Source organism: Stegostoma tigrinum, chromosome 34, assembly GCF_030684315.1.
Source record: "Stegostoma tigrinum isolate sSteTig4 chromosome 34, sSteTig4.hap1, whole genome shotgun sequence".
Lineage (NCBI taxonomy): Eukaryota > Metazoa > Chordata > Chondrichthyes > Orectolobiformes > Stegostomatidae > Stegostoma > Stegostoma tigrinum.
In genome coordinates this window covers 10,649,458-10,707,441 of record NC_081387.1, presented here as the reverse complement: position 1 = coordinate 10,707,441, position 57,984 = coordinate 10,649,458, and the positions used below count along the sequence as shown (strand labels likewise).

Genomic DNA, 57,984 nt, shown 5'->3' with positions numbered 1-57,984 from the left:
TTGCCAGTTAAAACTCTAACTCCCTTCAAAAACGCTTCCATATGCACACAGACACAAACAGATCATCAAACGTTACGGTTGATGGAAAATGTGCTGGTGAAATGTAGTTCAACAAAACCAGTCCATGAGGTGTTAATTTCATTTTCAAGGCCTTTTGTTCTTTCCTTCCAAGATCTTTCCATTTTTTGCCAAAGAGATAGATGATTTGTTCATCAAGAATTGTTCATTTTTAGAGTCTCTCATTAGGGGCAACAGCGTTCAGCAAATGGCAGGAAATTATAACTATTTCCAGGCTTGATTTACCTTGCTGTAGTGAAATAGAGACAGACATTGCTTCTTCCAGTCTGTACCTGTTCTTTTTTTCCCTTTACACCCAGAAGTGCTCTGAATCACATCTGAGCAAGTTGACCACTACCAAAATCACCATGACCTGACTTGCGATGATGGCAAATATTTGGAGGATCAGGATAACAAGGTGTAGAGTGGAATGAACACAGCAGACCAAGCAGTATCACAGGAGCAGGAAGGCTGGTGTTTCAGGCCTAGACCCATCTTCAGAAAAAGGTCCAAAATGTCAGCCTTCCTGCTCCTCTGATGCTGCTTGGCCTGCTGTGTTCATCCAGCTCTACACCTTGTTATCTCAGATTCTCCGGCATCTGCAGTTCCTACTGTCTTTGGAGAATCAGGAAGTGATTTATCTGCTGTAGAATTCCTAGCCTCTATCCTGCTCTTCAGGGTACAGTATTTATAGGGTTTCTCCAGTTCTATTTCTGCTAAAGAGAAGTGCCCAGAATGTTAATAGTGGAGAACTCAATGATGAAATATCATTGGTAGTCGAGGGGAGATGGTTAGGTTCTGTCTTGTTGGAGGTGATCATTCCAGGAATATGTATTGCTTGACTATGTGCCACTCATTTGATCAAGCCTGTATATGTGGATATGTACTACCTTTGGATGATTGAGTTCATTTCCTTTGTTCGTCTTTGGCTCTTTCATAGAATCAAAGAACCCCTATAGTGTGGAAACAGGCCCTTCGGCCCAACAAGTCCACACCGACTCTTCAAGCATCCCACCCAGTCCCATCCCCCTATAACTCACCTAATCTACACGCCCCTGAATACTATGGGCAATTTGACATGGCCAATCCAGCTAACCTGCACATTGTTGGACTGTGGAAGGAAACCAGAGCACACAGAAGAAACCCACACAGACATGGGGAGAATGTGCAAACTCCACACAGTCAGTTGTCCGAGGGTGGAATCAACCTGGGTCCCTGGCGCTGTGAGGCAGCAGTGCTCACCACTGAGCCACCGTGCCATTCCTGGTTCTCAGTTCTGAAGAAGGTCCATATTGGAATCAAAATGTCAACTCATTCACTCTCCACAAATGCTGCTGGACCTTATGAGTTTCTCCAGCATTTTCTGTGTCAGCTACAGATCTCCACCATTTAAGTGTTTCACTTTTCAATATAGGAATACACTTTTTTAAATTCACTCATGGAATGTGGAGGTCTCTGTCTAGGCCAAAGTTTATTGCCTATCTCCCATTGCCCAGAGAGCTGTTAAGAGTCAACCACATGGCTATAGCTCTGGAGTCACAAGTAGACAAGACCAGGTAAGGATGGCAAATTTCTTTCTCTAAATGGTTTTAATAAACCTGATTGGCTTCTCCAACAATCTAAAATGGTTTCATGGTCATCATTAGACCTTAGATCCAGATTCAGTCAGAGAGTCATAGAGTTGCAAAGCACAGGAATAGATCATTCAGTTGTGATGATGCTGTCACTTTAAAAAGGTTATTTTGTCCTTATGTGTTCTTTTGAAGAGAAGTTGTAAAGTCAGAGGTGTAGAGCCGCCTTCTGAAAATTGCCTAAGTAAACAATTTAGATCGTTTCGGTTTTTCCCTTAAAAGATTGTAACAATGGAAGGCGAGTGGCCAGCTCACACAGACCAAGTTTTCTCTGTTTTTTACCTCTAGTAGTGAGAAGTAGTTTGGGGTTCCAGAAGAGTTGGAAGCCTCAGTAAATGATTCCTAGCAGTGACTATCTGACATCTCCCTTAATGTTGTTTCCTCCTGAATTGTAAGAAACTGCATCTGATTTTGCCTTTCAACCAAGAAGTGTGCTTCTGGGGTGCTACTATTTTGGAAGAGTTAATTAGTAAGAGGTACTGCATCAATTATTCATCTAAATTTTCCAATCGTTACGTTATTCTAAATTCCTCTTTCATTTGTTTGTATTTTAATTATAGTGTTTAAATAAAATGATTTTTTGCTTAACATCAAGTAGTTTAACCAGTAGCATCACATCTGTAACACGTATTTCACATCTACCAATAAAATAAGAAAAAGTTAAGGCCGAGGCCATCTTCTTCAAACATGTTGAGGGGATTTTGTCTGGTCCACAACACAGCCAACTCATCTATGCTGACCGGATATCCTAAAACAACCTAGCCCCATGTGCCAGCATTTTGGGCCCATAAGCCCTCTAAGCCTTTCCAATTCATATACCCATCCAAATGCCTTTCATATTTTGTAATTTGTACCAGACGCCACCACTTCCTCTGGCAGCTTGGTCCATACTTGTGTCACTCTCTATGTGAAAATTTTGCCCCTTATGTTCCTTTTAAATCATTCCCCCTTCACCTTAAATCTGTGTCCTCTAGTTTTAGACTGTCCTACCCTGGGAAAAAAAAATTACCATTCACTGTATCCATTCTCCTTGTGATTTTATAAGTGTCTGAGGTCACCCTTCCACCTCCAATGCTCCAAAGAAGATAGTTCCAGCCGATTTTGCCTCTCCCTATATCTAAAACCCTCCAAACCCCGCAACATCCTTGTAAATCTTTTCTTGCACTCCTTACAGCAGGGACATCAGAACTGAATGCAGGTATCCAAACTGGCCTCACTAAAATCCTGTGTAGTTGCAACATGACTTCCCAACTCCTATATTCAATGCATTGGCCAATAAAGTTAAGCCTTCTTCACTACACTGTCTACTTGTGACTCCACTTTCCAAACACCTGCGAGCCTGCACCACAAAGACTCCTTATGCAGCAATGTTCCCCAGATCCCTACCATTAAGTGTATAAGTCCTGCCCTTATTTGCCTTACCAAAATGCAACAGCTCATATTTATCTAAATTGATCTCCCTCTGCCACTCGGTAGCCCATCTAATCAATGTCCTGAAATACTCTGCGATAACCTTCTTCACTGTCCACTACACCACCAATATTCACATCCAAATCATTGCGATGAATGAAACAACAGTTTTGAATCCAAATTCTACTATCTGCCATGGCAGGATTTAAACCCATGCTTCCCAAACATGTTTCTGCATTAATAATCTAACAACGCTACCACTAGGTCACGGCTTCTCCTACCAGATCTTCTGGTAGGTCTTAAAGTTCAGGAGTACTTTGCGCTTTTTTGGCAGCTATTCTCAATTAGTTCGGACACTTCCAGAGATTTGCGCACATAAGCGTCTTCATTCTGCTGTTTCAACTCTAAAATGGGACTATTGACAATGCCTCCGGTCATCCACTTGCTCAGGGTGGCCCACTTCTGCATGGAAACAATTGAAATGTCAAAGGCCGGAACCATTGCTTGAGGTGCTGGGCAGGACCTCAAGATGTAACGTGTAAGTTTTCATCATTCCAGGTCTGAATCTGGAATGACCGGCTCAAATGGTACAAGGACATTGTGCTCCTGTTAAAGCTGTCTTTTGGGTGAAGACTGACACAAAGTACTAATTTAATATTCTCTTATCACCCCCATGTGGTAACTTACGTGTTTCTTAAATATCCTCCGGTCTACATCTAACACATTTTCCACGTCCGCAATCTCCTCAAAAATTTTAAAGTCCATTGACAAGCACCAACTTCCCTTTTGAAACCTCTGCAAGCAATTTGTTTATTGTCATTAATGGTTCTTGCTCATTTGAACCTAAAAGGAATCAAAATCTTCCCCAAAAGATGCATTGATTTTGACCTGATAATGGTACAGAGCCAGCAGGCTTAGAAGGAAGCTCAGTTACTGTAAAAATAAATAGGAAGACAAACTTAAAGGGAAAAAAGAAAACTCGATTTGAAAATAGTAAAATCAAACATCCAAATGGTTTATTGCATACGCTGTTTCTGTTAAAATACTTGAAAATTGCTACATTCTCTTATTAAAAATAGTAATTTAAATAAAGTGATCGATTGCAAACTCCTTCAATTTCGTGACACCTGATTCACATGCTTCAGTCTCGTGAAATGACTTTCAGGTCAGTTTTAATTAGAGAGTTTTCACTAGCTGCGATTTGAAAAAGTGATTCTTGCGCAGGAATTATAATGCGTGATTGGAAGCTCCTCTGAAGTTGCAAGGAAGATGTTAGGAAGGGCAAATATTGTACAATTTGGCCCAACAGACACGCATCTCACTAACTCAGTGACTAAAGTTCAGTGTCAATGTCTGTGGCTGACTTCTTTATCCGTCATCAATGGCCAATTAAGAAGCAAAATGAAGAGCCTGGGTAACTGCCTTGCCAGGAGGGAAGAGACGTGGCTGGTCTCCCAGCCGGAGAACAAGGACAAACTGCTTGCCGGGTTTGGGGCCAATTGTGGCAAGGATTGGGTGGAGAGGAATGGGCACCACTCAGATCTCACTGCTGAACCCTCCCTTTCCATCCCCCTATCTTATTCTCCCTGTTCCCGTGAATCTCCTTGCCATTTGAGCCTCCAGGGTCAGGAATGGAAAGTGAAGCAGCTTGAAAGCTGGTCGCCAGGAGCAAGAAGCAGCAAGAATTCTCACTGATCAGAGATAATGGGAACTGCAGATGATGGAGAATCCGGGATAACAAAGTGTGGAGCTGGATGAACACAGCAGGCCAAGCAGTATCTTAGGAGCACAAAGGCTGACGTTTCGGGCCTAGATCCTTCATCAGAAAAGGGGGATGGGGAGAGGGTTCTGAAATAAATAGGGAGAGAGGGGGAGGTGGAACAAAGATGGATAGAGGAGAAGACAGGTGGAGAGGAGAGTATAGGTGGGGAGGTAGGGAGGGGATAGAACAGTCCGGGGAGGACGGACAGGTCAAGGGGACAGGATGAGGTTAGTAGGTAGGAAATGGAGGTGCAGCTTGAGGTGGGAGGAGGGGAGAGGTGAGAGGAAGAACAGGCTAGGGACCTCCCCACCTATACTCCCCTCTCCACCTACATTCTCCTCTATCTATCTTCGGGCTGCCTCCCCCTCTCTCCCTATTTATTTCAGAACCCTCTGCCCAAATCCCTTTTCTGATGAAGAATCTAGGCCCGAAATGTCAGCTTTTGTGCTCCTAAGATGCTGCTTGGCCTGCTGTGTTTATCCAGCTCCACACTTTGTTATCTGGAATTCTCACTGATGTTGGCTCGGAATTGGTCTCACTACACTTAGTGTTAACACACAGTGTTAATCGCTGTTTGCACTCTGCCCTCACTAAAGCAGCCCAAAGGAGAGTCAATGGGAAACACTGAATTTCCTACATTATGGAAGCTGGCAATTTGGCCCTTCGGGTCCATGCCAACTGTCTGGAGAGCACCTCACCCAGACAAACTCCCTACCCTATCCCTTTTACCCAACATTTCCCATAGCTAATCCACATGGCCTGCACATCCCTGGACACTGTGGGATATTTAGCATGGCCAATCCACCTAATCTGCACAACTATAGACTGTTGGAGGAAACTGGAGAGAATGTCCAACCACACATATAGTCACTCAAGGGAGGAATCAAACCTGCATCACTGGCGCGGTGATATAGCAGTGCTATTCAACATAGTTTGAAGCCTTTGTTGACAAAACATTTTATTGACTGTGGGAATTTTGGAAGATCCCAAACGATTAAAAACAAAAAAAAATCTGTCAGAAATGGAAGATGAAGGCTGCAGCCTGACTGAAAAGAATCAAATACATAAAATACCGAAAATCTCAGGCAGCATCTGTGAAGAGAGAAACAGAGTTAACGTCTCGAGTCAGACATGACTAGATTGCTGACCAGAAGAATTCATTCCTTTCACCTCTCCAATTCTGAAGAAGACTCAGATTGGACTTGAAATGTTACCTCTGCATTTTCTCTCCACAGATGCTGCTACACCTGCTGAGCTTCTCCAGAGTTCCCTTTGTTTGCTTCAGATTTCCAACATCCACAGTACTGTGCTTTTATTCAAAAAGATAAGAATGTGAGGAGAATCTGAGGGGCCTGGAGAGAGTGGTGGAGCCTTGAATTCCAGGCAGGAGCACTGCACACCACCATGTCCCTGCTTTAGGGCCAGACACAGCACTGGGTGCTTGACTGAATGTGGTGAACATGTGATGTCAAGAGATTCCGAGATAGTGACTTGACCTGGGCAAGGAGAAGAGCTTGTGATATAAGGCTTATAAGACCATAACAAAGAGAAACAGAAGTATTCCCTTCCGTTCCTTGAGCTTGCTCCGCTATTCAGTGGGAAAAACACTCTTCACATCGACGTTCCTCCTTTCTCCCCATAAATGTTGATTCATTCCACATAGATCTATGTCAGCTTTAAATATGCACAAGGACTCTGCTCCCATAGCTCTCTGCAGCAAAGAATTACAAAGCCTTGGAGAGAAGTTACTCCTCCTCAATTCAGTCTTAAATTACTGTCCCTTTATCCTGAGATGCTGTCGTCTGGTCCTCTCTTGCACTTGGACAGATAACGTCACATTAAGGTCATGTTTGGGTTCAATCAATCCATCAGTCTCGACAAGAATTGACATGTTCTGTTACTATAAGAAAGGGCTATTTGAGTCTTAAAGGTGCAGAGGTATTTAATTTGAGGCCTGGCACTATCACACTGATGAACAGCCTGTGAACGGGGTCAAACATGATCATATCGCTTAAACATTAGCAGGGCAGGGCTTCACAGTGAAATGTTAACATTGCCACGATTTGGAATCAGATTGACAAAACATGCCAGAATTTGAGATTGAGCAGGAATCAGTCCTCCATGAATCTCTCCTTGGCTTCCGTCACTGAACTTGGGAAATGGCATCTGTGGATTCCCAGTCGGATATGGGAGGCGACTGCGGAAGAGGAAGAAACGATGGTTACTGAGTGAGGGAATAAAGAGCAGACCTGAGACCTCAGTAAATGCAATGGCAATCTGGAATAAATCCGGGAAGGACAATTAACAAGCTACAGCCTATGAACAAATTGAAAACAAATCAAAACCCCACAACAAAACCCATTGGAAATAAGCCAGCTGACCAAGATCCATTGTATGTGCAAAATTCCCAGAGCAGGGAATGGCAGGGCAGGAAACCTCTTAACCCCTGAATATATTATGATCATGGAGGATCTCTGGCCTATCTTCAAATGTGTTGACCTTTCCTTGATTTCCCTCCTTTGGAGGTTTATAGTTTTCTGTTCACAGATTCATTAACAGTTCATTTAATGTCAATTACATTTTGAGGATTGGTGTTGCAACCATTTCCCACCCTTTTCGTGTGGAAGAGCTTCTTATTTGCACTTTCGATGAGTAAACGTTTGGACCGAGTCTTTGAAACTCCCCAAACAACTGAAAGTTTCCCTCTGTCAAAATAGCTATTTCCCTTAATACCTCAAAAGCATCGAGCAAACCAGCCCTTAACCTGCAAGATTTCAGTGAACAAGGCCTTAGTTTGTTTAATTTCTCCTTGGAATTTAAGGTTTCATTCTGGTCTGATGACACTGCACTCCCTCCAAGATCATGGTTCGTATGAGGAATGAACGGCACGAGGAAGTGGTAAGTGTAGCTACCGTTACAACATTTAAAAGATGTTTGGCCAACACATGAATAGGAAAGGTTTAATGGGATATGGGCCAAATATAGGCTAAAAGGACGAGCTTAAATTGGAAAAATTGGTTGACATTGATTAGCTGGACCGACGGGTATGTTTCTGTGTTGTAAGACTTTAATTCCTCATGGTCTAATTTCCGGAACTGCTGCAATTTCTCCATCAGATCCAGACCCCACCCACCACACAGCTTTGCACAAACGCCCAATAATTCATAATCTTGGGAAAGCAATGTGAAACTCCAGGAACAAACTGCAATGAGAACTCCTAGAGAATCAACTCCCTTCAGGAAGTCAAGCAGCTGACAGGAGGCCACATCCAGGATGTGATATTTCTATAACCAAACATCACCCCTCAAAGATACTTTGAGGTTCAGACTCACATAGGGGCAGCCCTCTGATGTCAGTCTGAAAGCTCAGCGTTGAACTGCATGAGCTGGTCTTTAGTGATCGCACAGAGAGAGAGAGAAATTGAGGTTGAAATCCACCCTTTAGATCGTACAGTTAACACCAGCTCCCGTATCCCAGTTACAATGATCTGCTCTTACTATTGGCTTAAACTATTCATACCTCAGGAACTGGCGACGGAACTCACTGAGGACATCAAATCATCAGAAGCTGTTAATGGAAGGAGGAGGTATTAAAAATTTTCAACATCACATCCAGCACACAAGACACAAGGGGCAACAGGAAGTGTCTCGCGCGCGCGCACACACACACACGCAGTCAGAGATATCGAGATAGAGAGAGACACATGGACAGAGGAGAATCAGCAGTTGAGTGTTTCAGTCACAGAATGGACATTGATATGGCCACACAGAGATCCAAAGGATAGTTCACATTCAGCTTACTGTGTGTAGTGATGTAGTCACTCTTCCTTCTCGCTGTAAAAACAAGGAAAGTTCAGTGATTGATTTTTTGTCAGTATGTTGTTAGACAGGAAACTGTTGAGAATGCCCAGTCAAAGGAAAAGGGTGGACACTTCTCTCATTGGGTCCAGCTCCACATTAATACTGGGCGTCCACTCCCACTGACACCACCGCTCCCTCTTTCTCTTACTGCTGCCTCTAACTCCCAACTCACCTTGTGCCATCTTACCTTCACCTCACCCTGTTGCCCCTCGCACTTCACTTCTTCTCCATTACTCCCACTGCTCCCACCACACCCTGACTTATAAATTCACACCAAACCCCCCCACCTCTCATTCCATCCTGTTACTCCTCACTTCGACCTGAAACCATGGTTCTCATTCTTTCGATGACCTCGCCCTCACACTCCTTTGCTCCCACATGTACCTGACTGAGAGGGGAAAGATATAAAAGAGACTGAAGGAACAACTTTTTCATGCAGAAGGTAATGCATATATGGAATGAGCTGCCAGAGGTGGTCATGGAGCTGAGTACAATTATAACATTTAAAGGGCATCTGGATGTGTACGTGAAGAGGAAGGGTTTAGAGGGATATGGGCCAAATGCTGGCAAATGGGTCTAGATTAATTGAGGATATCTGGTCAGCATTGATGAGTTGGAACGAATGGTCCGTTTCTGTGCTGTACATCTCAATGACTTTAAGGCCCCTTGCTCCCATTGGACCTGAGCCCCTCACTCCTACAATTACCTCCTCCCTCCCCACGGACCTGACCCTGTCACTCGCCCCGCACACCTGAATGTCTCGTCTTCAGTCTCCCATCATTCTCTCCCACCCTCCCGAGTGAACCGAGTGCATCTGCCAAACTGAAACCCATTCCTGACCATGGGAGCCTACGTCTCGAAAACACAACATTCAACCCAGAGCCTGGAGCCCTTGCACCCACCCAGTGCTCCCTTAACTGACTTGAGACTCTCCTGAGGAAGATGGGGACACCCTGGAAGTCTGTTATCCAAAACCCCCACACCGACCCTGCCAGCCCGCAAAGCCCCCAAGGAGGATGGGATGTCCCTGAGGCTGCACTATCCATAAGATGTCTTCTTGCTTTCTGATTGGTGCAGGAAGGCAATGATGCAATAAGAGGATGGAATGACCAACAAATGGCTGCAGCATGGCTTAGTCATATGATGAGACATCGAGGTTTGGTAACTCCAGCCTCCCTACCAGAGTGGACTCCACCCTGAAGTACTCTCTGCAGACAGTGAGACTGCCTCTCACAACCTAAGCACTTACAAAACCTTCCCCAGCCCCTGCCCTGTTGACCCTCGAAGCTGAATCACTTCAACACCTCAAACCCCTGGTGAGTCACTACAGTTAGCCCATGGGCCCCATGGCCTGAGGCAATCCCCAACCACCAAGTTGCCCTGGGACCACCTCACCTCCCTGAGCAGCTCCACCAAAACCCTGAGCCCTTAACTTCCACGGTTCAGAGCTGCCCCAAGCACCTGCCCCCCACCCACGCCCACCACAGCTCTCCAAATCTAGTGGGGCCCTACCACATTTTGTGTAGGATCTTACCTTTCTCTTTGTAGATGATGACAACTGTGAGAAGGACTGTGATGACTATGAGTACTCCAAGTAAAATCCCAATAGCAACAAAAACCTGGGAGTGAAACTCTAGCACTGTAAGACAGAGAGGAGAGGCACAATGTGCCTGAGACAGGGAATAAGGATTACACAGATCATTCCACCCACTTATTATAGTTCTAGTGACTAAGCTCCACTCAGGCCCCCTCCCAACTAAACTCATGTGAATTTCACACAGAATGCCTACAATGCAGAAAGAGGCCATTCAGCCCATTGGGTCTGCACTGACCCTCCAAACAGAAGCTGATTCATACACAAATCCCATCCTACCTCTGTAACCCATCATTTTCAACGTCCAATCCACCTAACCTGTACATCTTTGGACTGTAGGAGAAAACTGGTGCACCGAGAGGAAACTCACAGAGAGAGAGAGAGAAAGAAAGAATATGTAAACTCCACACAGACTGTTGCCCAAGGCTGGGATTGAACTCAGGTAATGTAAGGCAGCAGTGCTAACCACTGAGCCACCGTCAACAGAACCATAGCAGCATAATTAACTACTCCCTTCTCCCTTGTATTGCTGCTTAGTTTCACCATGAACGCATCTGTACTATCCTATTCAACCACTCCCTCTGGATTTCCTCCTTGCATATATAACTTTCTCTTAAATTCCCTCGAATCGGCAATGATGTTTAACCAGTGTTCTGTGCTCAAATCAAGAGGAAGCATTCACGTTGCACCCATGTGGATAGAATGGGCTGAAGGACTAAAAGGTGATGATGATATTCGACAGCTGTGTGGGAAAATAGACTACACGGGATGGGAAAGTTGAGAATAATTGTTGACGAGCTGCATGACCTTGAATAGGTCCTATGTACGTTCCCTCCCGAGGTGGAGATGACACCTGCGCTTGTTTTCCCATCCTGTATTTCTGAGCCAAGCAGCAGTGTTGTCTTTTTGATCTGCTTTCTTTGTGCTGGATGTTCATTACACTGTATAAGGGAGAGAGTGTTTCATTCCAAAGGGCAGGGCTTCGCCTTAGCTTGGCATTGTGAATGGTGCCAGGAACAAACTGAAGCCTCTGGTACAGCCATTGATCAAGGGGCCCCTGACGGACAGGAGGGCATGAGACTTGCTTTTCTTCCTTTTCTCTTCCACTTATTTTTACCATTGTACTTGTTTATTATTACTTAATAAACATTCATATTTAAGCAAATTGTAGTTGAGCCTTCTCTTACTTATGTTTACCGAATCGGAAAAGAACTGCTTGGATACATGTTGTGATCCAAGACACCACGCTAACAAAACATTTTGTTATTTTAATGGCCTCTATTACCAATCTGCTCCTGAAAGAGAACAGACTGAGAATGTTAATGGTGTCCTGATATTTAGATCCACACATTCCTGTTACCACTGTACACATTCTCTACACCCCTTCCAGTGTCTCCATACTTTTGTTATGTTTGAATTACACATTAACTATATCTTCACAATTGAATCTAAGTGCAATCTAACCAAGGTTCCAGACAGGTTTATTACAATGACCCAATTTTATCCCTCTCACAGTGACCAACACTGGGTGGAAGAAAATAAGAGAGAGATTGCGCCAAAGGTGCAGACGGCAGTAGGAGTTTGCATGGATTGAAACCAGAGGCCTGTGCTGATGGAATTCGCTGCTGAGCCCAGAAGAGGGGCTTTGGGTTGGTTCGGAACGGCAGATAGCGTCTCTAATGAGCTTTTCATGACTGGGAAGAAGGGGAACGAATAAACCACAGGCAGATACGAAAGAACGTGAGCACGATCAAAGAGGCTTCTCTTGGTCCGATAAAAGTCATTCAAAATACACTTCCCGGCAGCCCCTTTACATTCCAGATTCTTATAGTCCGAACCCTCAACCCTGCTGCTCCCTTGAAGCTCTGCACTGACAGATGCAGCAAACTGACATTGACACACATTGATGCGTGCGAGTGTGCATACATACACAGACACAAACACACACACACACAAGCAGAGACACGACCACTGCGCAGATACACATCAATATGAATACACATAGGTAAGTGTACAGGACACAGGCACATGAACACACACTTCAACACAGACACGCACAGGCACACATCTTCCCAACTCCCTTCCCCATCGTAAGCCCAGAAGCATTCCTTCTAAACACCTACTGTATGAAGAACAATTTCCCCTTCATCAACCCTGCCCACAATCTCTTCTTTTCGGGTCTGAAAACTTTCCTCCTTCTCAGGTTCGGCATCAGACTCAACCCTCAGGATTCAGGCTTCACAGTGTCACCTCCACCAGAACCTAACCCAATTGTCTCTATTGGCACAGAGTGACCATGAATACCATTTCCACTTCACCACTACCCACCCAGACCCTGAGCATCGCCTACTCATTAATGAGTGGACAGACAATTTCAGCCCAGCCTTTCCACTGGGCAGATCATTCGATGGGAGCTGTGCACTGATGACCAGGCGCAAATTCTCACCATAGCAATGATAACTTGAGCCGGGTAATTGAAGATTCTGCTGGGCATTTCCTGTACTTCTGGAACCCTCTGAAAGTCTCCAGACAAATCAGAGACTTGGAGGGTTTTGTTGCAGTTAATTCAATTGGGACTCAGAGGAAATGTTAGACTCTTAATTGCCCATAGTGTCCAGGGATGTGCTGGTGACAAGGATTAGCCATGGGAAAGGTAGTGATTGGGTAAGGTGGGTGGGCGGGTCAGAGCTGGATGGTCTTTGGAAGGCTGGTGTGGACTCGATGGGCTGAATGGCCTGCTTACGCCTTGTAGGTATCTATGATTCTAGATTAAAGACCCATTCTAATCCTGGATAACTATTATATTGACTCCCCAACAGGCTTCAGATCACCTCAAATACACTTCCCGGCAGCCCCTTTACAATCTCAAATCCTGACCCAATGCCGATATCACCTCCTGCGACATCACTTCACACATTCATGCAACACCACCCCCTGTCCAGGTGCGTCTAACCCCATCCTATCCACTGTCTACTGCATGCACCATTAGACCGGATTCCCCATGCCATCCAGGCCCAATTCCCTTGGTCCTCAAATGCCCCCAGGATAATCTAGATGACATGTTACTCCACCCTCACCCGATGGACAAAATATCTCCAATTCTGGTCTCACTGCTGCATGGAAAGATGTTGTACAAGAATGTTGCCTGGATTGAAGGGTTTGAGCTACAGAAGGAGGCTAAATAGACTGGGGTTATCTTCCCTGGAGCATCAAAGGGTGATCTTAAAGGTGTGTGCATACCCTGAATAGCTAAGGTATTTTCCCCCAGGATGGGGGAGTCCAAAACTAGATGGCATAGATTTAAATGTGAGAGGGGAAATAATTAAAAGACACCAAAAGGGCAATTTTTTCATGCAGAGGGTGATGTGTATATGGAATGAGCTGCCAGAGGAAGTGGTGGAGGCTGGTACAATTGCAACATTTAAAAGGCATCTGGCTGGGTACGTGAATCGGAAGGGTTGCGAGGGGTTAGAATCAAATGCTGGCAAATGGGATGAAAACAGTTTAGGATATTCAGTCACCATGGACAAGTTGGACTGAAGTGTCTGTTTCCGTGGCTGCGTAACTCTTTGACTCTAATCAACCAAACCACTGCATCACTTGCCTAGACCCCCATATGCCCGAGCTCCTTAGCCACTTGGCATCCTGTTCACATGCCACTCAATCCCCTGACACCCAATCTTCCCAAATCTCTTTCCCAAATGACACCCTACTTAAGTTGTACCCTATTTCCTTTGCACACCAGCCCCACACTTGCCTTAACAAACTTAACCTTTAGTATCAGCTTATCATAGTGTCTGTCTCTTGTGCAGCATATTTGGTTTCAGAACACTGCTGTGAAAATGGGAGAGTGGCTTGCCCTCAGTCAACCGTTCTATGAGTTGAGGGGCTGATCAGAATGGAAGTTTGGCTCTGCATTTTTGAAAGAGACTCCTGATCAGTACGCCCTCTCAGAAAAGAGGAGCTCTTTCGCTCTGTGAAAGATGAGTAGAGTGGAATGCCATTCTACAGAAAACATGGCCTTTCAATTTGGTTTTAGAAAACCTGGTCAATGAAAGTTTAAATTTAACGAAGGGATTCTGGCAATGGTTAATCATATTGTTCATGTTAAGAGGAACTCGTGGTTCATATCAATTTCCTGTGAGCAGAGCAATTGTGAAACTGAATTGCGAGGGGCAAGACTGAGCAACACAGTAAACTCTATGCACAGAGGAAAATATGTGTACTTCTTTCTATCTCACCAACCAGCTACAGTCTGTTAACAGGGCTCCAAGATACAATGGTTCATGTCATACTGCAATATCCTAGGTTAACAGTCTAAAATCACAACTGTCCAAAAATCGTATGATATCGTTGACACGTGGAAGTGAATGTTTATTTCTCACGCTCCATCCCATCACTAGCCTGTCCTAAATCAAGAACTTAGCAGTGGCCCACACCACCACACCCCCACGATCCTAGCCAGAGTCTGGTTGCCTCTCAGACAGTGAGAAACAGTCTTACCGAAAATCACCACCAGCTTGTCCTCCAGCCCGGTGTGCTCCACTCGACAGGAATACTCGGACTGATCATCCGGATCAAACTCCATCCATTTCCGGATCTGGTAGGTCCTGTCATGATTGGGTAAGATTCCAGTGGACAGTGTCTCATCAACCAATACTCCATCCCTCCACAGGGTCACCTCGATGGCTTGGGGGTAAAACCCAGTAACGAGACAGGACAGCCGGTTAGAATCACCCAGACGGGTAAAGGACACGGCGGGGGCAACTGAGGGAGAGAGGAACAGGAGTCAGTGCAGGAAGCATCAAGAGAGAGTTCATGGTTCTCACTGCTCCCTCATTCCCTGACTCGCATCGCCTCCACCCATTTAGAACCTCATTTCCCCCACTCACCGACTCTCCCGCCTCCGCCTCCCCCTCCCGCACTGACTCCCACTGCCTCCCCACCTCACTCAACAACTCTCACCTCCCCACTTCACCTCTTCCAATACCCTCTTGCTTTTTCACTGACCGACACACACCCCTGCCCTCATTCACTGACTGTTGCAAAGTTGGACAGAGTACTTGTGGATTAAGAGGCAGGAAGATAGAATTTGGTATTTGTAAGATGCTGGGGTGGAGGAGTGGAAGCATTATGCAGCCCCTTTAAGGAACATTTGCTTAGAGATTTAAAATGGACAACTTTGAACAGCAGCGCGAAAATTTGCAAATACACAGAGAGCACCCAAGCTTGAAACATTTGTATCAAAAGGCCGTACTGTTAGCAGGCCAAGCTAACCAAGACAACAGGCTTTTGAATTTAGCCAAATCAATTTGAACCAGATACTTCGGTGCCAAAAATCAATTAAATTTATGTCTGATGGATTTGAGAACATAGAACCAATCCAACTGGAAGAAATATTGATATGCCATTAAGGGTATAAAAAGGAGGCAGTCAGACAAAAATCCCAAAACTAGCTGCCATCCGCCAAAGCTAACGGTCCTCAATGCTCGAGAGAGAATTATTGGCTCCCAAAGCCTCCTCTGTGTCTTAGGGAAAGCACCACCTAAATAATAATGTTACCAACAGCACAACTTGTTAATATTCCTGACAGAAGAATCAACAGAGAAAGCATTCCTGACAAAAGAATCAAGGGAAAAGGCACAGAACATTCCAAAAGACCTGTAACCTGGCTATTGTTTCGAGAGACTAAATTTCTTTTCATATATAACTGAGTATCATATTTACAAGAACAGAATACCATTTGAATCTTGCTTTATTCAGGAACAGTTGGTTGTTAGAAAGGATTTATTCCATTTGTTAATAGTTTTGTTAATTTGTTCATTGTTAGAGTTAGATAAATAAACTGTTACTTGTTAATTTTAAAGCGAGTGACAGGGATTTATTTTATTTAGGCACTAGAAGTTGCTGAGAAGCAGGTTACATGACTTCTCACACTCCCTTTACAGATTATGGCACGAGCTGCTCCTCTTTGGGTGTTTCAGTTTTAGTTCTCTGGGGGAGGGGGTTTACCCTCCGATTTGTAGCACCAACCTACACCCTGCTCACTGACCGGCACTCGCTCCCCACCCACCCCCCCCCCACCCCCACTGACCTGCACACCCGCTCCCCACTCTCGCTCACCAACTCTTCTCCATTATCCCCCCCACTTACCCACACTCTTGTCACCGCCCACTCACCGGCACTCACTTCCACCCCCCTCAATTTGGCTGCCACTCACCGATTCTCACACCCTGCTCAGTCACCAACAATCCCTCCCCTACTGTCACTCCCCCGTCCCTCACTCAATGATTCTCACTCCCCCCAACCACCTTCCTCGCTCACCGACTCTCAGTGTCCCTAACCCCTCACTTACTGGTACTCAGCATCTGCTGTCCGTAATCCAGGTAGGTGTTCAGCCAGTGAATGCACTCCTCCTCCAGGTAATACTTCCAGTGCTGATTATTCCACGCCCTGATGTCCTCCCACCATTTCTTCGTGCTCTCTCCCCACCGTACTGTAGTGACCCAGTCTTGGTGATCTTTGTCAAATTTCATGTAATCTTGCCCGTCCCAGCCAAACTGAGAGAATCCAGTTGTGGTGCCATCCTCCCGGAGGTCACAGCCAGTCATTAGCTGAAACCAGTGGATCCCTGTTAGTGAGATAGATGCAGGGAATCATATCCCATAGGACTGTGAGACCTCACCTAATAGCCTGCGTCAGATCATTCAACAATTGGAAGCAAGCAGTAGCATCAATCATTTCTATAGGAGTATATAAACATACAAAACGGGGACAGAATTAGGCCACTCGGCCCTTTGGACCGACCCGGCCATCCAATTCTGCCAACCTGATGACTCTGTTATCCCATCTATCCCTAATAAACTGACCCCACCACCATTTTGTGTCTCAGAAAGGCTACCTGCAAGAAAGAGAGTTCGAAAGATTCACAAAGCAAAGAAAAATGTCCTTATCCTATTCTTAAACAGAACTGCCACTTTATTTTAGGGGTGGCACAGTGGCTCAGTGGTTAGCACTGCTGCCTCAGAGTGCCAGGACTTAAGTTTGATTCCACCCTCGGGCAACTGTCTGCGTGGGTTTCCTCCGGGTGCTCTGGTTTCCTCCCACAGTCCAAAGATGTGCAGGGTAGGTGGATTGGCCATGCTAAATTGCCCATCCCGTTCAGGGATGTGCGGGTTAGGTGTGTCCGCTTTGGGAAATGTGGGGTTCTGGGAAAGGATGGGGGCGGTGCTCTTCTGATAGTTTATTTGGACTTGTTGGGTGAAAGGGCCTGTTACCACACTGTAGGGATTCCATTCGCTTTATTTTGGTGGTGACTCTGTCTCCTCTTGTGAATCAATCTAGATCCAATGTACTTCACAGAGATAATGGGAACTGCAGATGCTGGAGAATCCAAGATAGCAAAGTGTGGAGCTGGATGAAGACAGCAGGCCTAGCAGCATCTGAGGAGCACAAAAGCTGATGTTTCGGGCCTAGACCCTTCATCAGAAAAGGGGAATGGGGAGCGGATTCTGAAATAGTTACTTACTGTACCTGGATACTGATACACAAGGCCAAGCAGCATCAGAGGAGCACAAAAGCTGACGTTTCGGGCCTAGACCCTTCATCAGAAAAGGGGACTGGGGAGCGGATTCTGAAATAAATAGGGAGAGAGGGGGAGGTGGACTGAAGATGGATAGGGGAGAAGATAGGTGGAGGGGAGAGTATGGGTGGGGAGGTAGGGAAGGGATAGGTCAGTCCGGGGAGGACAGACAGGTCAAGGGGGTGGGATGAGGTTAGTAGGTAGGAAGCACAAAAGTTGACGTTTTGGGCCTAGACCCTTCATCAGAAAAGGGTGATGGGGAGAGGATTCTGAAATAATTACTTACTGTGCCTGGATACCGATACACAAGGACATTCAGACCTCACTAATTGAAACATGCTTTACAAGGGTGGCTATCTTTAAAATACGCTATTTTTAAAGGATGCATGAATGCAGCAAGTTGTCAAATAAACTCAGTGCTGAATAATCGAACTGAGTGCGAGCAATCCACTGGATGAATTTGAAGGAGTGCAAAGGCATCAATTGTGCATATTCAAATGGCTTACCAATAGCAGGCTAGATTGTTTCTAAATCTGCAACTCCACACCACTTCTGTTAAGGGTATTTAAAGGACTGAACCTTCCCCTTGCATTCCTCCCCACAACTAATAACAAAAATTCTTCGACCTGATACCTCTTCAAAACAAAACTCTTGCGTGTTAGTCAAAGATGATTTCCCCTTTAGAATCCTTCCCTAAAAATAAGCCACTTTTATTCTGGGAGAAAATTGTGGCAGATGCTGGCTTGTACTGAAAACAACCAGCACTGGAGATCACTGTGGGTCAGCCAGCATCCATGAAGAGAGAGCAAGCTAATGCTTCGAGTCTGGACGATTCCATCAGAGCTAAGTGGAGTGTGGAGGGGACAGCATTTATGCTACAGTTTGGGTGTTGGGGTGGGGGTAGCGGGAGTGGGGTGCTGGCAGATAGTTCAGAGTCAGCAATCAGAATGTACGAATTTGTGAACCATTCCTTCCCTTTCTTTTAGGTTGTTACATTCTCAATCACCACATCCTCTCTCCTCTCCCTTCGCCTCACAGGGGTTATCTGTTTTTTCAAGTCTGGCACTAGATACACTATTGTACTGTCGTTCTCACATTCCGACCACTTAATCCGAACTGTCAACATCTTTTCTCAGCCAGCACTCTACACTCCACAACCCCAACACTCTCCCTCCCCAAACTGTAGCATAAATGCTGTCCCCTCTGCACTTCACTCCAGGTCTGATGAAGAGTCATTTAGACTCAGAACATTAACTTGACATCACTCCCTATAGATGCTGTCTGACTGGCTGTGAACTCCACATTGGTTGTGCATTGGCTGTCTACCAGCCATTTTATTTGTCTGGCTATGAATAATTGTTTCTACAAGCTTCCCCCATGCTAACTTTAAACTGATTTTTTTTATAACTGTACGCCTCAGTCTTCCAGGATTATTTGAATAAGGGTGCACTTTTCCAATTTTTGGGTGTCTCCCAAATTGAGGGAAAACTCAAAGATCGTGGCGAGTGCTCTTGCAAAATTCCACTCTCCTTCACTATCCTTGAATACACCTTATCTGGCCAGGGTGCCAACATTAAGAATCAATATTCCATTGAACAGTTCATCCTGATCTATTTTGAACCTCTTTACTGACAGATTGTCCTGCTTCCCAAAGCCACTTTCACCCCCTTGATAAAGGAAGATACAAAATGTTCATTTGACACATCAGTCATGCCTCCTGCCTCCATGTGTATAAAACATTTGGGCCCTGGTCAGTCCTAATTTCACCACCCTGTTAATATTGACATCCCCGCAGAAGACTCTAAGACACCCTTTCATGTTGACCACCAGACTTTTATCATCATCCCTCTTTGATTCTCCAACATCTTTCACCTCCCCCCCAGCCCTTTCATATTCCTTTTGGTTCTCAACTGGACTTATTAATTTGCCATCAGCACACTTTTTATTCGTTATTTTAACTGCTGTCTCTATTTCCATCTGGGGAGCTCTGAATTTGTTTGCCCTCCTTTCCATAGAATCCTCACAGGGTGGAAGTAGGTCATTTGATCTTTCAAGTCCAGATCAATTCCTCTGAAGAGCATCCAACCGAGACAGAGATGGAAATTAAAATTATAGGGGCAGACAAAGGGTTAAATCTTAGTGATCAGCAGGATGATGTACTGATTTATGGAGTGTTACAATAATCAATACAATGCTGTACGTTAACAGAATGAAGTGCTTGAGCATAGGTCAAGGGAGTGTAAAACAAAGGTAGGACACCCAGGTTAGCTATTAATGGCAGCTTAATTAGGTTAATTAAAGCATGTAACATAGAACTAAAGACTAGCATGACGTAATGGGGTCAACCCGAGGCGAAGGACCATTCAGGCAGATGTAGTAATAAATAAGAAACTTGGATACAGGCACAAGATGGCTTCTCGATGCAAATTAGCAACAAAATGGCTTCTAGGCTGCGAACTTTATTAATTCTGCTCGAGCTACGTAAATCACTAACCCTCAGGCCGCTGCAAAGAAAGATCGTAAACAATGCGCCTTTCAGAATACAGCAGTAACCTGATAAGATAGAGGGGTACTAACCACTCTAACTGACCTTCAAGTGCAGGTGCAATGGCTCTCTGTCATGAGATAGAAATGATCTAAGCATAGTGACATAAGTTGTTTACTAATTAATACCATTGGGCATGCTGATAATTTGAAGAAAGTGTGATAACTAAAAAGTATAAAAAATAACGAGGCCCGAGGTTCGGGGGCAATCGGGAAACCATTTTCTGATTGTCACAGCTTTTGTTTGCAAATAAAAGTTTAACTTGCCGAAGAATTCTCCGCGTCTCCTGGTAGTTTCTCCACTACAAATTTGCGCAATGAGCAGGGTCGTGCAGAGAGCTACCTGAAGAGGGGCGACAGTAACAGGGCGCTTCCCGGTCTGGTGGGGACACTCCTGAAACTGACAGAATAAGGGTGCACCCAAAGCAAAAGAAAAGCATTTCTGCTTCTGATTCGGACTATATTCTGTTCGCTTGGGAGGTCCTCGGGGACTCGGAAGTGTGGGGAAGCTGCCGAATGGTCTCTCCGACCCAAAGATCCAGACAGCAGGGAGTAATTTAAAGTTGAAGGAGGCGTGGAGGACTGTTCAAGTAAACTGCGCAGTGGGATAAGGGACAAATAAGTGAAAAAGATCGGGTGAAATAAAATTCCACGTGGTGTAAGTAAGTCCCTGTGGATACCGCCTCGTAGGGAGTGAGGGGCTGGACGGCAGGGCAGAGAGTTCTGTGGATACCGCCTTGCAGGTAGCAAGGGGCTGAATGGGCAGGACAGAGAATCCTGTGGATACCGCTCTGAAAAAACAGGGGTCTGTACGGGCAGAACAAGTGAAGCAGAGAATGCTGTATTGCAAGTATTATTGAATCTGGTTTAAATTAAAGGGGGATAGATCATTAGTAATTGGCTGAAACAAAACAGCAGGGAACAGTGTCAGAGATAATGGGAACTGCAGATGCTGGAGAATTCCAAGATAATAAAATGTGAGGCTGGATGAACACAGCAGGTCAAGCAGCATCTCAGGAGCACCCTCTGATGAAGGGTCTAGGCCCGAAACGTCAGCTTTTGTGCTCCTGAGATGCTGCTTGGCCTGCTGTGTTCATCCAGCCTCACATTTTATTAGCAGGGAACAGTAGCAGTTTTAGAAGTAGTATCAGATTACAGAGCTCTGTAGAGAGAACAATTTTTTGACAGTTGGCCTTAGTAACCGTCAATGAAGCACTATTATACACTGATTAGCAATTGTGTGAATGTACTGTATGATCGCACCTTGTAGCCTCCTTTAAGAAAAATATAACAATGTCTTTGTATTAACCTGTGGTGTTCAGCTCCTCTGAGGAATACTGAAGTGCTCAACCTGTGTTTCCGGATGCTCTGTAACCGGCCGTATTGAGAAATAAAGGGTTAAGCCTTAAACAGCCAGACCAACGGCGAGTGCTCACTGACCGATTGCAGAACGAGAGGCCGCACTGGGAGTGGAGATTTTCATACAGTGCTGTGATTCGGATTCGGTACGGACGGATTTTGGACAGCGGTGTAAGAGCCTCGAGTCCTCCACTATTGAGTGTAGAGGAACCGGCCGGCCAGACGTGAGTATTTTTTTCCATCTGGTTTTCCTTTCATTCAAAGTAACGGTTGACTCCAACTTCGCTGCCTATAGTATAAGTCCAGCCCGAAAGAGCATCGGTCTTGGAAAGATGAGGGAAATTTTAAATGGGTAAAGAGGGAGTCGGGGACTCCATTTAATGGTCTGGGACCTACGGATCGGGGATCCAGATTAGAGTCGAGGACCCTAACATTGTGAAATGAGAGGCAAAAATAGACAGGTCAGGGACCTGAGTATTGAAGACTTTAAATGAGTCAGGGACTCAAATCTGGTCAAATTAGCATTGTTTAAAGTGATTTCTAAATTAGTCTGTGAAAGGTGAGACTAAGGAGTATCGCGATATATTATAACGAGGCTGTCAAGGTCTTCGGAGTAGTGAAGCTTTTTGTGGAAGTAGTTAATCTGCTGTTCGTTGACAGATGGTTGATTAGTAGAAGTTTTGGGTCGACATTGTAACGGAAACTTGCTTAAGATGGGTAATAACGGTAGATAAGATGGAAGATCTAACTTCCTCACGATGAAACCGTGAGCAAAGTATCCGGATAAATCTGAAGCTCTGCATAAACTTTCTGATGCCTTAAATAAGAAATTAGGTGATGAACAGTGGCTACTAAGTGGCCCTGGAAATAATCAATTTGTTAAATCAGCCCAGTAGTTGATTTGGCGATGAAACATGGGCTCAAAAAATGGAAGAATTGATTGGACTGTGGCGACAATTTTGTGATGAAAGCCACAAAACAATTGGTATTAAATTCATGGCAGGAGTCTGCCACCAAATTGGGAATTGAACTGACTGATAATGGTGCCATAAAATTAATTGAGGTCCTCAAAAACAAATGTACTGGAGTCAAATGTCAACAGAAACAAAAAGAAAAGTCGCCGGTGACTGACAAACAAAAAGAGTTGCGTAATTCAATGGTTGGCTTTGGTTTGGGTGCGGGAGACAACGAAAATTCGGATTTGGATGATTGGTGTTCCTATCTGCGCCTCGCACCCCTAAGCAGGAATAAAGTAGAATAAGTATTCGGCGATAAGTATAGTGTCTGCCTGTCTCAAACACCCTGCCTTAGACCAGTTGTTAAGAGGGGAAATCCCCCACGCAAAGGTCAGGATCCTGAATTGGGTGTTTGGACCAAGGACACTTTTGTAGTAGATAGAAATAAGCAACAATGTAAACGCGCTAAAAATGAGTTAAACCTTGGTTAAATCCAGCACTGGAGCTCCTCTACATCGAACGTGCAGAGATAATTCTGAGGATTAGGAGCAATTCAGGCATCTGTCAGCATACCTTAATAATAAATTAGGGAATGAAATTTGGACAGGTGGGGGACTTGGGATGCAGATAAATGCATAAAAGTGAACGAAGCAATTTGAAAATGCAATTCAGGGACAAAATGAAAAACTTTAATATCCACGTGGAGAAAAACCACTGAGGAAATAATGAACAAATCTAAACTGGCGAGTTGGGATAATAATGCACCTCGAAGAGGGATTAGAGTACGTGATTATGAGGGAAACTTTAAATCACAGGAGGTATCAAAGCAGCAGTGTGGGGAGTAAAGCAGAACAGGAAAGATTGAGAAAGGAAATGCAGCATAAGAATTAGGAGTGAAATGCCAGGCAGAATTACCGTACGGAAATAAAAAGGAGGTGCCTCCTGACATATCTGGCTTGCCGATGTTGTTCCAAAGTAATGATATAAATGAGTAAGACGAGGAGGATTGGAGAAGGAAGTAGGCAACTTGAAATAAAATGTGACATGCGATGCAGATTATGTGAAACAGTAGAACATGCAGATGCCCTCCAAAAAATTCTACTGTTAACCAAGATCATGAGAGCATTGACAAAAGGAAGGAGGGCAGGTTATTTTAAAACTCACAGGGGAGGCCCGGAAAACAAAACCATGCTCAGGTACACCTATCCAGAATTCACAGTATGTTTAAAAACCTTCTCCAGATAATCCTCCTCCCTAAACAATTTGCTATTATCAAATGCACTGCCCATGTCTCCGAAGATTCTATAGCTACTTAGGGTAATGCTCGGGTTGATCAGGCTGCTGCAGATCAAACTTTTATTGTGCCTTCTATGAGCAAGCAGGTAATAAATTGCTTGCCTTCCTCAAATACGACGGGCATGCCAGATATTGTCACTGTTCAGCGTTTACAAGGGGGACGCCCCTAGCTCCAAAAAACTATTGTGGAAGATGTATCAGTGTTCGTGCTCTGCGTCACAAGGCCTCTGGGTCACTCCCACTTGGCCAAGTGTGTATACCTGATGCTTTGTTATCAATGCTTATTGACTGGTCAAGGAGTGCAGTGCGTAACAGGAAAACATTCTTGCCTGGTGGTCTATTTGAGTGCATTCAGCTTGATTTTATTGAATTGCCGCATGTACATTGCTATAGGTATTGTCTTGTTATTGTTGATGTATTTAGTAGAAGGATTGAGGCTTTTCTAGCCACTAATAACAAAGCTTTGACAGTGATAATTTTTTTTAAAAAGTGACATTGTAAAAATTTCTGAGAAATGGGCAAAAAGAACTGAGAAGTTATTGACTAAATGGCCAAAGGAGGGTACCTTTGATAATAGCTTTTGTGAGGACATGGAAGGGTTAATTAAGAACTACAGATCAACAGATAAATTGGGAAAAAGAAGTTTTTAAAAAAAGAGAACAGAGATGGAAATATTAAAACTATATAGCAAAGAAGGGGACGAGTTGAGAAAAGCAGACCAGGCACCAGGTGTGACCAGGAAGGGTGCTAAAGAACAGGTTAAGCTGACTACAGAAGTAGAAGAACCAGAAAAGAAATCCTCCCTATACCCAAGCTTGGAGGGGATGGATAGACCCCCTCCCTATGCAGACAGTGAAAATGCGAGGCAACGCCCTGTACTAAGGGGAATGGTGGAGATAGAGGGAGAACTAGAATGGGACAGGGGTGAAAAAGAGAAGAATATCTTAAAGGAAAAAGTGAGGCAGAAGGAAAGATGAGGCAGGAAGAAGTCGAAGCTATACAGCAGGAATTAAGACAAGAAATTATTACATTGCAAAGATGAAGGGAACAAAAAGACTATGAGGAGTTTCTGGAAAGTAAGAGGAGGGCACAGCAGGGAGGGAGTGGAAGTGATATAAAGTAAAAGAGGAAGATGAGAAACAGGTGAAAGGAGGGACCGGAGTAGGAAAAGTGAGTAAAGGATGGGAGGAATTGGAGATAGAGGCAGGGTTGGAATCTGCATCTGATGAGGAAACACAATATGGCAGTTATAGTAAAGTGAAGAAGCCCCCATAAGGAAAGATGCTGCCATTACTTATTAAGGGGAAGAAACTGCCACAATATGTTCCTTGGGGAGCCCAGGATCTGGAAAGGTTGAGGAATGTGCTCCCCAGTTTACATGAGGGAGCAGGGAAGTGGATCAGAGCTTTTGAAGATGAGACCACAGGATGATTGTTGGCTATGGGAGATTTAAAGGCATTGCTGGCAAGGCTAGTGGGGCTCCTGAAGTTAAAAGAAATAATGGACCCAGCCGGTTAGAAAAATGTGGTGGACAACCCGACGGTGGACAGTGTCGGGTTTGATCAAGTGAGACAGAGGGTATGGCAGGCCCTCAGAGACTGTTATCCACCTAAATCAGACCCTTGAGTGCTAAAGGGGAACAAAATGGGAGACAGTGAAAACCCGGCAGACTATTTAGAGAAACAGCTGAGAAAGTGGAGGCGGGAAACGGAACAAGACGTAGAGAGTGATATGTTGCTGACTGCAATATTTCGAAACGCTGTTGTTAATGCAATGCCCTCTCAAGTCAGGTCTAAATTGGAGGAAGTGGTGGGACTGACAACAATGGGCCACCAAGAGTTCAGAGACCACCTAGCCCATATAGTTGAAAAGTACCGAAAAGACAAAGAGAAACTGTCTGAGCAGCAGGAAGAGGTGCAGAGAAAACTGGCACAAATGCAGCTCAGAGTTGAAAAAGAAAAGAGCAAAAGGTACTGCCTGTGAGAACCGACTCAATGGTCGATGCAAACATGAGCCGAATGCCAGCACAAGGGGGCCCCCCTCACATTGCCAGGCAAGGACTGGAAAATCCCATGCCAACAATAGAAGTCTCTAGGGAAGTTTCCCCACAGACACAGTACCCAAGGTAGGTAAAAATTAAACAGCAACCCAGGCAGAACTGGCATCCCTGAGGACAGGGGCACAGGGGTGGGAGATTGAAAAACATAGCAAGAGACCAAATGCAAGAGGGGCAGAATTACTGTGCTGGGAGTGCTACCAACCAGGTCACTTCAGAAGGAATTGCACCTATTGGAATTGGGCTGCCCCGACACATAACAGACCTAGGAATCAGGAATACCTGACAGCCCCACCCCAGATGCCTTAAAGCTCAACGGGACCCGTAAATCCTTATGGCTTGTGCTAGGGGTGCCCTGAGAACCTGGATGGGAAGGGATTGTATCCTGCAATTACATGGGAGGCTGATCAAGATCCAATTGTACGCGTTAGTATAGAGGGACGGCTGATGCCAGTGATGATGGATACTGGAGCCACGTATACGTGTGTGCAGCCGCAGTATGCCTCCCACCTTCCCACGTCAAGCAAATTTGTTAAAGCTGTTGGGTTCTCGGGGAAAGCACAGCTAACTTGATTCACTGCTCTAGTAAATTTAGAAATGGAAGGCAAAGAGATAATCTTGCCGATAAATCGGTGTCCCTTCGGACACTAGTAATTTGTTAGGTGAGCATGCTTTACTGAAATTAGAATTGAGATGAGAATGCACACAGCAAGGCTTCAGTGTAGAAAAAGCAAACACACAGTTCGTAATGCAGAAAGCTAGAGATTTCAATGCGTATTGGATAGGTGATATAGCCAGTTACATTCAGTGTTTGGAAACAATGGGAGACAGAAGTATTAGCAATGTTACCAAGGGCAAAACCTCCTAAGTCTGAGTTACACTGCTCAGTAATATTTGATGGGACTCAGGATGAGGTGTTGGCTAAATGGTGGCAGTGTAGGGTTAACACTCCGCAGCATTTATTGGGTGAAGCTACAAGGATAGGAAAACAGGGAGCAGTGCTACAAGTTAAGAAGAACAAATTTTTGGAAAAATGGTACAATATGCCAGGTGCCGCACCCCATGTGATGCTACTCATAAATTAGGGGTACAACCTAAAGACCTCGGGCATGACCAAACATGCAGGAACAGTTAGGGATTGACGAATAATAGCAACAGGGGTGAGGAAATCTGGGGATGATGGTTATGTTAAAATTATAGTGCACATTGATATGGTAGGGAACCCAAAGAAGGTAGAAATAAAGAAGGTGAGAGGGAAAAAGTACATGTTAGTGGTAATTGACAGGTTCAGCAGATGGGTGGAAGGAACTCCATCCAAAGATTTGGGAGCAGGAGCAGTGGTAAAATTTCTGACAAATGAAATTATCCCAAGGTTTGGCATACCGTCTGAAATCAGTTCAGACAATGGGTCCGCCTTTGCACAAAAAGTAGTTAAGTTGGATCTGCAAGCTTTAAGGATCAAACAGAGGTTTGGATAGGAGTCAGCAAAAATACTGAGTGGATTAATCACATCTATTACAACCAACAAAGATTTATTAACTACCAAAATGTCATGGCAAAATAGACAGGTTCTGCGTTCGATGTTAGCTGAGAAAGGAGGAGTATGTGTAATGCTTGGGGAGCACTGTTGCACCTTTATACCTAACAATATCACTCCAGAGGGGTCTTTTACTAAGGCGATAGAGAAGCTGAAGAGGTTAAGGCAGGAGCTTAAGGACAACAAAATGTGAGGCTGGATGAACACAGCAGGCCAAGCAGCATCTCAGGAGCACAAAAGCTGATGTTTCGGGCCCAGGCCCTTCATCAGAGAGGGGGATGGGGTGAGGGTTCTGGAATAAATAGGGAGGGGGAGGCGGACCGAAGATGGAGAGAAAAGAAGATAAGTGGAGAGAGTATAGGTAGGGGGGTTAAAATAGTATCAGAGATAATGGGAACTGCAGATGCTGGAGATTCCAAGATAATAAAATGTGAGGCTGGATGAACACAGCAGGCCAAGCAGCATCTCAGGAGCACAAAAGCTGACGTTTCGGGCCTAGACCCTTCATCAGAGAGGGGGATGGGGGGAGGGAACTGGAATAAATAGGGAGAGAGGGGGAGGCGGACCGAAGATGGAGAGTAAAGAAGATAGGTGGAGAGGGTGTAGGTGGGGAGGTAGGGAGGGGATAGGTCAGTCCAGGGAAGACGGACAGGTCAAGGAGGTGGGATGAGGTTAGTAGGTAGCTGGGGGTGCGGCTTGGGGTGGGAGGAAGGGATGGGTGAGAGGAAGAACAGGTTAGGGAGGCGGAGACAGGTTGGACTGGTTTTGGGATGCAGTGGGTGGAGTGGAGGAGCTGGGCTGGTTGTGTGGTGCAGTGGGGGGAGGGGACGAACTGGGCTGGTTTAGGGATGCAGTTGGGGAAGGGGAGATTTTGAAACTGGTGAAGTCCACATTGATACCATTAGGCTGCAGGGTTCCCAGGCGGAATATGAGTTGCTGTTCCTGCAACCTTCGGGTGGCATCATTGTGGCACTGCAGGAGGCCCATGATGGACATGTCATCTAAAGAATGGGAGGGGGAGTGGAAATGGTTTGCGACTGGGAGGTGCAGTAGTTTGTTGCAAACTGAGCGGAGGTGTTCTGCAAAGCGGTCTCCAAGCCTCCGCTTGGTTTCCCCAATGTAGAGGAAGCCACACCGGGTACAGTGGATGCAGTATACCACATTGGCAGATGTGCAGGTGAACCTCTGCTTAATGTGGAATGTCATCTTGGGGCCTGGGATAGGGGTGAGGGAGGAGGTGTGGGGGCAAGTGTAGCATTTCCTGCGGTTGCAGGGGAAGGTGCCGAGTGTGGTGGGTTTGGAGGGCAGTGTGGAGCTAACAAGGGAGTCACGGAGAGAGTGGTCTCTCCGGAAAGCAGACAGGGGTGGGGATGGAAAAATGTCTTGGGTGGTGGGGTCGGATTGTAAATGGCAGAAGTGTCGGAGGATGATGCGTTGTATCCGGAGGTTGGTGGGGTGGTGTGTGAGAACGAGGGGGATCCTCTTTGGGCGGTTGTGGCGGGGGCGGGGTGTGAGAGACGTGTTGCGGGAAATACGGGAGACGCGGTCGAGGGCGTTCTCGATCACTGTGGGGGGGGAAGTTGCGGTCCTTGAAGAATTTGGACATCTGGGATGTGCGGGAGTGGAATGTCTTGTCGTGGGAGCAGATGCGGCGGAGGCGGAGGAATTGGGAATAGGGGATGGAATTTTTGCAGGACGGTGGGTGGGAGGAGGTGTATTCTAGGTACCTGTGGGAGTCGGTGGGCTTGAAATGGACATCAGTTACAAGCTGGTTGCCTGAGATGGAGACTGAGAGGTCCAGGAAGGTGAGGGATAGGGCAACAACGCAGGTTTTGGCCATCAGGTTTTTGATTGGCTGGATTGCGTATTAGGGGGATGGGGGGGCTTGGGTTGCCAAGGTTGGAATTATTGTAGGTATTGTACTACTCATCGTCGCTTTTGTTTTTTTGTCATGCCTTACCTTTTCTTTAGTCTCTTCTAGTGCACATTACCACACAGCAACTCTTGGTTCTTCCTCCAACCCCCCGGATGCGCCCCCTCCTTTGACTCTACTGCTCCGATCCGGCATCTGATAGAGTGCAGGAGGCATGCTTGAAAGAAGACAAAGTCGCTTCTGCGGGATGCGCGGGCCTTAGATTGTGAGGGTCTGTGGGTCTTTTCCCTGTTCTAGCTTTTGGGGAACAGGCTTTTGGCCCAGGGGACTCCAGGATCAGGGGAAGAACCCTTTAAGCATCGGACCTCAAAATTCACTTGGCCTGTGTTGGGTTCTGTAAGGTTTTCATTGGCACACAGGAGGTCTGCACTTATTGGTTTCTTCCTTTGATTGAGACCAGAAGGTCTCAAAGGGGGGAATGATGGAAATTAAAATTATAGGGGCAGACAAAGGGTTAAATCTTAGTGATCAGCAGGATGATGTACTGATTTATGGAGTATTACAATAATCAATAGAATGCTGTACGTTAACAGAATGAAGTGCTTGAGCATAGGTCAAGGGAGTGTAAAACAAAGGTAGGACACCCAGGTTAGCTATTAACGGCAGCTTAATTAGGTTAATTAAAGTATGTAACATAGAACTAAGGACTAGCATGCCGTAATGGGGTCAACGGCCATTCAGGCAGATGTAGTAATAAATAAGAAACTTGGATACAGGCACAAGATGGCTTCTCGATGCAAATTAGCAACAAAATGGCTTCTCGGCTGCGAACTTTATTAATTCTGCTCGAGCTACGTAAATCACTAACCCTCAGGCCGCTGCAAAGAAAGATCGTAAACAATGCGCCTTTCAGAATACAGCAGTAACCTGATAAGATAGAGGGGTACTAACCACTCTAACTGACCTTCAAGTGCAGGTGCAATGGCTCTCTGTCATGAGATAGAAATGATCTAAGCATAGTGACATAAGTTGTTTACTAATTAATACCATTGGGCATGCTGATAATTTGAAGAAAGTGTGATAACTAAAAAGTATTAAAAAATAACGAGGCCCGAGGATCGGGGGGCAATTGGGAAACCATTTTCTGATGGTCACAGCTTTTGTTTGCAAATAAAAGTTTAAACTTTCTGAAGAATTCTCCGCGTCTCCTGGTAGTTTCTCCACTACAACAGCAACCCTCGCCCAAACCTGTAACCCTGTATTTCTTGGGGCTAAGCCAGCTCGCCTACACATCCCTGGGTACTGTGAGCAATTTAGCATGGCCAGACCACCAAACACGCACATCTTTGAACTGTGGGAAGAAACCAGAGCATCCTGAGGAAAGCCACCCAGATACACAGAATGGGCAGACTCCAGAGACAGACAGTTTGAGGGTGGAATTGAGCCAGGATTCCTGGTGCTTTAGACAGCTGTGCTAATCATGAAGCACCTTGCCAGCCCAAGTGCAAATGAGCCAGCTCCTCTTTGAACTTAGCCCAGTGTTCAGCTACAGATTTTCAAGTCGATTTATTCCAGTCAAAAAGCCCATATGTGCCTCATTGAGGTTGGATCGTCCTTTGTCAATTCATCATACTCTGGATTGTCTATTGTCCTTTTCTATTACTACCTTCCTTACAAGACACTGATCGTGACCTCCTCATTGTTCTCCCCCATTGACACTTGACTGAGTTGGCCAGCTCATTTTCAAGACCGAGGTTCAACAGTGCACCCTTTGCTGTTGGACTGGACACATGCTGCTGTAGGAAACTCCCGAATACAATACAGGAACATTTTCCCCTCTCTGACCCTGACAATACCACTGTCCCAGACCGCATTTAAGTAGTTTAAACACTACCAACGCATAGCGAGTTTTGAGAAGATTTGTAGCTCAGGTTGAGGTTCTGGATGTGAGTTTGCTCGCTGAGCTGGAAGGTTAGTTTTTAGACGTTTCATCACCATTCTAGGTAACATCATCAGTGAGCCTCCGATGAAGCGCTGGTGTTATGTCCCGCTTTCTATTTATCTGGTTAGGTTGCCTTGGGTTGGTGATGTCATTTCCTGTTCTTTTTCTCAGGGGATGGTAGATTGATTAGGGGATGGTAGATTGATTTGGAGCCAATGTGTTTGTTGATGGAGTTCCAGTTGGAATGCCATGCTTCTAGGAATTCTCGTGCGTGTCTCTGTTTGGCTTGTTCTAGGATGGATGTGTTGTCCCAATCAAAGTGGTGTCCTTCCTCATCTGTACGTAAGGATACTAGTGACAGTGGGTCATGTCGTTTTGTGGCTAGTTGATGTTCATGTATTCTGGTGGCTAGCTTTCTGCCAGTTTGTCCAATGTAGTGTTTGTCACAGTTCTTGCAAGGTATTTTGTAGATGACATTTGTTTTGTTTGTTGTCTGTATAGGGTCTTTTAAGTACATTAGCTGCTGTTTTAGTGTGTTGGTGGGTTTGTGGTCTACCCTGATGCCAAGGGATCCGAGTAGTCTGGCAGTCATTTCGGAAATGTCTTTGATGTAGGGGAGAGTGGTTATGGTTTCTGGGCCCTTTTTGTCTGTTTGTTTGGGTTTATTGCTGAGGAATCGGCGGACTGTGTTCATAGGGTACCCATTCTTTGTGAATACGCTGTATAGGTGATTTTCCTCTGCTCTGCGTAGTTCCTCTGTGCTGTAGTGTGTGGTGGCTCGTTGGAATAATGTTCTAATGCAGCTTCGTTTGTGGGTGTTGGGATGGTTGCTCCTGTAGTTCAGTATTTGGTCCGTATGTGTTGTTTTCCTGTAGATGCTGGTTTGAAGTTCCCCATTGACTGTTCGCTCTACTGTGACATCTAGGAATGGCAGTTTGCTGTTGTTTTCCTCCTCTTTTGTGAATGTTATGCCAGTAAGGGTATTATTGATGGTCTTGAAGGTTTCCTCTAATTTGTTTTGTTTAGTGATGACAAAGGTGTCATTCACGTAGCGGACCCAAAGTTTGGGTTGGATGATTGGTAGAGCTGTTTGTTCGAGTCTCTGCATTACTGCCTCTGCTAAGAACCCTGATATCGGAGATCCCATGGGTGTACCGTTGGTTTGTCTGTAGGTTTTGTTATTGAAAGTGAAGTGGGTGGTGAGGCATAGGTCCACTAACTTGATGATGTTGTCCTTGCTGATGAGGTTGGTGGTGTCTGGTGTATGTGTCTTTGGTTCGTCTAATAGTGTAGTCAGTGTTTCTTTGGCCAGGTTGATGTTGATGGATGTGAACAGGGCTGTTACGTCAAAAGAAACCATTATTTCATCCTCTTCTATCTTGGTGTCTTTGGTGTTCAGGAATTCTTGGGTGGAGTGATGGGAGTCTTCTACTAGGTGTTTTAGTCTTTGGGGTGTAGTTCCTTGGCTAATCTGTAGGTTGGTGTTCCAGGTAGCGACACTATGGGTCTGAGGGGGGCTCCTGGTTTGTGAATTTTTGGTAGTCCGTAGAAGCGTGGTGTGTGGGATCCATCTGGTTTCATTTTTTAGAAGTCTCTCTTGTTTAATTCTCCAGATTTTTGAAGTTTTTTGAGTCAGGCTGTGATTCGGTTCTCTAGTTGTGGGGTCAGGTCTATCGCCACCTGTTCGTAAGTGTCGGTATCTGCAAGCAGTGCATTCGCTTTCTCAATGTAGTCTGTTCGGTTTAAGATGACTGTCAAGCGTCCTTTGTCTGCAGGTAGGATAACGATGTTTTTATCTTAAATGAGTCATTTTAGGGCTTTTCTTTCTTGTGTATTGAGCGTGTTTTCTTCCTTTTTCCTGCTTAGTGTTGGTGTGACTGTCTGTCTGATGGTTTGCTGGGTTTCTTCTGTGAGTTTGTTGTCTTTCAGTGTTGCTTCTAACGTCATCTACAAAATACCTTGCAAGAACTGTGACAAACACTACATTGGACAAACAGGCAGAAAGCTTGCCACCAGAATACATGAACATCAACTAGCCACAAAACAACATGACCCACTGTCACTAGTATCCTTACGTACAGATGAGGAAGGACACCACTTTGATTGGGACAACACATCCATCCTAGGACAAGCCAAACAGAGACATGCACGAGAATTCCTAGAAGCATGGCATTCCAACCTGAACTCCATCAACAAACACATTGATTTGGAGCCAATCTACCATCCCCTGAGAACAAGAACAGGAAATGACATCACCAATGCAGGAAATGACAACACCAACCCAAGGAAACCTAACCAGATAAATAGAAAGCGGGACATAACATCAGTGCTTCGTTGGAGGCTCAATGATGTTACTTAGAATGGTGATGAAACGTCTAAAAACTAACCTTCCAGCTCAGCGAGCAAACTCACATCCAGAACTACCAACCCATTTAAAACTATTTTATAATGTTGGCATAATTGTCACTCTCCACTTGTTGGTGAGCTATCGACTAGCAATATAATTGTACTAGTTTTGTTCTGTGCTCAAGTCAGATTGATTCTGTCCTCGAACCATCTGGGATGTACACTTTCTCTAGCACTGCAATCCTCTCCATGACCAATAATGCCACCCCTCTTCCATTTCTTCCTTTCCTATCTTTACCATATAACTTATATCCAGAGACATTTACTATACAGTCCTTGAGCCAGATCTCTGCTACTATTACAACATATTTTCACGAGACAATCTGAGTCTGTAACTCGAAAGTCTAATTTACTATACTTCACACAGTCAGTATCCTTGATTTACATTTCAGTACTTTCTCCCTTACTCCAAATTCACTTCTTGACTTTTTTATCCTCCATTCTAGTGTTATCCATCTCTGCAAGCACTCTTAGAATATCTTGGTATTCCTCTTTATTATCGTCTCTTGCTTCCCGTATTCTTGCCATGTTTTCTGAAATCTATGTTTCCCTAAGCTTTGGAACATCAGCCAGGTGGGTACAGCTTTCTTTAAAAAATATATAAGTATATCATTTTGAAGTCTAATGTACACCTTCTGCTCCATCCCTTGTCCTATGGAGATGGAGCCACTTCCTTTCCAAGACCCTATCCAGGCATCATTCCACTCCCAGCTTCTGTCAAAAAGATGGTGAATGGCAAAAATGTAAGTGCTCACCGCCCGACTGGTTGGTCCGTGCTGCTATCTCTTCGATGTAGGTTTTGAAATGTTTCTCCTTCTGCTGTGCCAGCACAGCACTTCGCTCCCAGAATGGGGGCCTCTTATTTTCTACCATCCACTGCCCCTGGGCAATCAATTTCTTCTGATCACTGTCATAATTAAAAAACTGGGCACCGTCCACATAACCGACGATCACAAAGCCTGGGAGGTGTTGGGTCGCAGTCTGAGCAGTGGCCAAGTATTGAAGAGAGTGAAACTCTGAAACAAAAAAAGGAGCAAGAGGGTCATGTCCTCCACGTTGAAATACAACAGAAAACGAGACCTACAACTGACCCCTGCTTGCTGTGGTCCTCCTGAGTCTTATCCCCTATCTCCCAGATCCCTCACTGAGTGGCCATGATCAAGGTTTCAGTGTCTCACTGTGCCCCTACAACTGAATCTCTCCTTGAAAATTGTGTCACCAATCTGTGGAAAATTGTAAGACTTTAGATGTGGCATATAAACAAAGGCTGTTGTTGTTGTAACTGTGTGATAACAGAGGAAAACATGCAGAGATTGCCTTGCCATTTCAAAAAAAAAACAAAATTTTAACAAAGCATATTGAGTTTTGATTGAGGCAACAGGCTCATAGACAACATATGGTGCACACAGATCTCAAAAAGTGAACCGTAGAATCCCTACAGTGCAGGCAGAGGCCATTCGGCCGACTAAGTCTGCACCAACCGTCTGAAGAGCACCCCACTCCTCCCATCCTAGCCCCGTGACTCCACATTTTTCTTAGCAAAGATATTACAAGAAGTTCTTTAAAAAAAGTAATTCAGCAGCTAAATTGCCCAGTAGTTAGCGAGGGATGTGCAGCATATGTGTCAGCCATGGTGAATGTAGGCCTCTGGGATAGGGTGGGTTGTTCTTCAGAGTAACATCACACTCATTCATACACCTGTCCCTGAGGGAAGGAAAGTTGACAGGTCAAGCCTGCACGTGACTCCAGTTCCTCAGCATTGTGTGGCAGGTTAGGTGAATTGGCCATGCTAAATTGTCCATTGTGTGCAGGGAATGTGAAGGCTAGGTGGGTTAGCCATAGGAAACGCAGGGTTACAGGGGAGGAGAGTGGGTCTGGGTGGGATGCATTTCAGAGGATTATTGTGTACAAGATGGGCCAAATCACCTGCTTCCACACTGTAGGGATTCTATACTACTTAGCTTCCCTCTGAAAAGACCTGGAAAGCCAAAAAGGAATTCGGGATGGGAAAGAAAAGCTAGCCCTGCCAGAGTTGCATACTTCCCAAGAACGGATAAATGAGTACAAAATCTTGTCTCACTAACTTGCTTGAGGTTTTTTGAAGAAGTAATGAAGAGGATTGATGAGGGCCTAGTGGTGGATGTGATCTGTATGGATCTGAGTAAGGCATTCAACAAGGCTCCTCATGGTTGCCTGGTTAGCAAGATTAGATCACATGGAATACAGGGGGATCTAGCTACTTGGATACAGAACTGGCTCAAAGGTAGAAGGCAGAGGGTGGTGGTGAAGGGTTGCTTTTCAGGCTGAAGGCCTGTGACCAGTGGTGTGCCACAAGGATCAGTGCTGGGTCCATTGCTTTTTGTCATTGATATAAATGGCTGGATATCAACATCGAGGTATGGTTATTATGTTTGCAGTTGATGCCAAAATTGGAGGTGTAGCTGGCATCAAACAAGGTTACCTCATGGTGCAATTGGATCTTGATCAGATGGGCCAATGGACTAAGGAATGGCAGATGGAGTTTAATTTAGATAAATGTGAGGTGTTGCATTTTGGAAAGCCAAATCAGGGCAGGACTGAAACGCTTCATGGCAAGGTTCTGTGGAGTGTTGCTAGACAAAGAGACCTTGGAGGGTGTGTTCATAGTTCCTTGAAAGTGGAGTCACAGGTAGATAGGATAGTGAAGAAGTTGTTAAGAATGCTTCCCTTTATTGGTCAGTGCATTGAGTATAGGTGGTGGGAGGTCAAGTTATGACTGTACAGGACATTAGTTAGGCCACTTTTGGAATATTCTGTGCAATTCTGGTGAAGGATGCAGTGAAACCTGACAGGGTTCAGAAAAGATTTATCAGGATGTTGCCAGGGTTGGAAGGTTTGAGCTATAAGGAGAGGCTGAATAGGCTGGGGCTCCTTTTCCTGGAATTTTGGAGGCTTACTGAGGTTTATAAAATTGTGATGGGCACAGGTAGGCTAAATTCACAAGGCCTTTGCCCCAGGGTGCGGGAGTCCAAAACTGGAGTTTTTAGGTTTAAGGTGAGAGGGGAAAGATTTAAAAGGGGCCAATTTTTCACACGGTGGGCGGTGCACGTATGGAAGTGAGCTGCTATTGGAAGTGGTGGAACCTGGTACAATTACAACATTTAGATTAGATTCCCTACAGTGTGGAAACAGGCCCTTTGGCCCAACAAGTCCACACCACCCCTTGAAACATCCCATACAGACCTATCCCCCTATAACCCACACACCCCTGAACACTATGGGCAATTTAGCATAGCCGATCCAACTAGCCTGCACATCTTTGGTGGGAGGAAACCAGAGCACCTGGAGGAAACCCACACAGACATGGGGAGAATGTGCAAACTCCACACAGACAGTCGCCCGAGGCTGGAATTGAACTGGGGTCCCTGGCACTGTGAGGTTGCAGTGGTAACCACTGAACTATCTGGATGAGTATATGAACAGTAAGGGTTTAGAGGCATGGGCCAAATATTGGCTAATGCAATTAGATCTATATAGGACATCTGGTCAGCCTGGAAGAGTTAGATTATGCTGTGTATCCCTATGACTCTATAATTCAGGAATTGATACAGAAAAACAGTGCAGGCTGAATCAGAGTATCCATTTCTAATTCTGGGTGTCGTACTTTAGGGATTGTGAGAGCTCTTTTGAGAGTTTATCAAAAAGATAAATTGAAACAGTTCCAGTGGTGAGGAACCACACAGCAATGTGCATAGATTGGAGAACCCAGACTGTTTTCTTTGGAGAAGACAAGATTGAGAAGATTTGATATCAGTGCACAACATCAGAATAGTCACAGGGTAGAGGGAGCCAGTTCCTTTGATGAACAGTTCAAGAATTGTCGATTTCCAGTTTAACGTGATTGTCAAAAGAACCTCTGATGTTTAGTGGAAAGACGTTCTCACGATGAATGTTTTGGGTCTACACTGAACTGGCTGACAGTTCTGAAGAAATGCCGTTTCAAACTCAAATCTCTCTCTCTGGGCCTATTAAGTTTCTCCAGCACTTTCTGCCTGTTTTTACGCACATCATTCCTTGAGGATAGAACAGTCACAGCTAATCTGATTGTCAAAGAGTGTGGGTACAAAGTGGGAACAGGGTACGGAGTTGGAAATTCAGCTACGATCATGTTGCGTGGTGGAGCAGCCTTGAAGTGCCAAATGGCGTGCTCCGGCTCCTAGTCTCTCTGCTTTATATGTTTCTAAGCACTTAAAATGTTACAAGTAGTTGACATAATCCAGACAAAACAAGTCGACATTAGCATAAATTAAGAACAAGGCCATTCAGCAGTGATAGCAGGAACTGCAGATGCTGGAGAATCTGAGATAACAATCTGAGCTGGATGAACACAGCGGGCCAGGCAGTGTCAGAGGAGCAGGAAAGCTGACATTTGGGCCTTGAGGTTTTTCCTCACATTGAGCAATAGTGGAAACACTGAATTCAGAAAGTTGTGAATGTCCAGGGGGTACTCGTTGCAAGTGGAGATTAAAAGAAAACTGGGCTGGATTTTTGTTGGCACATTGATGGACATGAAAATGGGAAATATCAATCATGATTTAATTCAATGGTGAAGGCATGCACCTCACCCATCCCTCCACCAACTTTGTAACCAGCTAGATAAAAACCGAAAGAACTGCAGGTGCTATAAATCAGGAACATAAACAAAGTTGCTGGAAAAGCTCAGCAGGTCTGGCAGCATCTGTGAAGGAAAAATTAAAAAAAAAGTTAAAGTTTCAGTTTTGAGGAAGGGTCGCTGGACCTGAAATGTTAACAAGGTGCAGAGCTGGATGAACACTGCAGGCCAAGCTCCTACGATAGAGATAACAGGAACTGTAGATACTGGAGAATCCCAGATAACAAGGTGTAGAGCTGGATGACCACAGCAGGCCAAGCAGCATCTTAGGATCAGGAAAGCTGACATCTCGGGCCTAGACACTCCGTCAGAAATGGGGGGGGAAGGGAAGAGGGCTCTGAAATAAACAGGGAGAGAGGGGGAGGCGGATCGAAGAAGGATCAAGGAGATGATAGGTGGAGAGGACGAGAGAGTTGCAGTGGGAGAGATAATAAAATGTGAGGCTGGATGAACACAGCAGGCCAAGCAGCATCTCAGGAGCACAAAAGCTGACGTTTCAGGTCTAGACCCTTTATCAGAGAGGGGGATGGGGAGAGGGAACTGGAATAAATAGGGAGAGAGGGGGAGGCGGACCGAAGATGGAGAGTAAAGAAGATAGGTGGAGAGAGTGTAGGTGGGGAGGTAGGGAGGGGATAGGTCGGTCCAGGGAAGACGGACAGGTCAAGGAGGTGGGATGAGGTTAGTAGGTAGCTGGGGGTGCAGCTTGGGGTGGGAGGAAGGGATGGGTGAGAGGACGAACCGGTTAGGGAGGCAGAGACAGGTTGGACTGGTAAGATCCCTTGAGGTTTGTCCGGAGGGAGGAGTTTGCTTGGCCTGCTGTGTTCATCACTTTGTTATCTCAGATTCTCCAGCATCTGCAGTTTCTATTATCTCCGAAGTGTTAACTCTGATTTTTCCTTCACAGATGCTGCCAGACTTGTTCAACTTTCCCAGCAACTTCTGTTTTTGTTAGTAATCACCTCCCTCACCCTGCCCATCCTACTACACTGTCCTCAATCCTCCCGATTCCAGTGTCCACCTGGCTCTGCCCCTCTCACACCTCGCTCTATTATGTTAGATGTTCTAATGCAACCCCCAGCCTGGTCCAGCCCCTCTCAGATGTGAATGCTCACCTGCAGAGACCTCTACACACAGAAGCACCAGAAGTATCATTCCCTCCATTCCTACTTCTTTCCACACAATGGAAGCAGCATTTCAGGTGACCCTTTCCTCAGACATATCTTTCCCCAATCCCTGAATCCTTCATCCCGTACAGCAATTAAACTCTTCTTCCTGTTTACTCAAATGGCTTCGTACCGATTGGAGACAAATGTATGGCCAAACCAATCACAACAAAAAAAAAGTTGATGAGTCACCAGTCTCTGGCAGAACTAGATTTGAAAGAGTTATAATTCCAGGAAATCACACATTTGTAAAACAGCCAATCAGGAAATCAGGGCAATTGTATCATGAGCTGCAGGGTGGGTGGGGAAGTGAACTGAGCTCAAAGTTCAGAAATCACATGACACCGCGTTATAGTCCAACAGTTTTATTTGAAAACGCAAGTTTTCAGAGTCTTGCTCCTTTTTCAGGTGTTACTGGGAGAGGTGGTATCGGACACAGAATTTATTAGTAAAAGATCAAAGGGCCACAGAAAGTTTTAATTGTTTAATCTGTACATGTAAATCCATGAATTCCTTTGAAGTCACTGTCCTGAGAGAAGTAATTGTCTTATCAGTGTAAAAAAGGAGGTGACGTTTTCGGGCAGACAATGCATGTTAGGTGTAAGGCCTAGTTTAGAATGTGTGTTCTGGTCTGGAGTCAGACTGATTGTATTCTAGAGTAGGGATTTATTGAGTGCCACGCTGACTGACTGTCTATAAATTGTGTGCTTTTTGAAGAAAACGGAAAGCATCTGCAAATAGAATTTCACACCATACGTTCATGTTTGTGTGTGTGGGGTAATGGCTGCGGAGAGTGACAGTGAAAAGGAGTGAGTGTGTATGTGTGTGCGTATGAGACTCAGCACAGTGCAGAGCTGGGGGAACACAGGCAGCAGTGTGTGTTCAAAGGAATTCAAAATGGCTTCAAAGGAATTTGGGGATTTACATATGCATATTAATTTAAACCTTTTAACTGATTAAAGATTTAACAGCATCTTAACTTTGTTTAGTACATCTGCAACAGTACTGTGACTTTTTGATCTTTTACTTATAAATTCTTTATCTAATACCACCTCTCTCACCCGAAGAAGGAGTAAGACTCCGAAAGCTTGCATGTTTTCAAATAAACCTGTTGGACTCTAACCTGGTGGTGTGTGATTTATGGCCTAGTCTACCCCGGTCCAACATTGGCATCTCCGCATCTCAGCAGAAAGGACTCTGAATCAGGAAGGTCCAGCGGAAACATGATTAGGGATTTAATTTCAGCCCTTTGGACTTGCTGGAACACTCAGTTAGAACAATAACTGACAGCAACTGCTGAAAGTAAAACTCAGCGCTGCTCCCTGCTGGGAGGAGAACTCTACAAATTCTCCAGAGATAGTAGGAACTGCTGATGCTGGAGAATCTGAGATAACAAGGTGTGGAGCTGGTTGAACACAGCAGGCAAGCAGCATCAGAGGGGCAGGAAAGCTTGACGTTTCAGGTCTGGTGAAGAAATTCTGAAGAAGGGCCCAGACCCGAAACGTCAGCTTTCCTGCTCCTCTGATGCTGCCTGGCCTGCTGTGTTCATCCAGTTCCACACCTCGTTATCTGTTACCAAAAATCCTCCTCCTCTTTGTGAGAGCAAAGAGCACTGGAGAAACACATTTCTTTTGGAAACACTCTGGGGGCCCTTGAAAATGCCTTGGCATTCAAAGGTACAGCAAGGTACAGTAAAGTGAGAGATGTGATAGCCAAAGGGTTTTTTTTTCGTCCATTCAGTAAAAGGAACCTGCGAATCACAGTGCAAATGGTGAAATCAAAACCTCCTGTAGAGCATGTAGCACAGGATTGCCAATTATTTCCTGATCTATAAATTTATCGCAAGACAGTATTACATAGAATGGTGCCCGTCCTGAGGATGTGGGGTGAATGGTAATGAGTTCAAAGCTCAAGCAGACACACAGACACTGCACGCTGCCTTTAAAATGACAGTGGAGGGTAGACACTGTCACACATCTCCTTCTGGAATGTTCCTTTAAATGCCTGGAGAGTGATACAGTGGTTTTTGCAGAGGTTTGTCCTGAGCAGCTCCATGACACAGGATGTTAAAATGTGAGGCTGGATGAACACAGCAGGCCAAGCAGCATCTCAGGAGCACAAAAGCTGACGTTTCGGGCCTAGACCCCTTTGAAGGGTCTAGGCCCGAAACGTCAGCTTTTGTGCTCTTGAGGTGCTGCTTGGCCTGCTGTGTTCATCCAGCCTCACATTTTATCATCTTGGAATTCTCCAGCATCTGCAGTTCCCATTATCCATGACACAGGATTCTGCTCTATGGTCTGCTCCTAGGGATGCACACCGAGACAAACATCACCTGCTACTGGAGGACAATCAACTCAGTGAAAGATGCTCTTTGGTTTGCCCAAAACCTATTGGTATTCCAGAACTAAAAGTTAACCCTGACCGAGTGTGGCGGACTGACACATTCCAGGATCCAGTACCACCTGCTGAGGGCCACACTGGGCAGGGCAGCTGCTGCCAAGACACAATGGGGAAAGACCACTGTATGAGATCTTTCAGCCCAAGTTAAATGGGGAGCAATTCAGTTATTGAACCCTCCTGATGCCTCAAATAAATGTAAGTATAATCTTGCACAATTAATAGATGCCTTTGGATTGTTTGCTAGATTGAGTCAAACTCCAATGTTTGTTTGTTTGTTTTCTTCGTATGTCACCATTCAGAATTGAACTGCTTTAGTAAATATGTATACACATTTTATATGAGTAATGTATATTTACAAAAAGGTCTTACATTTTTTGATCATCTAATGCTGCCTGACTACGAGAGAGCTCATTGAGCTAAATTGCCCACATGACTCGTTCTATGACCCTCCTCGTCACAATAGAATATAGAACACAGAAGTGTACAGCAAAGGAATGGGCCCTTCGGTCTATGATGTTGTGTCAAAAATGACACCAAATCAAAACTAATCCCTTCTTTCTGCCCTTGATCCAAATGCCTCCATTCTTAGCATATTCATATGCTTATCTAAAAGTCCCTGGAATACCCTTATCATATCTGCCTCCACCAACACTCCTGGCAGTGCGTTCCAGACTCCTATTGCTCTCTGTGTTAAAAGAAACTTGACTCTCACATCCCCCTTCTCACCTCAAATGCATGTCCCCGAGTATTAGACATTTCAGCCTGATAAAGATTCTGAACATCAACTTTTACCTATGCATCTTACGATTCTATAAACTTCTATCAATCACCCCTCACGCTCAGCAGCTCAGGAGAAAACAGACTGAGTTTTCCTGATCTGCCCTTATAACTCATGCCCTCTAATCCAGGCAGCATCCTGGTAAAGCTCTTCTGCACCAAAACATTCACATCCTTCCTGTAGAGTGACAACCAGAAGTGAACACTATACTTTAAGTATGGCCTCACCAAAGTCTTACAAAGTTGCAACATGACATTCTGACTCATGCACTTAGTTTCCTGGTCAATACAGGCAGGCATGCTTACGCCTTCTCTACCACCCTATCTACATGAAAAATATCTCACCCTGTCGAGGAGCATGTTAAACAGTCATTTGTCATGGATGTCACTACTGATGGTTCTTGGGATGAAGAACATCTCCTGTCACTTTTGTTTATGAAACAGACTCATTGCCAGCGTGGTAGACCCAGCCACATCAGGCCCAGGGGTTAGAGTGTCACCGAGATCTGCCACGCAGAAAAAGGCCCTTAGGGCCTTTGAGTCTTTCCCAACAAAAAACAAACACTTAAGTATTCTACTCCTATTTTTCAGCACTTGGCCCATAGCCTTGTATGCCTTGGTACATATCAAAACTTCTTTGATGTTCTGAGAGTTTCTAACTTGACCATCTTTCCAGGCAGTGAGTTCCAGATTTCTTTACATTCTCTCTAAAACTCTTGCCCTTTGCTTTAAATCTGTGCTCTCAAGATCCAGCAGGAGAAATGTTTCTTCCTGTCTATCATATCTAATTTTATAAATCTCAATCATGCCACTACTCAACCTCCTCTAGTCCAAGGAAAACAATCTCAGTCTATTCAATCTCCCTTCATTACTGAAACTCTCCAGTCCAGGCAATATCCTGGTAAAATTCCTTTGCATGATTTCCAGAGCAATCACATCCCACCTATTGTGTAGATTCCAGAGCTACACAGAATATTGCAACTGCGGCCCATCTAACATTTTATACAGTTCCAACAGTGTCTCCCTGCTCTTAAACCCTATGCCTAGGTTAATAAAGGCAAGTATCCCATTTAACTTCTTAATCACCTTATCTGCCTGTCTTGTTACCTGAAAGGACCTGCAGACACACACGCACTAAGGACCTTCCAATCCTTGGTGCTTTCCAGAGTTATTATTGTCGCTGTTGTTGCCATGCTGAGGGAGATAGAGAAGGATGAGCACTGCTCAGCAGTGACTTGTAGCAGAAGACAAACAGCCTTCCTCACAAGAAGTGGTCAACTCAGAAACATCCCTCAGGGTACATTGGTGACAAAGTTGATTGTTGTCAAGACCCTGGTGCTAGGTCTATTGCTTTTTGCCATTGGTATAAATGACTTGTATGTGAACATAGAAGGTACTTTTAGTACATTTGCAGATGACTCCAAAATTGGTGGTGTTGTGGATGGTGAAGACGGTTATCTCTGAATACAACCTTGATCAGATGAGCCCAGGGGCCGTGAAGCAACAGATGAAATTTAATTTAGATATGGTGTTGCATTTTGGTAAGGCAAACTGGGGCAGGAAATATACACTTAATGCTAAGGTCCTGGGGAGCATTGCTGAACAGAGAGATTTTGGGATGCAGGTTCAGAGTCCCTTGAAGGTGGAGTCAAAGGTAGACAAGGTAGCGAAGAAGTTGGGATGTCATATTGCAGCTGTACAGAACATCAGGCTACTTTTGGAATACTGCATTCAATTCTGATCTCACTGCCATAGGAAAGATGTTGTTACACTTGAGAGGGCACAGAAAAGATTTACAAGGATGTTGCCAGGGTTGGAGTGTTTGAGCTATAGGGAGAGGCTGAAAAGGCTGGAGCTATTTTCCCTGGAGCATCGGAGGCTGAGGGGTGACCTTATAGATATTTATAAAGCCATGAGGGGCATGGGTAGGGTAAGTGGTCAAGGTATTTTTTTCAGGAGTAGGGGATTCCAAAACTAGACAATATAGGTTTAAGGTGAGAGGGGAAAGATTTAAAAGGGACCTAAGGAACAAATTTTGCATGCAGAGGCTGGTGCACATGGATTGAAGTGTCAGAGGAAGTGTTGAGAGCAGGCACTGGGTGGATGTATGAATATGAAGAGTTTAGAGGGATATAGGCCAGATGCTGGTACATTCAGATTACATTAATTTAGGACATCTGGTTAGCATGGACAAGTTGGTTCAAAGGGCCTACTTCCATGCTGTACAACTCTGTAAGTTTGATGGTTCAAAGACAAAAATTTCCACTTGATTGTTTTCACTGATTGACCACAAATAAAGGGGCAGCCAGAGTGCAATGATCAACCCAAAGAGGGCAGTACAAGACATGAAATAGAACACAGCAAAATGATCAGTGAAATATTCAGAGATTTAAAGTTGCACTGAAAGGTGTTTGCATGATCAACACCTTTGCCGGAATAAAAATTTTGCAGGCTTTAATCAGTGTAAAGCAAAATCACTCCTCTGGAGAGTTTCTTAATTCAGTCTCAACACAAGACATATCCAGGGACAAGCATGGCTTAACTTCATTGTCATAAATTGTTTGCTTGTGTTGTCTTTAAGATATAGAATCCAACTCGAATGATGTTGCAATCTCCCATCATGATGCCACTGGTAAACAATAAAGGTTCTGTGAATGTCTCGACTTAGAGTTTGATACAGAGAGATTGCTTGGTGCACAAAGCGACAGCTCACTTTTTCATGGGGATAGTATGCAGATATTTCACAGTATCAAAAATATATACTACACAATTCTTGCAGTTGTTGTTGTTTCGGGTAAGTGACTCTGAGCATTGAAGCTGAGCATTTGCTGTTTGTGACCAGGTTGCTTGTTTTACGCTATGACTGTTAGAACATAGAACAGTACAACACAGGAATGGGCCCTTCTACCCACGATGTTGTTCCGAACATGATGCAAAATGAAACTAATCCCTTCTGCTGGCCTTTGCTCCATACCTCTCTTTTCCTTGCATATTCATGTGTTTATCTAAAAGTTCCTTAAATGCCCCAAAAGTATCTACTACCCCTGGCAACACTTTCTAGGCTCCTACTACTCTCTGTGCAAAATACTTGCCCCTCACATCTCCCTTAAACTTGCCACCTCTCGCCTTAAATGCATACACCTTTGTATTAGACATTTTAACCCTGGGAATAAAAAAAGATTCTGACCATCAAACCTATCTATGCATGTCACAATTCTATAGACTTCCATCCTGCCTTGTCTCAGCCTCCACCTGTCAAATGTTGATCTCGTCAACAAATATCAAATGTTAAATATTGCTCTAGTGATTCCCATTAGGCCGGAAATTGGGACAGTGACATCTTTCTTTTCAATTACATGTCCTGAATTACCTTCATGCCTTTATTTTATTCCCTAAACAGACAATAAATATTTGTAGCTTGCATTTCTTTGACTTATACAGTGCCGTACATACCTTGTTAAGTTATCAGAATCGAATTGTCTAAGCCTTGTGGGATCTTTGATAGGATGGGCGTGGAATGGTTGTTTCTACTCGTCAGAGAGTCGAGGATTGGAGGATGTTGTTTCAGAATATGTTAGTCCCCTATTTAAGGAGGAGATGCATAGAAGTTTGTTTCTATCAGAGAGTGTGAATTTGTGAAATTCTTTACTGCATACAGCTGTATAGACATTGGTTTGCTAAATAACCTTCACAGCTTGAGGTAGACAGATTTCTAACCATTAATGAAATCAAATGTTGTGGGGATAAAGCTGGAAAGTGGAGTTGAAGGTTATGAGAACAGCCATGATCTAATTGAAAAGCTGGGTAGATTTGATGGACTTCTTCTGCTCCCATGTCTTATGGCCGAAAGGCAATATTCAGAGGGCAGGTATCGCTGAATAATTCTGTCACTGTAGAGTTGAGGTGACTGACGGTTTCTAACTGGAGTACAACAGGTTGCTTCCAGTTTTAAATGATTCTCTAATTCTGTGGCGTTTTCTCCGTCTTATAAGAACATGATTGATGCTTAAGGTACTGATGCACATTTGAAGAGCCAGTGCAGGCACAATGGGTGAATGGCTTCTCTCTCTCTCCCCCTGTCTCTCTGTACCATTTGATTTCCGTAATTCTGTTGGTTTTACAATGGATTTGAAAGTAGGAAAGAAATAATTAGCTGGTGAGCAATTGGTAGTCAATTTTACAAAATATAAATTTAATAATGATAAAGACATAATTGAATAAAATAATTCATTGCTCCTTCAAATATCTTATGGATAACTGAGCAAGTGTCCTGTTGCTTTAGCTATGTGAGGGAGTTCATGGATGATACTTTAGTCTACAGTAAGGATGGGATCTGTGCAGACAGTATAGTATCAATCTAAGTCATGCTGTGCCGGTCATTCCACCAATTGCATAACTGGGTAAGTAGATACAATGTTGAACTAAATAGTTGAGATGATGTACCACATTTGGGAAGTTTTGCAAATCTAAGGATAGCACCAAGGCCAGAAAGAAGGTTTTGAACAAGAACAGACAGTACAAATCTAAAAGTCTACCAATAGATAAGACTATAATTTACAAGAAGTGTTGAAAGATAAAACTAAATGCTCTGCATCTGCATGCAGCCATTGTTCGAAATGCAACCGATGGAACAAGAAGTATAAACAGTAATGATTATGGATGTCTGATAGCCAGTGCAGAGGCATGACTGCAGAATGATAAGGCTTTGGGCCAGAACGTTGGAGGGTACCGGACTTGTAAGAATGGCAGGATACAAGGAAATGGTGAAGGGTGGCTTAGTTTGTTAATGGTAGCATCAACATAGCGGATAAGAATGACCTGCATTCAGAATCCGCGATGTGGAAACAGTTTAGCGGAATGTAGAATCAATACTGACAAGAAGGTGATTGTAACAGTGGTGTTCATATCCTGGAACAGCAACCACATGTAATGAAAGCCTGTCAGAAAGGCTCGCCGATAATAATGAGAAACTTTAATCTATTTATACGCTGGAATAGTCAGATAGGCAAAGGTAGCCTTATATTTCATTCGTAAACGCAGTAACCGGGAATGCTGAACTGTTATATCGGTCCTGCGCTTACATGCTGTGATAGATTTAATGGTTGGACGAGTTTGGGATAATGTATGTGTCTGATGAATTATTGAAGTATCAAATTACTTCCTTCAATAAAAAATTATGTAGAACTGAATCTGACATCAGCAAAGGCAACTTACAGAAGGTTTTCCTGAAAGTATCCGTCATTGTCAAATTAATTTGAGAGAGACTGCATTCAACTGGGACTCCACAGGCACAAAGTCCCTACTTGAATTTCTTAACTGAATGACTACAGTTAAAGTGCACAGCGAGAGAACAGTGAGCAGCCCCAAGAGGGTGTTGCAAATTTGAAATTTAATTATGAATGAACAGAATGAAATGATCATGGAAACATTAGGAGATCTAGAGACGAAACAAATGTGGCTCAAGTGATCGATAGTTTAGCTGGACGAGAACTATTTCTAACTTTCATGAGTCAACTAACACAATTAAAATTGCCCGGTCTTTAAGGATTTCTGATTCAATCTCAGCTCCTAATATATTTGATGGCAATAATGAATTAATTTTGCTGCCATAAACAGTTTGCTCATTTTTTTTCTTTATTTTTACAATGAATGAATGCAATTTTAATTTAGTCACAAGCTGAACGTTCTCATGACAATCCCACGTAAATAAAGGTGCTGAGAATATGTCACCTTAGAGTTTTACAGAGCGAGCTAGCCTGCAGATAGATCAATTTACATAGAAATGTATGGGAACTTGTCGCTGTATCAGAAAGATACACAACACAATTCCTGCTGTTGTTGTTTCTAGTAACTAATCATAGATACTGAAGTTGTGTGTGAGCTCGTCTCTAGTTCTATTCTATGATAAGTGGCAACATAAAGGGATTTAGTGGTGTTTGTCCATGAAACACAGGCACAGCAAGTAATCAGGAAGGCCAATGAAATGTTTGTTCCTATTTCAAGGAGATTGCAGTGTAAGACTAGAGAAGTCTTACTGCACTGCAAGGTGCTGATGAGACCTCATCCAGAGCAGGCTTCATCTCCTTATTTAAAGAAGGATATTGGAGACAGAGCAGACACCATTCACAAGGATGGTCCATGTGTGGAGGGATTGTCTCCTGAGCAGAGGCTAAACAACTTGGGGCTCTATTTGTTGGAGTTTAGAAGAATGAGTGGTGATTTCATTGAAACATATAGGATTATTAAAGGGCTCAAAAGGATAAATGTTGAGAGGATGTTTCTCTTCATTGGAAGAGCCTAGAACCAGGGGGCACAGTCTCTGCATAAAGGGGTGCCAATTTAAGAAAATAAGGAGAAATTTCTTCTCTTTGTTGTGAATTTTTGAAACGCCTTGTCACAGAGGGTTGGGGGACAGATTCCTTGTGTTCATTTAAAACTGGGATAGATAGGTGCATAGTCTGTAGGATTACAGGGAAAAGATAGAAAAATAGATGCAAGGAATGTTGGAGTAGCCATGATCCGTTTGAATGGAAGACCAGACTCAAGAGCTGAATGGCCTGCTACTGTTCTGACTTCTTCTGGTCTTATATCCTTAAGACTGGTAATGTTGCATGCTGATCTATTATCTTTGTCACTTCATTCCTTTAATTCGATAGTAAACTAGTTTGTAACTAAAACACTCTGAATTATCAAGTCATATCCTTTCTTTAAATATTAGATACAACTGAATTAGACATCAATAAAGGCAATGTTCAGAAAACGTGCATTATCAGACATATTTGTCATTGTTGAATTTTCCTGCGTGTGCTTTACTAACCAATGTGCAATACCTGACTGTAGGGATCATGTTTTATTGGGAATGACTGCCATATTAGGACTGATGTTGCTGTGGCTCACTAGGGGAAATAAATGAATTTATTGTATTTTACAATCAGGTGACTGCTCTCTCCATTCCATGGAGCTGCCTTAGTGTTATATGAATATAATGGCCAATGGGAATGTTTTTTGTTGTATGGCGAAATTCCAGAATCAGTGTCTGAAGTGCAGTGTTGTGATATTGCAATGATTCCATTTGAACAGCACCAACAGGTACACATAAACACTAATTACTGGCAGGTAAACAGCAGGACAACACCATTACAGGATTCAACTCCTCTGGTTCATATTTTATTCTGAGTTTTTTTTTATAAATTAGTAGGAGATGAATCCCCATTCCTCTAATACTTTTCTAAGAATCTGTGGGTCATGAATGTCTTATGTTTATGATCTGCCTGTAACAGCAACAGCCTAAGGTAATTAAATGGCTCACTTCAGGAACTGATTAATGTTTGATGAACCAGTAATTACCTGCGATGCAAAGTCTCAACACATGTATCTATGTCAGCCTTTGCCCTGAGATCAGTAAGTGTGTCTCTTTGGACAATGACACAGATAATTGAAGAGTTTAAATGAGGGCTTTCAGGCATCAGGACTACAATGCTAATATAAAGCTTTATTAATAAAATATATTGTGCACTAAATAAAGGAATTGATTACTTTGATTAATTAGTACTTGGGTTACATAGAATTATACCATAAAATCAGATGAATTAGCTCAGCTGGTGATTTTTCTGCTGCATTGGAGCCTTTGTATTTGACCTAATCAGAATATCTTTTACTACAAAGCATCCGTATCTAGTATGCAGTTAAATATATCTGCACCGCATTCAGGTTAATTGCTTCAGTTTATAGCTACTGATATGTTTTAATTATCCCCATTCCTTCTTTTCAATATGCAGATGATACAACAATAAGTGAGAGACAAGTAGTATTGAGGATGCAGGGAGGCTGCAGAAGGATTTGGACAGGTTAGGACAGTGGATAAAGAAGTGTTAGATGGAGTACAACATGGGAAAATGTGAGGTCATGCACTTGGGTAAGAAGAATGCAGGTATGGACTATTTTCTAAATGGGAAGAAAATTCAGAAATCTTAAGTGCAAAGAGGCTTGAGCGTTCCAGTCCAGGATTCTCTCAAGGTAAACTTGCAGGTTGAGTCAGTAGTTAGGAAGGAAAAAGCAACTTTGGCATTTATTTTGAGGGGGCTTGAATATAAAAGTAGGGATGCATGTCTGAGGCTCTGTAAGGCTCTGATCAGGCCACATTTGGAGTATTGTGAGCAGATTTGGGCTCCATATCTCAGGAGAGGTATACTGGCTCTAGAGCAGGTACAGAGGAGGTTCATGATAATGGTACCAGGACTGAAAAGCTTAACATATGAGGAGTGTTTGAATACCTGTGTCTATACTTGATGGAGTTTGGAAGGATGAGGAGGGATCTAACTGAAGCTTACAGAATACTGAATGGCCTGGACAGAATGGGTGTAGGAAAGATGTTTCCATTGGTAGGAAAGACTAGGGTCCGATGACACAGCCTCAGAGTAAGGATGGAATGGAAGTGAGGAGAAACTTCTTCAGCCAGAGAGTGGTGAATCTCTGAAATTCACTGTCACGGAAGTTTATGGAGGCCAGGTCAATGAGTATATTTAAGATGGAGACAGGTAGCTTCTTGATTGTCCAGGAGATGAAAGATTACATGAAGAAAGCTGGAGAATGGGCTTGTGAGAAGTATCAGCCATGATTGAATGGTGGAGCAGACTCGATGGGCTGAATGGCTTGATTTCTGCTCCTATGCCTTATAGTCTTATGGTCTTATGAACTCTCTCAAACCCATTCATAAGGGTTCAGTTTCCTTTAGGTCTCTCCTCAGCCATCTATTTTCAAAAGAGTTCCAACCTCATCCTTCTTTCCAGATAGTTCAAATGTCAAGGTTTTGATAATACCATTGCACAACATTTTGTAATATCTTTTGTTCTTAAGTTCTTTCTGCAAAATAAGAACAAAGCCATATGTTGCACTTCAATTTTTTTTTACAGTTTTAATACAATAGCTCTGACTTTTTTCAATTTTATTTCATCAGAAACCTTGAGAGAATCCTGGACTGGAACACACAAGCCTCTTTGCACCTAAGATTTCTGAATTTTCTTCCCATTTAGATGGGAGTTTTTCCATTTGCTTTATTTTGACTGGGCGAACTTGCTCTGTGAATTTCAATGATGTGTATATCTGCACCCTGCACCCTTTGAGTACTTTTCCAATTCTCTGTCTCTTTCTACATGAGATTTCAGAAGATCAATTTTTAGCCAAATGTTTAGTTCTGTCCCTCATGGATCTTTCATTCCTCTGCTGCATTTTCTCACATTTTGAAACTGTATCTTTATAAACTGTTTTGTGTTGCACATGCTGCTCTGCAAAATGCACGCCTTTCTTTCTTCTGAGCTGAGTATTGTATTCTTGATGTCCACATATTTCTGGTGACATCTCTCTTCCTAGCAAAAGTCCAAAGCCAATTCAATTCAAGCTTAGAACAAGTGAAATCAGAGATTCACAACCTCATGAAACTTTTAAGCAGACTGGTTGCCCATTGCAGGGAATGTCCATTAAGTATGAAAATGAGCATATTTAAGTTAGAGTCACTTCAGTGATGCATTCTGTTTTGAAAAGCTTTAACTTTTGAGTCAAGGAGGGTCAGAAATATTTGGATATGGTAAAAAAAACTCATTACTAATTTGCAATCTCTTTTCACTGCCAGTTAACTTGGTGGCTATCGTGATCCTGTGTCAGGGAAAGAATGGTCCCTCCACCTGTACCACCCTCTACCTTGTGGCCATGGTAATGGCAGATCTAATGGTCATTATTACTGGAGTTGTACTGTGGCAGATTAATTCTTACTATTTTCCAGAATCTTTCTTGAACATCACTCCTATCTGCAGTGTTATCATTGTCCTGTTTTATGCAGCAACAGAATGTTCTGTCTGGTTCACTGTCACTTTCTCCTTTGATCGCTTCGTGGCCATCTGTTGCCAGAATCTGAAAAGAAAATATTGTACCAAGAGACTTGCAAGTATGATTCTAGCAACAACCTGCATTACGCTTTGTTTAAAAGACATTCCATTCTATTTTACCTATGAACCTGGACAGATAATTGACAATATTCCCTTCTACTGTGTTGTGAAGACAAGCTATCATACTGACCCTGCGTGGTTGGGATTTGACTGGTTTGACAAAATTCTGACCCCATTGCTCCCGTATGCTTTAATTCTGTTACTGAATGCTCTGACAGTCAGACACATTTTGGTGACCAGCCAAGTTCGCAAAGGACTCAGAGGTCAGGGCAAAGGAGAGAATCACAGTGACCCAGAGATGGAGCGCAGAAGAAAGTCTGTGATTTTCCTCTTCACCATATCCGGCAGTTTCATATTGCTTTGGCTTCTATATGTCATTGACTTTTTATATTACACCATTACAGGAATTAAACCCACATATTACAACGATTTTTTATATGTATTTGCAGAAGTTGCTGGTATGGTATTGAGTTTAAATTGTTGCACAAATGCATTTATTTATGGGGTGACTCAATCCAAGTTCAGAGAGCAGTTGCTGATTGCAATGAAACGCCCAATTAAGTCAATTATTCAGTTGAGGAGGAAGCAAAGTGAATGGGCGCAATCCAAAGCCCAGGAAGTGTACAGGGCTGGAGAAGATACCGAGGGAGGGGAGTTGGGTTAGCGATGGTTTCAGAAACAGGCAAGGGTGCAGAGTGGAGGAGGGTCAGTGATGGAAAGCATTGCAATTGCCCGGGGAAGACATCATTCTGGTTGTAAAATGTGAGGCTGGATGAACACAGCTGGCCAAGCAGCATCTCAGGAGCACAAAAGCTGACGTTTCGGGCCTAGACCTTTCATTAGAGAGGGGGATGGGGAGAGGGAACTGGAATAAATAGGGAGCGAGGGGGAGGCGGACCGAAGATGGATAGAGAAGAAGATAGGTGGAGAGGAGAGTATAGCTGGGGAGGTAGGGAGGGGATAGGTCAGTCCAGGGAAGACGGACAGGTCAAGGAGGCGGGATGAGGTGGTAGGTAGGAAATGGAGGTGCGGCTTGAGGTGGGAGGAAGAACAGGTTATGGAAGCAGAGACAGGTTGGGCTGGTTTTGGGATGCAGTGGGGGAGGGGACAAGCTGGGCTGGTTCAGTGATGCAGCAGGGGTAGGGGAAGAACTGGGCTGGTTTTGAGAAGCAGTGGGGAAGGGGAGATTTTGAAGCTGGTGAAGTCCACATTGATACCATATGGCTGCAGGGTTCCCAAGCGGAATATGAGTTGTTGTTCCTGTAACCTTCGGGTGGCATCATTGTGGCACTGCAGGGGTCCCATGATGGACATGTCATCTAAAGAATGGGAGGGGAGGTTAAAATGGTTTGCAACTGGGAGGTGCAGTTGGTTATTGTGAACTGAACGGAGGTGTTCTGCAAAGCGGTCCCCAAGTCTCTGCTTGGTTTCCCCAATGTAGAGGAAGCCACACCGGGTACAGTGAATACAGTATACCACATTAGCAGATGTGCAGATGAACATCTGCTTAATATGGAAAGTCACCTTGGGGCCTGGGATTGGGGTGAGGGAGGAGGTGTGGGGGCAAGTGTAGCACTTCCTGCGGTTGCAGGGGAAGGTGCCGGGTGTGGTGGGGTTGGAGGGCAGTGTGGAGTGGACAAGGGACTCACGGAGAGAGTGGTCTCTCCGAAAGGCAGACAAGGGTGGGGATGGAAAAATGTCTTTGGTGGTGGGGTCAGATTGTAGATGGCGGACGTGTCGGAGGATGATGCTTTGTATCCGGAGGTTGGTGGGGCGGTATGTGAGGATGAGTGCCACCTCTTGCTCCCAAGAGCAGCTCGAACAGTTCATCCATTTTATCAACACTTTCCACCCTAACCTCAAGTTCACCTGGGCCATCTCCAACACATCCCTCACTGTCCTGGGCCTCTCTGTCTCCATCTTAGGCAACCAGCTAGAAACTGATGTCCATTTCAAGCCCATCGACTCCCACATCTACCTAGAACACAGCACCTCCCACCCACCCATCTGCAAAAATTCCCTCCCCTATTGCCAATTCTTTCGCCTCCATCACATCTGCTCCCAGGATGAGGCATTCCACTCCCGCACATCCCAGATGTCCAAGTTCTTCAAGGACCGCAACTTCCCCTCTCGATCGTGTCTCCCGCATTTCCCGCAACACATCCTTCACACTCCGCCCCCGCAATAACCACCCTAAGAGAATCCCCCTCATCCTCACATACCACCCACCACCCTCCGGATACAACACATCATCCTCTGACACTTCAGCCATCTACAATCCAACACCACCGCCCAAGACATTTTCCATCCCCACTCTTGTCTGCGTTCCGGAGAGACCACTATCTCCGTGACTCCCTGATCCGCTCCACACTCCCCTCCAACGCCATCACACCCGGCGCCTTCCCCTGCAACCACAGGAAGTGCTACACTTGCCCCCACACTTCCTCCCTCACCCCCATCCCAGGCCCCAAGCTGACTTTCCACATTAAGCAGATGTTCACCTGCACATCTGCCAATGTGTTATACTGTATCCACTGTACCCGGTGTGGCTTCCTCTACTTTGGGGAAACCAAGCGGAGGTTTAGGGACCTCTTTGCAGAACACTTTTGCTCGGTTCACAATAAACAACTGTACCTCCCAGTGGCACACCATTTTAACGCCCCATCCCATTCCTTAGATGACATGTCATTCATGGGCCTCCTGCAGTGCCACAATAGTGCCACCCGAAGGTTGCAGGAACAGCAACTCATATTCCGCCTGGGATCCCTGCAGCCCAATGGTATCAATGTGGACTTCACAAGCTTCAAAATCTCCCCTTCCCCCACAGCATCCCAAAACTAGCCCAACTCGTCCCCTCTCCCCACTGCATCCCAAAACAAGCCCAGCCTGTCCCCGCCTCCCTAACCTGTTCTTCCTCTCACACATGCCCTCCTCCCACCTCAAGCTGCTGCTCCATTTCCCACCTACTGGCTTCATCCCGCCTCCTTGACCTGTCCATCCTCCCTGGACTGACCTATCCCCTCCCCACCTCCCCACCTATTCTCTCCTTTCCACCTACCTTCTCCTCTATCCGTCTTCGGTCCACCTCCCCCTCTCTCCCTATTTATTCCAGAACCCTCTCCCCATCCCCCTTTTCTGATGAAGGGTCTGGGCCCAAAACGTCAGCTTTTGTGCTCCTGAGATGCTGCTTGGCCTTCTGTGTTCATCCAGCTTCACACTTTGTTATCATCAAATTGTTCCCACAGATCACAGCAAATAAACTGTTGTGTGTCAGTTCCTTTGAAGCTTAAGACACACGCACAGGTTTGTGATTTCTCTGGTTGTAAGTTCAGTGATGGACAGCACCAGGAGACAGGCCGAAACAATTGGCAGAATCTTCCCAGCCATGGGTGAATTGTGACTGAGAAATTTGGGAAGAGCAGGTGAGGTTTCCAGCAAAATTCTTTGATGTTGAGTCTGAAATGTCTCATTTTTCACTTGGTTGTTTAGGCATGTGAGTAGTGAGGGGACTACTAGCTTTATAATTCATCCTACTTCATTCACATACAATCTCCCATTCTACTGCCCACTGGATGGAATTCCCAAGATGTGGGACGTGGTAGCTCCAGCTTGTGGCTTGATCCTCCAGACTTCCATCTCGGATGTCACACACCAGCAAATGCAGGCACACTCCATGGAAAATGACGATATGCACCCCATGCCATATTGGCACCCATTATGTACCAGGCTCACTTCATCATCATGGCACATCTAGGATCCATTCACAGTGCTGTTCCACTGTATAATGCTGCACTATGGAGTGACCATCACCTTTCATTCTAAACGATGGTGACAACACCCCCTTCACCTAACGTTCTGGGATTAATGTCTCAAAAGGTGCAGGGAAATTCTGGATTGCCAGCGTTTGACTACTGCCTGATGGCCATTCAAATGTGGCACCAGTTCAGGGAATCCCAGAATGCCCAAGCAGTAGTGGGTGTTTCTACCTGAGCAAATGGGAGAATTGGGCTAGCGTCAGATGAGAGGAGTGTGCTCCCTTGTAAATGAAGCAGTTTTGGGTTGATAGTGGAAGAAAGCTTGCTGGGACTTGTGAGAGAACCCCTCATGAAATTTGATGAAAACATCACTTGGCCTCTGCAGATTCAGCACTTTGTCATTCTGTGTTCAAAGATCTCTGAAACTGCCTTCTATGTTTACATAACTTGTTTTTTCTTTTCTTTTGTGTGCAATAAACTTATGTTATTGAATAAAGTCTGTAGGCTCGTTTTGAATTTATTGAGCAACATGTTAAATAAGTAAAATAGAGTGGACAAATTCGGGCTCAGCATCAGATGGCATTCTGAGAGGAAACATCGCTCATTAGGTGGCACTGTTGCCTCTGAAATGTGGAGTCCCTCACCAGACAACATGTTTTCAGAGACCAGCGTGAATTTGACTTTGTGAAGTGGCAAGGTTAACTTGATTAAAAGCTGCTTCCTTTCACATACAAAAATGTGTTTCATCCTCCAGCAAAGTTTCAAGTGAGCTTTCCAAAATAATCATCCCTCCCCTCCATGTCAGCAGGTTAGATATTGAAATTGCAGGGACTGACTGTGCCTCCAAAAACAATACAGGGCATTTAAGCAGAATTACACCTTTTGATTCTAACTATTGAAATCCTTGCTCTTTTGTCTGTCAAGTGATATTCCCACGAGAACTGCTCAGATTACAAGAAGGAAACTGATATGGTAGCTACCCCATTGCCCGACTCCCACGCATCCCCTTTTCCCATAACAGTCAGTGGACCCACCATCTCACTCATTTACCCATCAGTCACCATCTTCCCTCACTGAACTGCCTCCCAACTCACTCAACATCTCTCTGCCACACAGTCATTGTCAGACAGCAAAGAAACAGACCCATTGGCACAATTAGTCCATGCTGACCATGTCCCCAACCTAAACTCGCCCCACTTGCCTGCATTTGGCCCATATTCCTCCAAATCTTTCCCATTTATGTGCTAATCCAAATGTCTTTGTTTTAACATCTCTACCCACATCCACCACTTCCTCTAGCAGCTCATTCCACAAGCGAACCACATTCTGTGTTAAAAAAAAGTTGGCCCCCATCCTTTTTAAATCTTTCCCCTCTGGTCTCAACGTTATGCCCCCAAATTTCGAACTGCCCCACCCTAGGCAAAAGAAAACA

General features: G+C 44.5%; 2 protein-coding genes across 3 annotated transcripts; one reads left to right on the top strand and one right to left on the bottom strand.

Annotated features, from left to right (window-relative positions):
- Positions 1-5,346: 5,346 nt before the first annotated feature.
- On the bottom strand, positions 5,347-39,830 carry LOC125446624 (major histocompatibility complex class I-related gene protein-like). Of its 2 annotated transcripts, XM_048520332.2 has the most exons (8): positions 39,629-39,830; positions 34,621-34,881; positions 16,670-16,945; positions 14,818-15,081; positions 10,255-10,359; positions 8,661-8,693; positions 8,380-8,427; positions 5,347-7,057 (listed from the first exon to the last, which is right to left on the bottom strand). In XM_048520332.2, the coding sequence occupies exons 1-7, from the start codon at positions 39,675-39,677 to the stop codon at positions 8,381-8,383; spliced, it is 1,035 nt and encodes a 344-aa protein (XP_048376289.1). In that variant the 5' UTR covers positions 39,678-39,830; the 3' UTR covers positions 5,347-7,057; position 8,380. The 2 variants fall into 2 exon arrangements, with proteins under 2 accessions (XP_048376289.1, XP_048376290.1); XM_048520333.2 differs by lacking the exons at positions 8,661-8,693; positions 10,255-10,359.
- Positions 39,831-50,731: 10,901 nt separating this feature from the next.
- Positions 50,732-53,461, top strand: LOC132206230 (probable G-protein coupled receptor 139). Its single transcript, XM_059639602.1, has 2 exons — positions 50,732-50,786; positions 52,485-53,461. Exons 1-2 carry the CDS (start codon positions 50,732-50,734, stop codon positions 53,459-53,461), a joined length of 1,032 nt encoding a protein of 343 aa, XP_059495585.1.
- Positions 53,462-57,984: the final 4,523 nt, after the last annotated feature.

Excerpts from the sequence above, each read along its gene's own strand:
- LOC132206230 (XM_059639602.1), top strand. The coding sequence starts at position 50,732 with ATGGAGTACAACATGGGAAAATGTGAGGTCATGCACTTGGGTAAGAAG. Across the intron at positions 50,787-52,484 it reads CTTGGGTAAGAAGAATGCAG|TTAACTTGGTGGCTATCGTG; the intron begins GTATGGACTATT and ends TTTCACTGCCAG.
- LOC125446624 (XM_048520332.2), bottom strand. The coding sequence starts at position 39,677 with ATGGAGGGAATGATACTTCTGGTGCTTCTGTGTGTAGAGGTCTCTGCA. Across the intron at positions 16,946-34,620 it reads ACGGACCAACCAGTCGGGCG|GGATCCACTGGTTTCAGCTA; the intron begins GTGAGCACTTAC and ends TCTCACTAACAG. Across the intron at positions 10,360-14,817 it reads CAAGCTGGTGGTGATTTTCG|TGCTAGAGTTTCACTCCCAG; the intron begins GTAAGACTGTTT and ends TCTGTCTTACAG.